Here is a 53831-nt window from a genome sequence, read left to right as displayed (position 1 = left end):
CCATGATACTAAGCGTTTTGGGGAGCTTTTTCTTACTTTTCTCCTCATTTCTTATATTCTGATATAATAGGAAACTTTTTTCTAAGTAATATTTTATTAAATATAAAGTTATAAGTAAATACATTATTTTTGAAGCAGTAACAATAAATTATTCACTAAAAGAGAAGCTGTTTATGTCCCTCTTTGGAACATGGCATACATTCAAGTTTTACATCAGGACTTGTTGAAATTTGGATTTTTCGAAGAAATTTTGTTCGAATCTCTGTAGATGTTGTCTTATATATACTAAAATTTTCTCAAACTTTTGAACTAACTATGACAAAACTTCACAGTAATGCTTGAAATAACTAGTTTTACAAAGGAAAAAATCATATTCAGTTAATTAAACCAAAAACGTCTTCCTTATAAAGAAGTAAAACACACGCACACAATAATAGTATTTTGCCTGTCCTAAGTCTGGAACCGCGTTAGTGGTTGTGTTATGTCATATCTTAATGGATTTTTCTGTTAACTGGAGAAATAGACGTTCATAGGCGTCCTTTTATAGTTTCTTTTCAAATTATACACAGCTTTTGTAGATTCGGGACGATTAACTAAGATATTGTCATATTATTCATGTATCTTTATGGTTGATTTTTGTTGAAAATGGTATTTTGGATGTACAAAATGTAAGGAAACTCAATCTGTACCAGATTTTCGAAAGAGTTACAGACTCTGTTTTCTTGTATTATCAGCATCTCTGTATCAATCTGTATCATGGAATATAACGTTATTTTATTTTGCGGCATTTTGTCCAAGGTAATCTGATATTATTTCACATCTCACTCTATTTTTTAAAATTAATTTTGTATTTATGTTATATTAAAATTTTGATAGTAAAATTGTGAATTGCCAAAGACAAAATTTTAATATAACATTTACATTGTGTCATAAATCCTTTTATTTTTAGCTCAGTGATTACGTATGTTTACTTGTTTTTGCTAATGTATCTTTTGTTTGAGTTAAGCCATTTCAATTGCTATTTGATAGTGTGTCTTTCTATGTTGTGATGTTACACTATTGTTTAAGGTTAGGATGAAGGTTGGCGCCTATCAAATCGTTCAGTGATTTTCGTTTGTTGTTGTGGTTCATTAGTGTTTCTCTTTTTTTGTATAGTGTTGACTTGGATGGAGATTTGTCTCATTGGCACTCATACCACATCTTCGTAAATATACACACTAGTCATTTTGGGGCCGGTTAAAGGTTGCTTTACCTTTACAAATTGTGACTTAGGTAAAGATTTGTCTCGTTGGCACTCATGTCACATGTTCTTATATCTATTGTGATTCATGTGTATTTCATAGGCAAATGTTATATCATTTTGTACTAAAGTTGCTACTGAAATTATAATAATAATTGATGTTTTTTGGACATCCTTTTTCAATCTCCTTATTGTTTCTATTGAACAAAGGCAATTAACATTCACGCAAAACGAGATTGCTTTAGTTAAATATGTTAAACTTGTTATAAAGATTGCTTTATAGATAAACTATACAGGCTGTAGTGAAATTTGGATTTACAGAATATGGCCAAAGAGAGACATCTGTGCAATTTTAAAGTATTATTATTGATTAGGAATGATATCAGTTCATATTCAAAGAGAAAGCGACCTCAAATCGTCAACAGATAACCTGCATCTTGATGTTAAATCGATGCGAAAGTGTGTCCGTTTGGTGTGTGTGAAACGGTCCGTCCGGAAAGGGAGGGTACATCGGATGCCTTGTGTTTGAAGAATGTTTATATGGCAAATCATTGAGATGTATCTGCCGCATTGAAATTTCTAAACCATAATGATTCATATTTTATAGGTGTCACATCACCAACAAATCTTAAGGCATATGGTTCTTTTTAATCTCAACTTGATTAGTATCCTGAATTGTATATGTAACACCTTTCCACATGCCAATTTCAAGCAATGTTTAGAATCTTGGTGTGACCCATGCACGACATACTGTAATCAGCCTACAGAACTATACTTCAAATAGCACTCTGTGATCAGTGTCACATAAAGGCGTGAGTGTTAGTCCTACGTGTTGTACTTCAGATTATCCTAAGAGCAAACTAAGTACCACGTCTAAATTTCAACCGTAGTGCAAATTCATGCACAAGTAAAGTTGGGCTCAAATGGTCAAAGCATTTTTTCTCCTTCAACAAAAGTTTCTTTTATTTAAATTTGTTTGCTAGTAACAAAAATAGTATACTGTAAATTTAAACATTATTGCGTGTATTTATCATCGCGATTTTTGAAGACTGAACAAAAATGCAAGATAAATGATGGCGTTTTCGGGAAAAGCTTCATGCAGATATATGTGTCGGATACCAGAATATGAGTTCTTAATATGATGATAATCGCTCAGTTACATTATTCGCATTAATAAAAAACCTCGCAATAATTTCCAAATTGGAACATCTCTTTAAACAAAGATTGTATAAATTAATCTTTTGTAATCCATATATACAAAAATTCAAACGGTCATATAAGTAAATCTAAGCTTAAGCGTTTAAAGGAGATTTTTTAACTGACAAGTTAAAAAGAAATAAAAAAATAACCTAACAAGTACATTCTTACATAAATATTCTTGTTTTTTCTTCAACAAGAAATTATTACATATTATAATATTTAATTAATACATTTGGCAACAAAGGACTTGGCATACATATTTATCATTTTAATCAGCATCCATCATTTATTTTTCCATAGTGGTATCTGATGCATCATAATCTATGTGACACAAGAAGCGTCCAACTCCTGGCTAATACGTTACATTTTAACATCCATTGGTGTAACTATATGGTTTATTTTAGGCGTTGTGACCGTTTTGTCAAATTTGGACATTTCATCTTTTATAAGACATAAAATTTCAACATAAATCTTTTATGACCTAGCGTGAGTGGCAGAAATATTGCAGAACCATCTTCAGTCGTACGTTGTATTTAAAGTGTAGATATATAAGTATTGACGTATACAAACCATTACCATAATCGTACCATGCTATACATGTTGAGCTTTTAAAATATTCAAAAATATAATATTTTCTTCTTCAAATCTAAAAAAATAGAATAATAATGTTAACATGAAAACAAAAAGTTACACAACAAAAAGACATTTATTTTATGAGGTACTTGGTCGTGTATGATACAAAATATAACGTATTATCATTATATTTTTTAAATTAACCATATTTTCCCAATCATAATTGGTATGTTTTTAAAATGCAAAAATTTTGTTTATTGCTAAGCACGATGATTGACATTTGACTGAATTACAATTGCAGTCCAGGTTTGTTCAAAACAGGTTAAAGACACAAAAATATGCACAACTAATTTTGTATAAAAAAGCAAATATTTGCATAAATATACGAAAGAGTACGGCATTTTTCAAACGCAAGACTTTAATCAACGTCCTCATTTCTAGTGGAGGTGTCTCCGTATTTATTCGTCCCCCTCATCCCCTTTATCGTTGCGTCTGTACGGTATTGGTGGTGGATGTTTTTAACGGCATGGACTGGCTATACAGCCGTTGCAAGGTCGGTGTACGGTATTTGACAGTACTGTTATCCTTTTTTGCTTCGCATCACGGTGAAATAATAACTTATCTCATATAGATAATGGTTGGTTGCTTTATGATCTGGCTAAGATACAGTAACAGCTATTAGCTTAAATGAGACAAAGAATTACAGACTTTTTTTCGTCTTAGTATAACATCAAATGCCGGCAAATTAACTAAATGTTTCATGTGCATTTCAGTTCCGATCAACTGTCATTAATTCATGTTCGTTTTATTATGCATATATTGCACACTAAAATTCAGTATTGAAATATTAGTTATTTAAAATACGTGTTAATTTGCTTTGTTAATCTGCAATATGCACGATTTTTTTTGCTAAACAATGTTCCTGTACAAAGATTACAAAAATTCATTAGCTGTTACTTCTGTTAATCTATGTACTACACCTTAAGAGAGGCACACCTCCAGAGTCGTGTCTATCTGTAAATGTTTTCATTATCAACAAGTAAAGTGAATAAAGTTTAAAATAAAGATATAGCCAAACAGACAACAGCTCAAACTTGTATGCATTTTACTATAAGGCGCAAAAACAAAAACAATTTGCGAAAGCAAATTTACAGATCTAACATTGGTGGGTTGATGTTTAGACGAGTTGTATATACATAATGTACACAGCCATGTATCACCATCACTGCTGGTATTCCGATGGATAAATCTGTTGTAGAGTTGTCACTGGCTCAGACGTACTTATAAATATAATTATTTTCTGTGACTGTATCTTACATTAATTTGTAGGCTCCTTTACTATAGATAATTTAGTTGATCTGTAAAAATAACATCTCCATGCCTTATATATCATGTACTGTAGTACGACGCTAGATTAAAACTGACGTGAAAAGATAACACCCGGCCAGCGAAAGCTTCATTTTTATGAAGCCCAGGTGGTCGTGTGGTCTAGCGGGACGACTACAGTGCAGGCGATTTGGTGTTACAATATCTCAGTAGCATGGGTTCGAATCCCGAATTTAAGACAAGGTGATGTCGATCTCATTTTATTGATGATCTAAAAAGCAGACTTGGCATATATAATGTACTAATGTGTATATTCTGTTTAAACTATATGCATCCATTTCCGTTAAAGCGTAGTTTACATATTTTTAAAACGTAATATCTTCACAATTATTATTTTTTTACTTTTGTTAGGATTTCTGTCGTAAATTGAAAGAAAATGTTTTAAAGCAATATTTATTTATCTGACTTTTTTAATTATACTATTCATTTACAGAAAATTGAAAACTGATTCTTTTGCATGGTTTACGGTTGCAATTTAAAATTTGTATACTAAAATGTAATACAATAATAAGACAATACATGTACGTACGTAAATAGTTTTACAAAATGTTTGTAAAGCTATTTTTTACCTGGTCTATTAGAATATGTTATACTGACTATTCGGTAAGGTCTTTGCTCATTGTTGAAGGCCGTACGATGTTTAATGATGTTTCTGTCATTTGGTCTCTTTTGGAGAGTTGTCTGAATGGCAATCATACCACATATTTTTTTATTTTATACAAAACATATATTTGCATGTGTTATATTAAAGGAGTAATGAGGTCGAATCTTACTTAACGTTTAGGTTTTTGTGTCAACAGCACATTTTGAGTATCTGTTTTTTAAAAGAGGTATGCACTAACTTTAAGTTATAATTTTATGCTGAAAATAATCCATATTTATCAATTTTTATGATTTAGAAAAGGGCATTTTCGTTGTTTATATGTTCCAAATCATATGAGTATACTCATATAAGGTCCGACCGTACGCATACGGTCAGAACATATAAGTATACTCAAACGGTATAGGACGAAAGGGACAATGTATGTATTTGGACCATATGGGTTAAATAGACAAACATTTACCATTATCTTTTATTGAGTTTAAAAAAATATTATTACTACAATAATATGATTAAAATGAAATAGTAAACATTCAATCATTTGATATTAAATATTCATCTAATTGTCTATCATCGCAATCCTGTTGTGGCACTCTCACCCAGGGTGACACTTACTGCCACGAGGAACGTCTGAGGTTTAATATTAACATGTTTTGTTAGTGCATGTTCTTTTGCCAGCAAGAGAAAAGCTAGCTTGTTTAGCGACAGCCGATACATTGAATATCCTTCTGTTTTCCAATAAGCACTTTCAGTTCTAAATCCAGAAAAGCGCTTCAGACGCATGAACATAACATGCTTTTTTTAACAGCACTGGGACAATACCTTTTCTGTTAGTTTACTCGTTGAGAAGTTTGTCATTTCCTGGCTTTTAATGGCTAATCGCTATGCATTAGGGATTTTCAAGATGCTAACTTCTACATCTTGTCGTTTGGTATCTGGTGCAGAGTTGTCTCATTGACACTCAAGCCACGTAATCAATATTTTATACAGAGCATAAATGAAGCATGATCAATGACGTCAGGCATATTTTGAAATAATATTATAAGTTATATGGTTTGCTACTGACCCCATACGGATCCATAGAGGGTGAATAAAATGCATTGGGGACTCGGCCTCCGGCCTCACCCCCTATGGATTTTACTAACCCTCTATGGATCCGTAGGGGGTCAGTAGTTAACCGTATAACGAATTTATCGGACGCTGGACTTTTTCTGCGGCATTTTGTTGAAAAATAAACAACAACATTGATGGATGATGTCGCCATTAACGCGTCATGAACCCCATATGAAACTTACTAACCCCATACGGTCTCATAGGGGGTCACCACGTGACGATGTTTAACCAATCACAACGTGATAATTCATCTCAGTCGGAAACCAGGTTGAAATAGAACAAAAGAATCGAAGCTCTTTGTTAGAGAAGGCGATAAATGTTTACTGTATTGTTTACTATAGTGACCAAATTTTTAAAAGTTAATAGAAACAAACAAAATTGCAGTTTTCTTCTCAATTACGAGGTGTTTTATTTTAAAAACACCATTTGCATAAGTTTTCAATTTATTTAGTACATAGTTAAGCAGAACAATTAGATATCAAGTCGACGACATGGGTATCTTTCAAGTTGGATGAAGAAAATGCATAACCTCCGATTTTTATGAAAAAATTACCACGGACGGAAAACATATCAATCTAATAGTTCAGTAATTTTCGTGTCTGCCCTTCCATTATGTGACTGAAGAAAAAATTCCAAAAATGGGTAACAAAAAGAGAAAATCGAATGCACCTTTTTATGTTAGGGCGTGTTTGAGTGGAGTATTTTGTCTTGATATCGTACAAAGTAAGAATATTTCATACATCGTCTCGCTTCAGATTCTATCATTTTTATATATTAAAGCTACAGGTTGACTTTATAACACAAAAGAATCACAGTACTAAAAGATGAAATATATGGGTCAAGTGAAATACCTATCTAATGAGTCACAAAAACAGAGAAGGTGTGTTCGAATAGCTATTTTTTTACTGAAAGTACTTGACGACAGTCTTTCAAGTTGGATGATGAAAATGCATATCTTCGAAAAATTCTAATTTTTTGTGTGTGATTACTAGGGTTTATAGTCTTCATACACTAAAAAAATCTAGTCTGCCCTTCCACGAAATATTTAATTAGAATTTTTTTTAAATGTTTATGAATTTTCGAAAATTCCACCTGACAACCGATCAGACAATAGTTTTAAGTTGAATCAATGCAGACAAGATTATTAACTGATGCTCATTAGCTAGTTTTTACATTTGTCTTTTAAAATACAACTAACATATACTGATCGTAATGGTGCAATGTGGATAAATGTATCGGTTTCCAAGAGCAATATTGGTAGCGCGTCATCCCTACAATGGCATCCATTTCTACGATTGTGAAAATGAACTGGCGTAATGGGGAGATAATTTTGACGAAGTAGACTCCTGACTGATCTGTGGTCCGATAATCGTGTGTGTCGTTACCGCGTGCACAAAGTTGACGCTTTTTAAATAGTTTTATACAACCGTGTTTAAAATATTATTGAATAAGAATATCAAAAAGATTTTTTTTTATGATAAAATGATGAATGCATGACATTAAAATCCACTTTACTAGTAAGGTAAATCAAAATTTAATCTATAAAGCATGAAACAAACATATAGAAAACGGCAAAAATACGGTGTAACTTGTAACATTATATAAGCATAAATTAAAGTTTTTGACCTAAAACTTATACAAATTTAACATATTTTCCTGCATTTTCGTATAATAAACTGACTGTTCGGATTCGGACTCGGACATCACACTAAATTCATCGCAAAAAAAAATCAAAAAAGATCATGGTAGATAAGTCTGGAATGATCTTCGTTACATGTATGTGTAAGAAGTAGTAATTTGGAAGGACTAATAATCAAAATGGAAGAATCGGCAAGAAAAAATATGTAATTGCAATGCTTTTATTTTCAAAATAACTTGGTATTCAAAATGTGCATAATCAAAGGTTTAAAATAATCTGCAAAATATGAATGATTCGATAGTCTAGACTGAACAACTGATTTGTTTTTAATGTCCAGCTATTATGTTACAATCTAAAGAAATGACGTTACACCATGAGTTATCGTTCCTGACGTTATCGAATAACGTTCACACATATAAGCCAATGCAGCGGGTTTTGTGTGACATTTTTAACGGTAACTTTCCCTAGATGCAGAGTTCCGAGAGTTTTGATGCAATACGTAGCGGTTATTTGACAAATATTGTTTTATCGTTTTCCGGCAATCATTCTGCTCATTGTTAATCTTTAAAAAGTATTACTTTACTTTTTAAATATTCTGTTTCTTTGATATTTAAGCATCTGCACGCTTTATCTATATATGTTCTTATGCATAACAGACACAGTTTTATCACTTTATTTTTTTTTCTTGGTATAGATATAGGAAGATGTGGTGTGAGTGCCAATGAGACAACTCTCCATCCTAATAACAATTTATAAAAGTAAACCTTGGTTTATTTTTGCAATAAGTACTTATTCATGATTCACGCCGTATCCCCATGAAATTTTGTTTTGAAAGTAGAAATCTAATTTATAGAAGCTTAGGATGATGTGTGAGAAAAACAGGGAATTTTACAACTATTAATTCGTTTTAAAATGGTTATCAAAAACACCGCTCGGCACTTGATTCGGCAGAAACAAAATAACAAAATTCAGGTTCCGTTACAGTCTAAATAAAGCCAGCCCAGAGTATCCACTTGCGTCTGATTCCGTTATAATTTTTTTCTCGAAATTTACATGAAAACGGCTGACTTTTTATTATTCAAATGGCAAAAGACTGTAAAAAAGCTAGATCTCTTGAAATCATTTAGATTTTATATTCGTGTTAATTTACGCTTTCATGGGTATTCGGTGTTTTCTTGGTTTTGAGTTGGAAATAGTGTACATGTACAAGTTGGGAGACAAAACAACTGAAAGAAAATTAACAAAGTTACCTTTTAGGGCTCTGAGGGCCAAATTGCTCGCATAATAGGCGTCGGAAAAGGCCCGGAAATTTCTTTCTTAAAATTAGTTTTTAGAACAAGTATACAAGTATATATATACATGTATAGCGTCAGTTAAAATTTTCCCGACCATCATCGCGGATGCCCTGCCTCTATTGCAAAACCTACCTATTGTATTCATTGTTAACTTGTTCTCGTCCTGAACATGCATGAAATATTTTCCACTGGACGTTAACCAACCAATAATCAAAGCAATCAATCCTACAATTTACACCCGTCACTTTGAACTTTAGTTGTTAAAATTTAAATTATTGCCTCTAATTGATTTTTTTTTAAATTCGACAAAGTTTAAACGCAGACCGCGAGGAAGACCAAAATTGAACAGTTACGCAAAACTAAATATCTGCGTTACCGCTTGCTCATTTTTGAAGTGGGTTAACATGAGACTTTATTTGTAAAGGCACAAGTACAAATTATTTTTTTTTGTGTGCATGTACATGTTATTTGTACAAATGTTGGCTGATAGAATGATAAATGGAGATATGTGATATGCAATTTATAAGATAGCAACAGCTGGGCATTAATTAACAGACATCAACACCTTGAAGACATCAAGAAAATCGTGACTAATGCTAATTGGAATAGTATCTTTACACTTCTTATTTGTAGTTTTGGTAAACGTTGGAAAATTTTGAGTATGTGTAGTATAATTGTCACAGTAACATTTCCGTCTCTTGGTAAATATTAGTTTAAGTCTTAAAACTTTGCTCTTCTCTAGAAAATTCAAACCATTATGAAATATAAGGAGATGCGGTAAAATTTCCAATTAAACAATTTTCCACCAAAGACGAAATGACGGAAATGCTAGCCTTCTTACATTGCTACTACATTTCAGACCTCCAAATTACCATTCCATTATATGAACTGCATATTCAAAAATATGCATTGTCACCAAATTACTTATAGAGCACGTATCATCATATTGTTTTACATTTGTCCGTTCGACCGTTAATCCCGCACTTAGTATAATAATTCGGCTAATTATTTAGGACTACAGTAGTTTTGCTTCAGCTTTAAAACTATGTACCTGGTGCGCATATCTGGAGTTTCTTTTTTGTTTCATTACAGATTGCTGGATTAGGCATTTTGATAAAATACAAATGCAGACAGAGTACAGACTCCGGCTTACATCTGATACAGGTTGAATTTCAAGCTGGAACTTTTAAATTTCGCAGTTGTTTTACTTATATAAAGAATGCATATATGATCTCAAGATTTGTGATGTAAATAATTTTTCACAAATGACAGAATGTTGAAATTTGTGAAAATTGGCATACAGTTTGCTAACCCGAATAATTCAGTCCCTCCCCGTAATCGATCTCTCCTACTTACTTAATGTAGTAAGCGGAATATAACGACTGAATTATTCGGGTTAACAGTTTGCAAGGTTTGTCCGACTTGCTGAGCAAACAAGTAACACATTTACACCACGCAGAGTACACTATACTACATATATTGTATGTACCAAGTCAAGAATATGACAGCTGTTTATCATTCTTTTGATGTTTTTCAGCTTTTGATTTTGTCATTTGATAAGGGATTTTTTCGTTTTGAATTTTTCTTGGAGTTTTGTTAATTTATTTTTTTGGAATGTGTATTTTATCATGATCATTATTTTTCCTCATACTTTTCATAAATAACAGAATGTTTAATCTTTTTTGACTGGTGCATCAAATGTGTCTATTATAAACAACTGATTTCAAAATCGTATTGTATCGTCCCGAACATGCATGAACTATTTGCCACTGAACGTTAAACAACCATCAAACCGAGCAATTAAAAAACTGTTAAATGAATCATTTTTTTTAAATACTATATGTCTGCATCACGGGATGCAGTGATGATACCATCATTGTCTAATATGATGGAGTTAAAAATCAGTAATTCGGATGAATCTCACGTGAAATGTTTAATTGAATTTTCACGTAAACTTGATCTACAGGTTTTAATCAAATTTTAGAACAAAGATATTATTTAAATAATTTTATTTCAAATATTTACGTGAATTTAACGTGTACAAAATTCCGGTAATTTATACATGAACTATTATCATAAGATTCACATGGAACCTGTTCACGCAAGTTTCAAGTATATGCTCGTTTGATGTGAAAATCAGACGATATTGATATTAATTCATATGAGTGAAATTCCATGTGCAGGACGAAATAAAATTATATCTGATTCAGTAGAATTTTATATTGCATTACTAGCTGGAAACTTTACGACAGTCGACAGATCCCAACACATATTTTTTTCTCCATTTCTCTGAGAAGGAATAACGTTATGTTACCTTAACGCTATTTTCAGAACGGGGTCCACGACATAGCTAATCGCTAATCATTTTCATTTCACTGCTCTTAGCATATATTTATTCATATTTCCTGAATGTGCATTTGCTGCACTTTTTTGTTCGAAAGAAAAACGAAATGTGTTGAACGTAAATATTTAAAGTTATGTGATAAACTAAGTGTCCAGTGTTTTTGTTACGCGCTTGTTTTCTGGGGGGGGGGGGGGGGGGGGGGGGGGGGGATGCCGACGTTGTAAATGGATTTAGTGATTTGAAGACGTTACGTTTGTGGACTCAGCTTTGTGCACGCCGTCCGAGTACTTCGTGCTAGAACTGAAGTACTTGACCACGATATAGTACCGAAATAAAAGTACTATGTGTGTGTCTTACATGTTATAATATAATCAGAGTATTAGAAATAGTTTTCCTATATATTAACAGTATATGTAAACACGACAACAAAAAAAGTCCTTTGTATGTAGGTAGATGTGATCGATTCCATTCAATTGAAATGAACGTTGCTTTTTAAACATTACATACAGTAATGTAATACAATTAACGGTACCAATTTTGTTGCACCAGATGCGCATTTCGACAATAAATGTCTCTTCAGTGATGCTCGTGGCCAAAATATTTGAAATCCAAAGCTTATATAAAAGATGAAGAGCTTTAATCCAAAAGGTCCAAAAAGTATAGCCAAATCCGTGAAAGGAATCAGAGCTTTGCATGAGGGAGATACATTCCTTAATTTACAATAATTTCCATCATTTTGTAACAGCAACTTTTAATAACACAAAAAATCCGTATTTTCATGCCAGCACCAAAGTACTGGCTACTGGGCTGGTGATACCCTCGGGGACTAATAGTCCATAAAATTCTATCTGAAATCGATACAAATCTTCCGGACGTTATATAAAGATAGGTATATAAGGAAACTCAGAATGACTTTCAATCAGTTTCATTGCTAATAGATTTTTAAACATATTTGTTACGAATACGTCTGGTTTTGCATATGTAATAACCTCAAAATTGCCCGGGGCAAAAAAGAGCATATTGATATTGTGCCCTGATTCTATATGACGTGACGTCACTGCGTCCTTAATAACGACACGTTTGTGATAAAATGTTTAAGGTTTTACCTTTTATCTTTCATTAAATTGTTATAATTGACCTTTTTTTTTCTCTTTTCTGCAGAAATTAAATATGTGATAAAAAGATTATAACATAAAATTGAGAATGGAAATGGGGAATGTGTCAAAGAGACAACAACCCGACCAAATAAAAAACAACAGCAGAGGGTCACCAACAGATCTTCAATGTAGCGAGAAATTCCCCGACCATATCAACCCTCGTCTAAAGCCTCGAGGCCGCATGGGATTCTCGGGATGATACCAGGGCCAATATGGAAAAGGGCATGTTATAATCTATACGTACATATGAATAAATAACAGATGTTAAAAACTGTATGTTGAACTTTAATAGTTGCTCTCGTGAACTTTGATATGAAAATTACAATTAAATAATCTAATATCAAGTATATTTTAACGTTCATTGAAAAAGAAGGAAAAAATTTAGATTGAAAAAATTGTAAATTTGTCAACTTAGGCCAATTTTCGATTATTATACTTTTTTTAATGCAAGGCAGAGTATAAATTTCTACGTGTATTTTTTCTGAAACATTATGATAATACCACTCGACCAGTCAACTCAATGAGGTTCTCATATAACCTCCTCGGTCAACTTAATTGAAAAAAAATTTGTATTTATGGTATATTTTTAGTTTTTATGTACTACTAAACTATCAGTTTATTTGCATAGCACGTACAGACACAATATGGAGATGTTCAAGGAACTGTACCATTCCTCTGTAATTATTGGTTCAGCCTAGCAGCCACTCCACTATCAACTAGTTTTCAGAAATGTATATAAACCCATAAGTAGAAAAAAAAAAATACCGAACTCCATGGAAATCTAATTTGAAAGTCCTTTATCAAATGACAAAATCAAAAGCTCAAACATATCAAACGAATGAAAAACAACTGTCATAGTCCTGCCATGGTACAGACATTTTCCTTATGTAGAAATGGTGGGCTAAACCTGGTTTAATAGAGCTAAACATCTCACTTGGAAAATGTGCTTCTTTCCACATTTTAACCTAACATTAAAAGGTTAACCATAGTCTTGAATGAAAAAAAAAAACATCGATCATTTAAAAATATTTAAGAGTGCAAACTCGAACATTTTAGATACTTGATGGAAAAGGAAAAAATGACAAAATTGTAATATAGAGTGGCACGATTCATTAAGGAAATGACGTCACATGTATTGTGGCGAGGGATAAAAATGTGCTAGTATCATGTTAGGAAGTTATATTGGTTGGAAAGAAGGAAACACAGCTAAAATATTATATTTAAACGAAATACAGATTTTGTATAACATGTTTAAAACTTAATGTTGTTGGGTGTTATTGTGTTTTGTCTGAGTCAGAATTTCTTACTCATTAAATTCGGGATCAGAATATATTTTCAGGAAGAAAAAAAAACACACCCTTTTGAAGTTAAGTGGTTGTTCCCTTGAATAGAATATGTGAAAATCTTTCTATGACCTTGCTTAATTAATTTAAGATTACAGGTAAACTTTCATAGGTGAAAAGAAGAAATAAATCCTTTACTAAATTTTTCCATAGATATGAAGATTTGGTTTTGAAGTTTGGTTGTACCTGTAGAAAACTTATTTCAAACGGGATAGCACATCCTCATTTTTACGGAAATGTTGTTAACCGTGCCCGGAAATTTAGAAATGATCCATGTAAACTTGTCGCTCCTTTAAATAAACTTATTCTAAAAGGTTACCTATTTAACACTGTAATAGGATCATTGAATATTGTTTTTATTGGTATAAATATTGATTTTGTTATCAGTAAATTAAAAGCCAACTAAATATTACTAGTATGTTATATGCATATACATATTCATGGATCTACAATCTGTCGATACCTGTAACTTGGCATTGCACAATGTCATGTTTTTCTCTGGCTGTTTATGACGTTTTTACACTTAATCCATTGGATGTTGGATGTGTACGGATTGATAGTTTAGTCTTAGATGCATGATTTTTTTATTAGTTGTTAGTGGCTTTGAACTAGCTGTCAGATAACTGCGATTACTCTCATATCTGTTCATTGTGTCTTTTTGTGTCGGGATGTATAACTACCGGGCCACGTCCACTTGTATTTGTGTCCATCTAATGAGTTAAGCCTTTTTCAACTGATTTTTATAGTTCGTTCTTATGTTGAACTGTTATACCACTGTCCCAGGTTAGGAGGACGGTTGGGATCCCGCGTACATGTTTAACCCCGCCACATTATTTATGTATGTGCCTGTCCCAAGTCATAAATAAGGCCGTGTTTTCTAGTTTGAATTGTTTTACATTGTCTTGTCGGGGCCTTTTATAGCTGACTGTGCGGTGTGGGCTTTGCTCATTGTTGAAGGCCGTACGGTTACCTATGGTTGTTAATGTCTGTGTCATTTTGGTCTTTTGTGGATAGTTGTCTCATTGGCAATCATACCACATCTTCTTTTTTATATCATGTTTATCGTAGTTAAAAGCGCAAATGTCCGGTATTACAAATTCAGGTGTATCATAGTTTAAAGCGCAAATGTTTGTTATGTTTAGAGCACAAATGTCCTTGCGTCTTGCATGTAAAAGAGAACTAAAGGCCTGCGTCTTATTCAGACAAAATCTAATTGGTCACTTATTACATGTATCCCATTTTGTTTATAAAGACTACGAAAGAGCTGATGGATTGATTGGTTGGTTGTCGATTGCTTAATGTTAACTGCTAAATTGTCGAGAAAATTCAGGAAAGTCGCGAACAATATTAATAAAAAAAAATCAGTTCTAAAAAGTGGGTTTGAATAATTGGCCTGATTTTGAACTGCTACAATAGGGGGGGGGGTCTTGGATATTGGCAATATTTATTCATCTTTCAAGAAAGCCAAATACAATTTCTAATTTTAGAGATGTATTGCAGCGATTATCTTACCTGCAATGGGGATATCACTTTTAAAACATGGAATCAACGTCCCAATTTCAACCAGACGTAGGTGCGAACTAATGCACAGTTCCCCTCTCAAAAAATAAATCGACCATAACAACACCTTATTTGTGCATGATGAAGTCCAGGTAACCATATTTCTATATCGCTTGGGTTACCAAAAACCTGCCATCAGGACATCAATACTTCAAATAAACAATACTAGTATATAAATCTAAAGTTAAGTGTATGTTCACCTGTGTTAATATGTCTTTTGCTTGAGTTAAGCTATTTCAATTGATAGTTAATAGTGTGTCTTTTATATGTTGTGATGTTACACTATAATTGTTTCAGGTACAATGTAAGGGTGAAAGTTGGTACCTATTTAAAGGTTTAAACTCACTGCAATTATTATCAGTGCTCTTGGTTGTTGATGTGGTTTATAAGTGTTTCTCGTTACTCGTTTTTATATAAGTTTGACTGTTGGTTTTCCCGTTTGAATGGTTTTACAGTTGCCATTTGGGGGCTCTTTAAGGAAGCTGGCTTGTCATGTTTTAGATTTTTTGTCAGATTTTCGGAATCCTCTGGTTTTATCCATTTGATTGCCTTGAAAAAATTTGCCCGGTGACCCCTATTTTTCTTTTTGTAAATCTTTTACATGTATAATGATGAGCAATCTGTAAAAGTCTTATAAAATTTTAATTACTTTTTAACAGTTTTTGAGAACTTCAACTTGTCAATGATAAAGCTATGAAAAGTCAAGAGAGAATATTTTCCCGCCAAAATTTCAATGGCTAATATCTCGAAAACAAGCACGGTGACCTATATATTTTTTTGCTTTTTGGATTCCTTTATTAATCCCCTATCTATATAAACTAGTGTTTTGAAAAGTTAATTACTTTGAAACTGAGAAGCGAACTCCCTTAAAGCTTGCTGTTCGGTGTGAGCCAAGGCTCCGTGTAAAAGACCATACTTTGACCTATAATGGTTTACTTTTACAATTAGTTTCTCTTTGGAAGGACATCCTGATACAAAGTCAAATAAGAGCAACGTAAGGAAGTCAAATCAAGCTTTCGATCGGTACAATTTTTTTGTGAAAATAAGCTGCTTTATATCTGTGTGACAATAGTTATACTTTATAATAATTTTTCAGGAAAGAGAATGCCGACAATATGTTTTGGGGTCAACAATTAATCTAGTACAATTTAACATTATATAGCTTTCAAATATAATTAAAAACAAGAAAAAACAAAGTACACGGATGCCCCACTCGCAAATCATTTTCTATTTTCAGTGGACCATGAAATCGTGGATAAACTCAAAAAATTTGGCATTAAAATTAGAAAGATCATATCATAGGGAACACGTGTACTAAGATTCAAGTTGATTGGACTTCATCAAAAACTACCTTGACCAAACACTTAAACTGAAGCGGGACAGACGGACGGAAACACAAACGAACGGACGAACAGAAAGAATTGACACACACACCAGAAAACATAATGCCCCTCTACTATCGTAGGTGAGGCAACAACAGTACGAATATTACATCATTTCTATGTTTTCCTTTCGTGGCATCTGCAGCTAACATTTTCAATAACCTTGATCTATTTCAAAAATAGATTTTCTTAAAATTATTGATGTTGATGAATTCGAAAGCGAGGCATGTTTTCATATACACCATGCTTAATGTAATAAGAAAAAAACATTAAACGTAATTTAAATCAAACTCATTTTTTTTCAAATTCAAGCATTTATTGCCATATAAACTTTAAACATTAAGTTTGTGACATACATGATAAGTAAACAACATAACTATAATTCAATTGTACTTTATTCAAATAAGCTTAATGTTGTTACCGTATACATTCCATAGTTTGTTGTTTATCAAAAATACATTGAGTATAACAGATATGAAAACAGTTTGTATCTTGGAGCAATTATACGAGTGGTGGTTTAAAGCTCATTAGATTTAAATTAATAGCCTTTAGCAGTCTCAAAGTGCATACAAATTACTTAGAACAAACAACACACGTAAGTTCGGCATTATCGATATAATTGGGACATGATAGTGTTCCACATTTTCCTTCTACTGGATACACGAATGCATTATCGGAACTACTATCAGTTGAGAGGGGTGCGTCTTTGTCCAGACACGCGTATCCCTTTGAAGTCGCAGTTACTCCTGCAGCTATTTCAGACATTAGGTAACCAGTATATACAACTGTCCAACCCGTTGGGCACGTGTTTGTTGCTGCTTGCATGAAAACCGCGGGATTTGCTAAAATCTGGCAAACGGCGCAGTCAACAACATAACCAGTTTTCATAGTATCAAAAGGAGACGTCGCATCACTAGTGTCCAGCCCAAGCTGAATTCCGTAAAGTTGCCCCCTTTCTGATTCGGCGGAACCCGATTCATCACCTGTGTAAGACGGTATGGTTGGCATACAAAGGTAGTCACTACCAGATCCTGCTGTACCTTGAGGTCCACCAGCCATAATGCCTTTCAATTAAAAAATGTCATTCTGGTAAACATATATTTATCATCTATTCGTTTTCTTTAGTTTATGAAATTGTAAAACTAAGTTATGATTTAAAAGGTCGATTGGAGTAGTCTTTTGTTTAAACTTGTAAACTTTTTTTAACTTAATTTGACGTCTAATGTTCAGTGTAACGGAGTATAGAACGTTTGACATGAAAATAACATAAAGAAAAATCTTGACTAAAACAAATATCATTTAATAAAATCATGGGTCTTTCTTTAATTCTTGAGTAAATATTTGAGCAGCTCAAGATATCATAATACTAGTTGTGACATTATAGATTTCATTTCCCTTGTCATAGGGAGATATGAAGGTGTGCCTTTCGAGGGTATCCACAAGAGTTCAAAAGAAGTGGATGTTTGAAATTATAGGCATCCGTACGACCTTCAACCATGCATGAGAAAAAACAATAGAGTATACTAGTAGTTGGCTATAAAAGTCCCCGATATTAAATATCCGAAACAATAAAAACAAGAAAACCAAGGGCCGACTTCATAACAAAAACAATTTCCGAAAACCAAATATGACTGACATATTCAAGCGACAACTACTGGACTACAGGCTCATGGTTTGTGACAAGCACAAAAATATGCGACAGAGTGAATCGATAGTCGCGATGTTTAGAGGTGTCTTCGATGTCACGTGACAGAGTGAATCAATAGTCGCGATGTTTAAAGGTGTCTTCGATGTCATGTGACAGAGTGAATCGATAGTCGCGATGTTTAGAGGTGTCTTCGATGTCACGTGACAGATTGAATCGATAGTCGCGATGTTTAGAGGTGTCTTCGATGTCACGTGACAGAGTGAATCGATAGTCGCGATGTTTAGAGGTGTCTTCGATGTCACGTGAAAGAGTGAATCGATAGTCGCGATGTTTATAGGTGTCTTCGATGTCACGTATGGTATAACTATAAGCTATTAAACATAATATATAGTGGAATAATACTTTTTCGAACAGGTGCAAGTGACAAGTTAAAGTTAGTTTTTACTATGAATATCTTTAAACCAACTCATTTTTTTTTTACATTTGTAGTTTAACATCTTATATTGCGAATTGAGTTTAAGACAAAAAAATGTATAATATACTTTATCGCTATTTTGTGCATTTTTCCTTTGATCTATTTTTGTGATAATTTTCATATCATGCTGTTCGCTTGAGATGGAAAATTATCGATAGAAACTAAGCATGCACGTGGCGTTGCTATCGAAACTGACATGAAATTGACAACGTCGTCATAGGTAAAATAGCGATAAAAAGATTATCATTGTTCATCTCAACTCGATTGCCTTTCTCGCTTTCGCCGTCCCGGTTGAGATGATCACTGATAATCAATAAATATATTCTATAGAATACTTTACCTGAGTATAATAATTGAGCGGTTGATCCACACGTTGTACTTCCCCAATGTGTATACACTTGTCCTGTTACTGTAAATAAAATATGCGTTTATAAATGAGGGACAGCATTTTCTAGACACAAAACACAAAGAGGGAAGCATTGCATAGATATGATTAATTGTACTGTAAGTAATAGATAAAGAGATGTGGTATGAATACCAATCACGGGGGGGGGGGGGGGGGGGGGGGAGTTCTCAACATGGGATTTTGGGTACAGGTGTGCAACTGGGATTTAAAAAAAAAAACCCATTCATATATTGAATAATTGTGAAATCCCTACCTATACATATATTTCACAGCGAAATCATAACCCATTCATATATTTATCAGCTCAAATAGTACCTATATGCATATACTGATATATCACAATCGGTCAATTACTACCTATTGATATATTTCCTCGGTAAAATTGCACCCCATTGATATATTTGACGGATCAAAAAAGGGACCCATTCCAGCGGCACATATGTATATACCTTTATATAGGAAGAGACCCCCCGTGATACCAATGTGACAAATATAAAGGATTAGGTTCGATGAGGCCTTTAGGTGGTCCCTATTTCTACTTCTACTTCTAGATCTCAACATAAACCTGAACCAAATACGACTGTACTTGAAAATGATACAGGATTAATATGAAAACACGCATTTGATACCACTACAGACAGTATCAAAGCGCATACAAGTACTTGGTATGAAATATTAGTATTTGTTATAAATGTATGTATAAGCATTCTTACTAGACGTCACACATGTAGCTTTCGTGATGATTTCCCATGAAAATTCAATAAAAACATATAAATTTCCATTATTTGTTTTGGACTAGGAACACGGACTGCATGCGTCGACAAAACAAACGTCTGTTAACATTATGCTGCACGGTTATATAATTTTACATATCTAGCTTTAATAAAAAGTGTGTTGAAGTTAGCGCTCTATATTTCCTAGACAAAAATTTGATAGAAATCCAGTCAATTTTGTGAAATTTCAACCAAAATCTCTTCTTATGGCCTATTTGGGTTGTAAATCTTAAAGCTTTATAAGAAAAACTGTACAAAATAAGATTTATTTCACTTACGTCAACTTTGATAATTTTCTTTTTAATGTGAAACAACGGACATACTATTTCAGGACCACATATGACATTTACGGAACTTGCTCCTTTCAATTACATACCATGCAACATTTTATATGGACAAGGATTTTCGAAACTAAAGGACACCACAAGAAAAATAATAATTGAAAAAAAAAATGATATAAAACACAGAATTAATGATGATCATAGATATATATTCATATCATTTTTATATGATTTGCACATTAGAGAATACGTTGATATGATTGGTTGACAGGACTTCCGGTAGTTGTTCTTGACTTGTTTATTTTTCGATAGACAACGTTGACCGAACTTCTTTTACTAAAAGTTTTAGTAACCAATGTAAACAAGATGGCGACGATAATAACATGTTTTTTGCGGTAATAAGAAAATATATTGATGCGCCAGGCCAATTTAATGTCACAAACATACAATTCACGTGTGATAAAGGTTACAAAGGTGGAAAATAAATTTCTTATCCTCTATTTTAAAGAATTAAAAGTATTAAACGCCTTTTTAAAAGTGATTTATTGGTGTATAAATTGGACCAAGTTTCTCACAAACATATCATAAAATTCCTTCCGACAAATTTGTATAGGCACTACCTGAATAAAAACTACAGAGTTCCAAATATCTGACAAAAAGTCTAAAACATGAGTAGCGAATATCCTTAATTTAAATTTTCAGAATCTAAGGCATTCTGACGGGTAAAAAAAATCAACTTTTGTCACGCGAAAAAATCTACATCGGATCGTATATAGCTACTTTTTATATAAAACAAAAACATTGGAGATAATTTTATTTTATATTATGTTACCCAACACTTTAACTAAAGTAGATGTTGTTCGTTCAATTTTCATGAAAATTTTGTAAAAATATTTACCTTGATCCGTTGACAAATATGTATAAACTTCAAGAAATTTAAAACACACAATTAACAGGAATAATTTCGTTTGATATATAGCAAATTGACAAACACTTATTTCGAACATTGAGAAGCTTGATTTGTTTTACTAATAGCGTGTGATTATAAACGTCCAGCTTATTTTTAAAGAATTAAGTCCCTTGAGCGTTCTGAGCCAAAATGGATCAGGAAAAGTATTTTCTCGCTCATCTATTTCTGTTCTACTTGTAGAGCTACACACGACTATGTATTACCTTGTGTACAGCTGTAAGCAACTGATAAACTCTCACTGCCAGTCGGGCTACAAGTGGAACCTGGAAACGTAGCCGAGTCTACACTTATCAAACAAGTTACTTTATTGTTACAGCTAGACTGGACAATAGAAAATGCATTTACGTCATAACAATTATTCGCGGTATCGCCATAAACGGCCTTTGTTATTGTTATGTATTGCCCGGCATCACATAATAGCTCTGCCGCATCTGCATTTGGCGTTGTTGTAGTTTCAGTAGCTGAAATGAAATGGAAAATGATTGAAAAATAACACTTTAACGAACTATGTATAAGATTGGTTATGTTTGCATCCTTTCGAGATAATTGTAATCAATGGATTTTTCACATGAAAATCATGGGAAGGAATTGGTGTTCATAAAAAAAATTAGTTTTAATCAAAAGATATATGTCATTAAAAGATTTGAAAAACTTAAGCAATACACACACTACACATAAATTTGCTCTCTCTGCCAATTATATTATGCATAATCATTGTCGGGAAAAGAACTCATACAAATATATTTATATGGGTCATTTACGGCATTGACAAATTATACTATTGAAGATATGAGAAGGACATTACATCTTTTAAAGTCTATTTGCAAATTCCTTCGGACCAAAAGAGTCAACAGATTCGAATAAGGGACTCGATCATTAATTTGATAATTACAGACGACAAACTCAAATTGGATAAGTTTAATAAATTATTCTTATTAAGAGATATATGTACAAGTATCACGGCTTATCCTTTAATTTGATGGTTAAACTTATCAGGGATATGAGCCTACATGTACAAAATGTATGTATTCTGTGAACAAAAACAAAGATAAAAAAGTAATTAATGTTAGAGCTAATTTCCTAATGTTTGTAGAGTACAACTTTGGTTGGCTTGCTTTTATGTTATATTTAAATTTGATTGGATGTTATCTCAATTACAATTTTGTGTCTCTGTTGTGTCGTAGTTCTCTTATATATGATAAGTTTCCCTCAGTTTTAATTTGTAACCCGGATTTGTTTTTTCTCTATCGATTTATGAATTTTGAACAGCGGTATACTACTGTTGCCTTTATTTGTAATATACAAACAAATCAAGCAAGCTAACCAAAGTCTTGATCTACATGCATTAGCTCTAACATCCCATTGCTATATGGACTAATGGCACACGTCTTGTGATTGACTGAAAGTTTTTTCGTCTATCAGCTCAAAGACATAATTTTGTTATGTGAATCAAATTACAAGGAAATACTACCATACTATTTTTTTTCCGGTCTATTCGAAAAAAACCTCAAACATGTGGTGCACACTTTTAAATAATCGGGTTATTCAGTGTTTACCACAATTTTAATGTTATTTCTTCAAAGACAGAAAAAAAACCATTACAGCTATTCCTCAAATACTTTTCTTAAATATCTTTACTATTTCACATACACACATGATTGTAAAATACATTAGTCCTATTAACTTGAGGGTATTTTGCTTATTAAGGGGACAATCTATTGGAATCATTATCTGCCATTGCTAATTACAAATTTATTATAGTACGCTCGTTTGTTAGGTCAAAAACAAATTATGTCACAAGTGTGGTCATTTCTATTTACAAGGGGTCTAAAATAATATTGATCGATTTGATTACCCTGAACAGAGCATGACATTCTCCAAACACTAGCTTTTAACATAAATCTAAACCATCATATCGGTAGTTGTTATTTTTAGAAAAATATGGAATTGAGAATTATTTGATATGACACGTGCATTTCTCAGACCTATAGACATTTCTTAAAGAATACACTTACCACTAACACAGTCATACTTGACTTTCAGTTTTTCATCAACGTTAGCTGCACATGTGCTCACAAAAGTTGATTTTGCAACTGGTAGATCATAACTTGTTTTTCCGTTTGCAAGTCCTTGCACAACCACAACTGCAGTGGAATCACCACAAGAGCCCTTTTCATAGGTTGCCTCCGTGACACTGACAACTTGTCCATCACTACATCTGAAATATGCAACTTTTCCATTCTTTACCTTCAGTGTTATTGCATCTGAAAACAAATTTTACCTTTAAGTAATTGTATTCAATCTAATAAATGGGAAATGCAACATTAGAACATATTTGTGTCATATTTAATTAGGGTCCCTTTAAACCACGAATTTACCTCGACAATAATAAGGCAACGACCATTCACGACCATTCATTTTTTGTCGGAGGAAAGGGGGATCAGGAACGAGACTATGTTTTGAAACTCATAATCTTGTTCCCTAATTCTTGAACAAAATGAGAATCAAACAATGTATTTATATATATATATAAAAGTGATGAAAGGCCGGTGCCTTACTAAGTTAGTCGAAACGTTCAGCCATAATCTTAAGTAGCATAAATAAAAAATGTAGATGGTTGAGCGGAAATACAAAGTAGATATAGAAGCCGCAATGAAACAGTAGATGTAGGAGCAGAAATGCATAAAAGATAGTGGAGCGGGAATATATAGTAGATGAAGGAGCGGGAATATAAAGTAGATGTAGGAGCGGGAATATAAAGAAGAATGGTGGAGCAGGAATACAAAGTATACATATGGTTGATCGGGAATAGAAAGTATATGGATGAGCGAATATACAAAGAAAATGTTAGAGCAGGAGTACAAGATAAACGAAGGAGCGGTAATACAAAGTAGATATAGAAGCCGCAATAAAACAGTAGATGTAGGAGCAGAAATGCATCAAATAAAGTGGAGCGGGAATACATAGTAGATGAGGGAGCGGGTATACAAAGTAGATGTATAGGAGCAGAAATATAAAAAAGATGGTGGAGCGGGAATACAAAGTATATGGTTGATCTGGAATAGAAAGTATTTAGATGAGCGGGAATAGAAAGTATATGGATGAGCAGAAATATAAAGAAGATGGTGGAGCGGGAATACTAAGTATATGGGGATCGGGAATAGAAAGTTGGTGGATGAGCGGGCATATTAAAGATTAATTAGATGTAGACATGGGAACAACAAATAAAATGAAGGAGCAGTAATAAAAACGTAGATGTAGGTTCAATGCTTTCTCCGGCGTTTCCTTGTTTTTTGGGTTGCTGTTTAAATAACATAAAGCATGATTCTCAGATTGTACATTTATATTTTACTAAATACTAAATCGTTGTGGAGATATATAAATATTCATGTACTTACATACAGAAAACGCTTGTAGAAAAACTGCTGTTACAAGAATCTCTCTCCACATCTTTCTACTTTAAAAAACAAACAATTATTAATAGATGTAGGAAGATGTGGTATGAGTGCCAATAAGACAACTCTCCATCCAAGAAACAATTTATAAAAGTAAACCATTATAGGTCAAGGTACAGCCTTCAACACGGAGCCTTAGCTCACACCGAACAGCAAGCTATAAAGGGCCCAAAAATTACAAGTGTAAAACCATTCAAACGGGAAAACCAACGATCTAATCTATAATATCAAGTATGAGTAGGTCATTTTCCAAGCCCGATGTTTTAAGTCATAATTGAATGCAAGATAATCTCTCTTTCCTAATGGAACAACCCCGATTTTTTTCAATAAAGTTGAATTTATTCGCTGCATGAAAATAGCAATCGATTTACCGTTATCGATACGAAATTCCAGATCTTAGTTTCCTTAATCGATTTCCTTAATTGTAGGATAATTCCATGCTACTAACAAAGAACCAATTGTTTCTTAAAGACTTGATGTCGAATGTTTTACCGTTGAAGTATTATATTGATCTAGTCATTCCAATTATATTTTTCTTACAGTTAATATACATTCGACATATGAACTGTTGTTTGAAGCATAGAACGTTTAATTGAAATTTTTCCGTGTACTATGCATTTACCTTAGAATTCACTTATGAAAATGTTGCTAATTTGAAATTCACCAGCGAAAAATTTGGAGAATAAAAAAGACTCAGTCTGGCTAATCTCCAATGTATTTTTTTCCCAATCTGTCAAACTCTTGTGAGATTTGAATATCAAACGAATTTAAATAAATATTAAAACCCATGAATTAAAAAAAAATAATATACAATTTTATAATAACCTTGCTATGCACAACAGTTTTCGTTTCTTTTATAAAAATATGTTTTTTCTATCTAGAGTACGAAGTAAACAATTAACCAGCAATCTTAAAAGATACCGACACTGACGGAGGCTTTTTGCTTTGTCGAAATACTTTTACTGTTCACACGTTTATCTGTTTTGTTTAAAATTTGGAAATAAATAAACTCATCGTAGATACTAGGAATAAAAATTTATTATATTTACTCCAGCCGTGCGTTTCGTCTACTTAAGACTCATCAGTGACGCTCGAATAAAAAAATTAAAAAGGTTAAATAAAGGACGAAGTTGAAGAGTATTGAGCATGTTGAGGACCAAAAATTCCTAAAAATTTTGCCAAATACAGCTATTACCGAGATAAAATTGAACATAATGAATATATTTGTATCTAACTGACATTACTTATCTTGAGCTCCGACTTTATAAAGGGGAAATACATTCTATTTTAGTCTTTTATTATAAATATAAATGTTCTAATGTTTTTTAGATACAGTCTACCCGAATTGTAGTTTTCATCCACCTACTGTATAAGCATTGGTAACATGGTCATTATTAGAATTTGACATGCTGTTGTCAGAAATTCTAGATATTACAGATACGAATTTATTGGGAATTGATTCTGACTAAATTCTAAATCGGAATTTCGTTAATGATATCTAAACAAAAAGTTAAATACTAATTTCGAACTCACCACTGCATCTTCCGAGATAGAAAACAAAACACCAAAATATCCCAGAACTATATACACACAGATTGTTTTTACAAGCAATAGCAATTTGCTCTAAGGAGCATGCATGCATGTTAAATATACCTTATGAATATGTATGAGGATACTTTTTATGAATTATATATATGAATAAAATACACTTTCTCAGAGCTGTCATTGAACAATATATTTAGACATCAAAAATAAAACTGATATTTATAATTTTCATATATGTATCCTTTTGTAAATTACATAAGCGGGTTGTTATAAACTTAAAAATCCTTATCTGTCGGATATATTAAGCCATTGACAACAGGATATGTAGGATAATTTTCAAATGGCAGACCGTAAAAGGATCTCTTTTTAATGCTTAGACTACGTGTATTTAGTTATCAACATTTTGAGTTTGTGATATTGGTGAATGGAGTTGTATTGTTAACAAATTTAGTTTAAAGTATATATCTCTGATTTCGTTATGATCTTATGTGAATTTTAATCGCTTGTCAAGAAAATGAATGAAACATTCCCCACTGCATCTGAAGTCAGCAAATTTACCCACGATCAATTTATCGACTCTGTGGGCAAAATTCTCATCATCCTTCGTCCTTCATTTCTGTATTTACTAGTCGTGTTGTTAAAAACGACATGACAATAAATAAATTTGAAGTAGCATTTCATTAAAAACGAGAACAAGCGGTCGGTATAGAGATAGTCTAAGTTGGAACATTTTCACGGGGTTTGTATGACACAATTTCATGGCATCTCTTGTTTAAAATCTTCCTTGTAAGCATCAACTTTGTACGCAATTCCTGCAAGAGTTTTTACTTTAAAAAAGAAAGTTCAATAAAAAAAAAATCAAACAATTTAAAAAAAATAGTCATGCAATATTGCGACAATGGTAAAGATCAGGGAAAATTAATCTCCATTTGCTGAAAATAATTTTCTTATATTAGAAAATAATTTTTTAATATTAAAAAATCATTTTTTAATATTAAAAGATCATTTTCTAATATAAGAAAATGATTTTCTAATATTAAAAAAGAAACGCACTATTTCTTAATATTAGAAAATGAATTTCTAATATTATAAAATGAATTACCAAATATCATTGATATAACATTAGCTGTTCATCTAAAACTGATCTAATCACAAATTAATATATATATATATGTTAACTTAATACAACAGCATAACAAATTCCATTGAACTAAAAATGTACCACTAATGGTGTTGGGCGCAGGACATTAAAGCGATTTTTTTTAAACTACGGGATATAAATTCGACTAGAACGGACTTTTAACATTTGATTTAATCTGTTAGTGCTGTATTTTTTAATGAACATGATATGTTTTATATTGAACTGTCTTTTGATTTGTGATCACTGACCTATGACCTTGCAATTGAGGTCAAGGTCAAAGGTCAATTTGACGTTCTAGATTTTGCTAAAAATTATTTACTGTTCATAATAAAACAATTAAGTCTTCTGCATATACCTATTAATTTTATTTTTTTTTTATCTCAATTGGAAGAACCAAATTACATTAACAAGGAGTGACATTTTCTAACATCGTTTTTTAAATTTCACTAGAACACACCCGCGAAATCGAGGGCATATACAGCTTGTGAACTGTTGTAGGATGATTTTTTGTAAAAGATATTATGAATGAAGAATTTCATAAAAGGTATCAAAAGCCCTCTCCCTTTTTCCAAAGTCAGATAATTGATTCCTTTCTGTTAAATTCAATTATTTTCGTGTTTCTGGCCTCAGACCACAATTATTCTTCTGCTTTGCTACAATGCTTCCTTTGGTAAATAAACTCATCATAGATACCAGGAATAAAATTTTACACTTACGCCAAACGCGCGTTTCGTCTACAAAAGACTCATCAGTGACGCTCGAATCAAAAGTCAAATCAAATTAAAATTTTGCTCCGTTTCAAACATCAAATAAATGTAACTGCTTATATATATAGACCATTATAAGTCTAATAAAGTATGCTTCAAGGACAATCCATCAGTGCTTTTTCTTTTGAAAGCATTAACATTCCAAAACTGTCCCTTTGGTATCTTTCGTCCCTCTTTTTTAACATGCCAATGGTAGGATATGAATCTTGTATAAGTGACTAAGACTAACTAAGGGTAATTTGAGGGGTGGTCGGATGGGTCCTGATCCCGAAATCCCGAGATGCAGAGTTTAAAAAATTAATATACCGAAATCCCGAAATCGAAAAATATATTCCCGGATCCCGTAAGGCCCAATCCCGAAATCCCGAGCTTAAAAACACCCGATCCCGACGTCCCGAAAAAGGTCCTGTCTCCCTCTAATCTCTACCTTACTTTCATTTTTGCCAAATCACTATTTTCCTTTTCAACAATAAATTTGTATGCCCCGGCCATTTATGAGCAATATGTTTTCTAGTCTCTGCATCCGTTCGTTCGTTCGTTCGGTCGTTCGTCCGTTCGTTCGTCTGTCCCGCTTCAGGTTAAAGATTTTGTCGAGGTAGTTTTAGATGAAGTTAAGCATGTTTTACTTATTTTAATATATAGCAAGTGGTATGATCCCTTAAATAGTAAGCATTTCAAAGAAAACAGTAGACAGAATCAGGGACTTTCTATACTGACATAGAAAGTCCCTGACAAAATACAGAGAGTCACTATATATTAATGTAGTATAATCGTAGTTTACATGTAGATAATTGTCCTCTATAAGGAGGTATAATAGTTGTTGTTCTTGCGATCTAAACACCATGATGGAGAGCGCTCTGATTGGCCTATTTATTTTTCATTTTTTGTTATCTTTCATACGATTGGTTGTATTTGTGATTGTTTCAAACCGGAAGTCTTATCTATGACTAAAAATCAGTCTGATGAAGGAATCATATCCGGACTCATTTTTTGTCGTTTTTCTCCCAAAATAACTCAATCTGAATAATCATAAGAATGGATGACAAATGCGACTATGCATGTTACCTATAGGACAAAGAGGCATGATGATTAATTTATTGTGGAAGGAAGAGAATCGACACACAAAACGAGGTCTTCTCGTTTAATAGTATAGATTCTTATTATGGAGGTGGAAAGACCTTCAATTGTTCTCTGAAGAATTGGGTTTTAATTTTTTTTTCTTCTGCCGTCTGAGATGCTTTTTTGTCTTACAACATATCGAATGGTTTTTCGGCCAATGATGTTGTACAGCAATGGGGGTTTCAAAACTCACCCTGTGTGACCGAACACTTATTCTGATAGAAGTAATCTCCCCGCATCCCTTTTTTTTTGTTATCGCTATATCTCTAAAACCGTAAAAGATTTTAGCAAACTGTTTTCATCAAATTGTTCGTCAACTCTTAAGAATGATTTGGTTAGTTTTGACTTGAGTGATCGGAAGACATCTTATGGGAGTTATTTCCCTTCTAATATAAGAAAATGATTTTCTAATATCAAAAAAGAAACACACTATTTCTTAATATTAGAAAATGAATTTCTAATATTATAAAATGAATTTCTTATATTAGAAAATCATTTATTAATATTAGAAATTCCTTTGTTAATGTTGGAAATCTCTTTTTTAACATTAGAAAATCGAAATTATTTTCTTGTATTAGAAATTCATTTTCTAATATTAATAAATGATTTTTTAATATTAAAAATTCATCTTTTAATATAAAACGATCATTTTGTAATATTAAAAAATCATTTTTTAATATTAGAAAATCATTTTATAATATTAAGAAATCATTTTCTAATATTAAATAGAAAATCATTTTTTAATATTAAAAATTAAAATCTTCATCATCAAAAAGTTTTGACTTGTTTATTTTATATTCAATAACCCCTCACTGTTTACAAACGGAATTAAAAAAATAATGTCGGAATGAACTGAAACAGATTTTGCTAAATGATACAAATGACAATAAATTTAAATACCAAATATCATTGATCTAACATTAGCTGATCATCTTAAACTTATCTAATCACAAACTAATATATATATATATATGTTAACTTAATACAACAGCATAACAAATTCCATTGAACTAAAAATGTACCACTAATGGTGTTGGGCGCAGGATATTAAAGCGAATTTATCTGATCGGATACTATGTAACTGAAGATCCTATGTTCCCACTTAAGCTTTGGGTAGAAATTCCGTGTAATTCTTAGCAAACAATTAAAGGAACAGAGTCGTTCCATGCCCAGTATAATAAGCAATTTTATAGTTGTCACCCAGCTATTCGTGCTTTCTTGATAATTATCAAATTGCAAACAACAACATATATAAAGATACGAAGTATAATAGACGAATTTGAACCACAATCTAGACAAGATAAAGAGAAAGAACCGCTCCTAATGCAATTCTATGTACAGTATTAAACAGGGGGTATATCCAGAGCCCTTTAAACGTACGTTCTCTAAGATATAAATTCTAGACTAGAACTTACTTTTAACATTTGATTCAACCTTTTAAACTTTTAGTGCTGTATTTATCTGGGATATAAATTCAACTAGAACGGATTTTTAATATTTGATTTAATCTGTTAGTGCTGTATTTTTTAATGAACATGATATGTTTTATATTGTACTGTCTTTTGATTTGTGATCACTGACCTATGACCTTGAAATTGAGGTCAAGGTCAAAGGTCAATTTGACGTTCTAGATTTTGAACTTTGCTAAAAATTATTTACTGTTCATAATAAAACAATTAAGTCTTCTGCATATACCTATTAATCTCATTTTTTTTTTTATCTCAATTGGAAGAACCAAATTACATTAACAAGAAGTGACATTTTCTAACATCGTTTTTTAAATTTCATTCTTATTATGGAGGTGGAAAGACCTTCAATTGTTCTCTGAATAATTAGGTTTTAATTTTTTTCTTTTTCTGCCGTCTGAGATGCTTTTTTGTCTTACAACATATTGAATGGATTTTCGGCCAATGATGTTGAACAGCAATGGGGGTTTCAAAACTCACCCTGTGTGACCGAACACTTATTCTGATAGGAGTTATCTCCCCGCATCCCTTTTTTCTTGTTATCGCTATATCTCTAAAACCGTAAAAGATTTTAGCAAACTGTTTTCACCAAATTGTTCGTCAACTCTTAAGAATGATTTGGTTAATTTTGACTGGAGTGATCGGAAGACATCTTATGGGAGTTATTTCCCTTCTAATATAAGAAAATGATTTTCTAATATTAAAAAAGAAACACACTATTTCTTAATATTAGAAAATGAATTTCTAATATTAGAAAATCATTTATTAGTATTAGAAATTCCTTTTTTAATATTAGAAATTCCTTTTTTAACATTAGAAAATCGAAATTATTTTCCAGTATTAGAAATTCATTTTCTAATATTAATAAATGATTTTTTAATATTAAAAATTCATTTTTTAATATTAAAAAATCATTTTTTAATAGTAGAAAATCATTTTATAATATTAAGAAATCATTTGCTAATATTAGAAAATCATTTTCTAATATTAGAAAATCATTTTTTAATATCAAAAATTAAAATCTTCATCATCAAAAAGTTTTGACTTATTTATTTTATATTCAATAACCCCTCACTGTTTACAAACGGAATTAAAAAAATAATGTCCGAATGAACTGACACAGATTTTGCTAAATGATACAAATGACAATAAATTTAAATACCAAATATCATTGACCTAACATTAGCTGTTTATCTTAAACTGATCTAATCACAAACTAATATATATATATGTTAACTTAATAAAACAGCATAACAAATTCCATTGATTTAAAAATGTACCACTAATGGTGTTGGGCGCAGGACATTAAAGCGAATTTTTTTAAACTACAGGACATTTTAGTGCCGACATTAGAGCCCATTTTAGCGCAGAATTAATTCGTTCACCTGTTTCATTAGCCCATTTTAGCGAAAACTTACCTGGTTGAATAATACTCGCCTCACTATAACCATGAACAGTAATTTATACTGGTTTAATGTTTAAGCTGTTTATATGTTCATCATGGAAACACAATAAGAGATGTGTCGAATTCGCCGATTATCTGACCGGATACTATGTAACTGAAGATCCTATGTTCCCACTTAAGCTTTGGGTAGAAATTCCGTGTAATTCTTAGCAAACAATTAAAGGAACAGAGTCGTTCCATGCCCAGTATAATAAGCAATTTTATATTTGTCACCCAGCTATTCGCGCTTTCTTGATAATTATTAAATTGCAAACAACAACATATATAAAGATACGAAGTATAATAGACGAATTTGAACCTCAATCTAGACAAGATAAAGAGAAAGAACCGCTCCTAATGCAATTCTATGTACAGTATTATACAGGGGGTATATCCAGAGCCCTTTAAACGTACGTTCTCTAAGATATAAATTCTAGACTAGAACTTACTTTTAACATTTGATTCAACCTTTTAGACTTTTAGTGCTGTATTTTATCTGGGATATAAATTCGACTAGAACGGACTTTTAACATTTGATTTAATCTGTTAGTGCTGTATTTTTTAATGAACATGATATGTTTTATATTGTACTGTCTTGAGTCTATTAAACCTTTTTTATTGTTATGCCTATTTGAGGGCATTGTGTTTTCTGGTCTGTGCGTCTGTTCGTCCCGCTTCAGGTTAAAGTTTTTGGTCGAGGTAGTTTTTGATGAAGTTGACGTCCAATCGACTTGAAACTTAGTAAACATGTTCCCTATAACATGATCTTTCTAATTTTAATGCCAAATTTGAGATTTTATCCCATTTTCACGGTCCACTGAACATAGAAAATGATAGTGCGCATGGGGCATCCGTGTACTTGGGACACATTCTTGTTTAAATATTATTTGTTAGAATGGGTTAAAAATGTTTCTCTAAAATGGGCATTGACAATTTTAATTTTCTCTTGAATGGGTTTTAAATCTTGCCCTAAAATGGGTTTTACATTGGCGCTAAAATGTCCATTTTTTTTCGCTAAAATGTCCTCTGCCGAATGGTTCCCCCTAAACTGAACTAATCACAAGCTAATACATGTTAAATAAGCAAAAGTTTCAAAGTCAGTAGACATGACTGAGGGGGTAGGGCCAAATAATCTCCATTTTGAAGGACATTTTAAACCTAAAAAAATTGTATGCAATGGATGTATTAAAGTTTTCGAACTATTGGCTGAAAGGAAAGGAAACAACAAATTACTTTTAGTGGAAAATTATACAGTTACGCTGGTAGGAATCTGACCCAACTAGTTTTGTAGGCAGATTCAGTTTACCGTAGATGACCTGAAGTGACAGGGCTTTGAGAGAGCAGAGAGCAACTTTTTATCCAGTTGCTTAACAGAAAGGGGTCACCCCGATATTTCGACACCCCTTTAGTCCGACACACCATTGGTCCGACACCCCATTATCCCTTGGTCCGACATCCCATTACCCATTGGTCCGACACCCCATTAGTCCGACACCCCAATAGTCCGACTTCAGCAGGGTGTGAATGGAGGTTTAAAGAACAAGAGAATAATGGCAAAAGTATAAAGAATAGAAAAATGGGCCAAAAAATGAGGTGCTAAAATAGTAATATTATGGAGGGAGTAATGGACAAAAAGTACAAAGAATAGGGAAAATGGATGCAAATATATCCCCTTGCCTCCCGCCCTAATTCAGACACTCATTTGTAGTATCGTTGACGAGTTATTTGAACTGCTCTTTCTTTTGAGTATATTTAAGAAATAATTCATGGAAGCCATATATTGTTGGAAATTTACACATGGCCTGGGCCGTGATTATTCGAATTTTATCCTGAGCGTTAGCGAGGGATAAAATAAACGAATATCACGGCCCAGGCCATGTGTAAATTTCCAACAATATATGGCTTCCATGAATTATTTTGATTCTAATAGGACAAATACGGTCATTAAAAAACTGAAGCGAGGGTGGGTATGCTGTGTGTGTGGCTGTTCTTTTTTACTCCCTGCTAGATAAAGCTCAAATATCTTTATAAATATGTAGCTTGCGTAGGTTAGTTCGTGAATAACTGCTAGAAAAAAAAACTTTTTAATTCTTTTAATTCTCAAATCCAACATATGCCATTTTTAATTTACATGTTTTTCTCGTAAGCTTCCGTTAAATCCAAAGTTGACATTTTGTAACTAAGGAGCCGCCATGTTGACTTGCTGAAACGAGTAAATATGCGAATAATGCAATAGAATAGAAAACAAAACAAAACCTACCTCAAAAATCAGTTTTAATACAATATCATACGAATTCCGATGGTTCACGCAACAGAAAACTATCAACTTTAGCGGTTTCATTTGTATGACGTCATGTTTTGAAATGACTTAAATGCGCCAAAAAGATTAATAGACTTTCGCGGAATTTTATTTAATTTTTATTTTGTTGATTTCTCCAAGATCTTGTGCATTAATTCTTTTTATTATGCATAAGAATAAGAAAAAAAGTTATTTTGTCTTTTTTAAATTGCCCTTTTTAAAACAATAAAATCGGCAGAGGGTCTGCAAATAGGTTCCAATACATGTAGATTTACGTGGGAAGTATATTGTAACGGCCATTATTATGTATATCTCCGAGTCTGCGCTAAGTATATTTTATCGAGAATTTTATCACAGTGTTGTTTACAAAGCTAAAGAAGCACGTCATATTAGAATACAGAATCAGATAGAATGAAATTCAAAACAGTGTGGCTGTGGCCATTGATTGACACATTAAATTCATCCATTGACTGGCACAATTTACATGAACGTTTGTCTGTAACGACCACTGTTCACGACGTACCTAACGACTACCTACGATAGACATTTAAACTGTGGGGTCACCAAAGGTTTCTTAACGCCTTTAATTATAAAATAATTCAAAAAAATAATTAGGAATAACCTTTATGTTTTGATTGATATGATTGATATAAATCAAAACATCGTGTTATTTTTGATTAGTTTTTCGAATTACTTTATTAAGGTGTTAAGAACCTTTGGTGACCCCATAGTTTAAGTGTCTTTAAAAAGTACACAGTGAGCAGTGGTCGTTACATACAAACGTTCACCTAAATTGTCCCAGTCAATGGATGAATTTAGTGTGTCAATCAATGGCCACAGCCACACTGTTTTGAATTCCATTCTAATACTAAAGAGGAAATATCAACAGCAGGTCAGTCTCTCATCATAAAGAATAATGTTCACGTATTGAGGTTTCGGATACAATAAAAACTGTACACCCCTATGAAGTTACAAAAAGAAGCATTCAATTCTTAAATAAACTCGAATATTGGCGAGTTTAAGTTTATAACATTGATATATAAAGTAAAATTGTTCAATCGGGGATAATTTTTCTATGTAAAAAGGACTTTTGTAAGTTTTAAACTTCGATAACAATGGACAAAATGTGCTGTAAGAATGAACTCGAACATTCTAAGTTCGATATCATTCTGGTGGTACATTTCATCCATTTTCATCGAAGTTTTCACCTTAATAAAGTCATGAAACATTTGCCACTGGACATAATACAAACAAATAACTACCAATCATTTATAAATAGCCATGTGTATGTTCTATTTGAATAAGCGATAATATTTGTAATTTCACATTCATGATACAACAAACTTTGTTTCTGTATTAAAGTATTTTCATTTGTGTTCTTTTATCTCTTAAACACAACTTATGGGTAGGACTCAAGCAAACAGGCGCCATAAAAATAACTCTAGCAACCAGTCCGACTTCTGTTGACATTGACATGGCCACAAGAATGTACCTGTATTCATTGTTTCTATTTACAAGCACATTTGCTGTTGTCGTGAACTCGTACACTCAAACAGATTCCTTACGGAGAACGCGCAAAACTTTACAAAGTTCTATTTGGTTTACCAGTTTTCTCATGCACTATCCTAAGAGTTGAATGTGTTAACTTTAAATAATTCACTATTCAATTAATTACAAACACAGTTGCTTAAAGACAAACTAAACTTATGTTCTTCTCACAATAATTCTGTACACTGAACCAAGCATACAAATCGAGTTAAAAGCATAATTGAAGCCTGAACTTTCTTAATTCTCTACTTTGGGTGAGATACAAAGCTGCGTATCATCATTTTAGTTATTTGACAAAACTTCACAAATGTAATTGAGAATGGAAATGGGGAATGTGTCAAAGAGACAACAACCCAACAAAATGCAGAAAACAGCCAAAGACCACCAATGGGTCATCATAAAAACATGCACCCGGAGGAGGTCTTCAGTTTGCCCCTAAACGTAAATGTGTACTAGTTCAGTGAAAATGGACGTCATGCTTAACTCCAAAACATTTTTATACTTGGACTAAAATTAACAATCATATCTATACTATTAAACGAGAAGACCTCATTTTGTGTGTCGCTTCTCTTCCTTCCACAATAAATTAATCATCATTCCTCTGTGTTCTTTAGGTAACATGCATAGTCGCATTTGTCATCCGTTCTTATGATTATTCAGATTGAGTTATTTTGGGAGAAAAACGACAAAACAGGTGTCCGGATATTGTTTCCGTTATCAGACTGACTTTTAGTCATAGATAAGACTTCCGGTTTTAAACATGCACAAGAACAACCAATCGTATGATAGATTACAAAAATAAAAAGTAAATAAGCCAATCAGAGCGTTCTCAATATCATGGGTTTTAGATCGCAAGAACCACAACTATTATACCTCCTTAGAGAAAATTATGTTTTCGTGTTTTAATATCCACCTGTAAACTACGATCATACTACTATCATATACAGAGACTCTCTGTATTCTGTCTACTTTCTAAAATTTCTACTGTCTAAGGGGTCATACCAGTTGCATATATATATATTGAAATAAGTAAAACATGTGGAAACAACAATTTGTCCATAGTATACGGATGCCACATCGGCAGTATCATTTACTATGTTTAGTGGACCGTAAAATGGGGTAAAATCTCTAATCTGGCATTAAAATTAGAAAGATCATATCATAGGGAACATATTTACTAAGTTTCGAGTTGGTTGGACTTCAACTTCATCAAAAACTACCTCGACAAAAACTTTAACCTGAAGCGGGACAGACGGACGGACGAACGAACGAACGGACGAACAGACTAGAAAACATAATTCCCATAAATGGGGCATACAAATTTATTGTTGAAAGTGAAAGTATGTGTTTGGCCAAAATGAAAGTAGAGTAGAGATTAGAGAGAAGCAGGACTTATTCGGGACGTCGGGATCGGGTGTTTTTAAGCTCGGGATTTCGGGATTGATCTTTACGGGATGCGGGAATATTTTTATTTTTAATTTCGGGATGTCGGGATATGAATTTCGTTAAAATACGCACCTCTGGATTTCATGTTTTTAAGCCCGGGATTTCGGGATCAAGGCCCTCAGACCAGCCCTCAATTGAGCCTTAGTCATTTATACGAGATTCAAATCCTACCATTGGCATGTTATTAATGGTTATCCCACGAGGACGCGGTGTGTCAGTGTAAGATCAACCCGATGGCCAGAGGCCAGAGCACAGGGGCTTGTTACCATTGCCGGGTTTACTATCCATACGAACCCCTAAAAAAACACAAGGGAGGAAGCTAATTTGCGACAATGCTTCAAATTATTGTTGTAAATTTTTTCTAAGACTTTCACTTACTTTGTGACCTGAATAAATATGTTCCCACTTGAATTATCTCTCCAATGACATATATTTGTTACCTTAAATAACCTCTATAACTATTGTAATCCATAAAACAAACTCGACATTTTTGAAATAGAACGAATCGAGGCCCTACATTTGAAAATGAAAGTACTAATAATAAAAAGCGACACCTATCGGAAAATATATTTTCGGCACTCTCGGGTGTTTACATAAATGTTATGCTTTTCGGAAGTCTACGGTATTTTTTATTACAAAAATGTAAAAATTGGCGGGAATTATTAGGAGCATACTGTCTTTCGTCCTCATATTTCTGTAAACTCCCGAGAGAGCCGAAAATATATTTTCCGGTAGGTGTCGCTTTAGTACTTTCATTTTCAAATGTAGGGCCTCGATTCGTTCTATTTCAAAAATGTCGAGTTTGTTTTATGGATTACAATAGTTATAGAGGTTATTTAAGGTAACAAATATATGTCATTGGAGAGATAATTCAAGTGGGAACATATTTATTCAGGTCATAAAGTAAGTGAAAGTCTTAGAAAAAAATTACAACAATAATTTGAAGCATTGTCGCAAATTAGCTTCCTCCCTTGTGTTTTTTTAGGGGTTCGTATGGATAGTAAACCCGGCAATGGTAACAAGCCCCTGTGGCCAGAGGGTGATCTAACACTGACACTCCAAGTCCGAATGGGATAACTATTTTACATCCCAGCTGTTTTAGATTAGACGAAAAAACATTTACAATTCACAAAATCTAGTTTAGAACGCTACACAACCATTATAATATACTTTATATATTACTATATGATGTATACCCTTAATGACTCCCGAACACGATGAGTAGATATCAAATAATGTCAACTCGCCCCACTGGCCAATCGACCCACACTATGTCGCCACTTTATAAAAAAATACCCAACTCTTGTTTACCGACTCGCCCCAATTTGAAAAAGTGTAAAATAAAATTGAACAATTAGTCTAACAACTCACTTATTAACGAAAAGGGTTTAAACCCCACTGAATACAGGTCTGCCAACTCGCCCCACTTATAAACATATTTTGCTTCCTTTAAGTATGTTAAATTACTGTTAGTTCGTATTTAGTCGTCCTGGTGTAGTGGAATGCGTCGTGGCTTGATATGCTAAAGGTCGTGAGTTCGAATCCCAGCTTATACACTGGATTTTTTCTACGTGAATTTTGATAGATAGTCTTTTCCGTATAATTAATTTTAAGTTTTATAGTGGATTGGCATTCCCGCCAAAATGTTACAGAACAAAGGAAAGCATGCATAACAAAGAAACTCAAACTGGAGTGATCTGGTAGGGGTGATCCGGCTCAGATCAAAGGAGCTGGGATGTAAATAGGCCTCTCAAAAGGAAAAGCACTGATGGATTGTCCTAAAAGCACATTTTAATAGAATAATAATGGTCTATAAGCAGTTTAATAATGACTTTTACCAAATGCATTGTAGCAAAGGGGAAGAATAATTGTGGTATAAGGCCAGAAACACAAAAAATAATTGAATCTAACAGAAAGAAAACACATAACGGACTTAAAAGGGAGAGTGCTTTTGATACCTTATTCTCCAGTCATAATATCTTTTACAAAAATTCATCCTACAACAGTTTACAACATGCAAGCTGTATATGCCCGCGATTTCGCGGGTGTGTTCTAGTATATATAGATTCTACCACTGCATCGAGTGTGATACGATATTTATCCACTCGAGACAGTTAAATTTTCAAATTTAAAACTCGAGGCTCGCCGAGCGTTTTAAATATTTAAAATTTAACTGTCGAGAGTGGATAAATATCGTATTACACGAGATTTAGTGGTAGAATCTGTTTCTCTAATGATTTTCAATCAATACGCAGGCAAACGTATTCCTTCTTTTTGAATGATCTGCAAAAAGATGTGTTCTTTGTATGTGACGTCATCAGGCATGGTCGCCTTTTTTCATGCCGTCACAAAAGGAAATTCATAGGAAAGCAAGAAAATTCGACGCCATAATCGGATTTTAACCAATGAAGAACTGAGATCAAACGAAGTTCAACCACTGTGACACGTTGATTAAATTTTTTTATACAATGGGTGCAGAAAGGGATAAATTGACGAAGAATTAGAGAAATATATATATATATGAAACTAACAAAGGCCAGAGGCTCCCGACTTGGGACAGGCCATAAATGCGGTGAAGTTAAACGTGTATATTTAGTAAACATGCCTTTGTTAATCTTGCATGTTTTTTTTTAATTTCAGTTCATCTGTGAGTTTTAAAGTTTAGTATGACATCCATTTTCACTGAACTAGTACACATTTTATACGACCGCAAAATTTTTGCGGTCGTATATTGGTATGACGTTGGCGTCGTCGTCGTTGTCGTCCGAAGACATTTGGTTTTTGCACTATAACTTTAGTAAAAGTTAATAGAAATCTATGAAATTTAAACACAAGGTTTATGACAACAAAAGGAAGGTTGGGATTGATTTTAGAAGTTTTGGTCCCAACAGTTTTGGAATTAGGGGCTAAAAAAGGGCCCATATAAGCATTTTTTTTTCGCACACTAACTGTACTATAAGTAAATAGAAATCTATGAAGTTTAAACACAAGGTTTATGACCACAAAAGGAAGGTTGGGATTGATTTTGGGAGTTATGGTTCCAACAGTTTAGGAATTACGGGCAAAAAGGGTCCAAAATTAAACTTTGTTTGATTTCATCAAAAATTGAACTATGGGGGTTCTGATATATGCCGAATCTAGCCGTGTATTTAGATTCTTAATTTTTGGTGCCGTTTTCAAATTGGTCTACATTTAGGTCCAAAGGGTCCAAAATTAAACTTAGTTTGATTCTAACAAAAATTGAATTCTTGGGGTTCTTTGATATGCTGAATCTAAACATGTACTTAGTTTTTTTTTTATTATGGGCCCAGTTTTCAAGTTGGTCAAAATTGGGGTTCAAAATTAAACTTTGTTTGATTTCAACAAAAAATTGAATATATGGGGTTCTTCGATATGCTGAATCTAACCATGTATTTAGATTTATGATATTTAGGCCCGGTTATCAAATTGGTCCACAGTGAGGTCTAAAGGTCCAAAATTGAACTTTATTTGATTTCATCAAAAATCAAATTCTTGGGGTTCTTTGATATGCTGAATCTAACCATGTATTTAGATTTTTTTATATTGGAATACCACAAAGGGATGGTAAGAATTGTCTTTGGGAGTTATGGCTCAAACCGTTAGGGAATAAGGTGCAAAAAAGTGGGGAAAAGGGTTTCCAGGTTAATGGACAATTACTTAAGTACAAACCATAAATCAAAAGCAGTGTAAGGTTGGTAATTGAAACTCATTTGAATATGTTATCTAAACTGCTTTTAAATTATGTATATTGGAAATTTGCTAAAAACTTTATTATTAATAAATTCCATTGGAAATTTGCCAATAACTTTAGTTTAATGAATTTCATTGGAAATTTGCCCATATGAAATGTTGCTGATGAAGCTTTTTTGTTTATCTCACCTAAACTGCTTTTAAATTATGTACATTGGAAATTTGCCAATAATTTTGGTTTAATAAACTTAATTGGAAATTTGCCAATATAAAATGTTGCTGATGAAGCTTTTTTGTTTATTTTTAGCCATGATTATTATTCTTTGAAAATTGGAGTTATCTTTTTTTGTCCAGAATAGTAGTTGAATCAACTTAAATCAATGCTAATATATACAATATACAATGCAATATTCACTTTTACTACTAACCGATAAATTAAAACAATCTTTGCCATTCAGTGATTACAAGCACTTTGATTACCATTCTAGGGTTATGCCTCTTTATAAGTGGAAAAATTGAAGATTTTTTTCGTTTCTGTTCTCTTAACTTACGTTGGTCTTAACTAAATTTAATGAAATGTTTAAATAATTCTTAGTACCTCTAAACTCAGTTCAAGTTCAATTTTTGGCAGCTAGTTTTACAGTTCTTGAGTTATGTCCCTTTTTAACGTTATATGCTAGTGGAGGGGGGGGGGGGGGGTCATCTGTGTACCTTTGGACACATTCCCCATTTATTTTTTTAGAAGTTACTATTAATTAAGATTAATTTTAACCATGACATTTTATATATTAATATTTTATGATGTATTTAAATGAGTAGTTATTGTTGCAAACTCCATTAGAAATTTGAATTGAGATCATTTTTGGAATAAGGGAAAGGGGGAGATGAAAAAAAATTGGGGAGGTGTTTAATTTTTCAGATTTCAGAAATAAAAAGAAAATTTCTTCAAACATTTTCTTTTTGAGAGGATTAATATTCAACAGCAAAGTGAATTGCTCAAAAGCAAAAAAAAAAATGTTTAAGTTCATTAGACCACATTCATTCTGTGTCAGAAACCTATGCTGTGTCAACTATTTAATCACAATCCAAATTCAGAGCTGAATCCAGCTTGAATGTTGTGTCCATACTTGCCCCAAGCGTTCAGGGTTCAACCTCTGCGGTCGTATAAAGCTGAGCCCTGCGGAGCATCTGGTTTATTTTGAGGGGCAAACCGAGGCTCACCTCTGGGTGCAGTAATTTGTCGCTGCGTTGAAGACACATTGATAGACTTCGCCTGTTGTCTGCTCTTTGGTCGGGTTGTTGTTTCTTTGACATATTCCTCATTTCCATTCTCAATTTAATAGTATATTTATTTTGATAAATGCATCTCAATCATTCTATATGCTTTTTAGTAAATATTGTATACTTATTGACTGTGTATGAGTGAAATAGTAAGTTTATTGTCCCTCGAAGTGCCACTATTGGCCTGAGGCATAGCTGAGGGGACAATAAATGTACTATTTCCAGTCAGTATTAGTGTTTTATCATAACGACAACAGACAATAAATGCCGGAGATACATGATCTATTGTAAAAAAAAAGGAAGAGGAAAATAACCATACAGGTGTAAAACGTTTACTAATATTCTGAAATGAAAAGCGGCTATGTTCTTTACTGACCGCAACCCTACATACAATAGGTAAAACAGCACGTTGTAACTCCCAAGGTATTTTCAAAATCATCCAATCCCATAGCTGCATTTGAAATTCCGCGAAATCTAATGTCGCGTGCGGACAAATAGTCTCACGGAGGTCCAATAGGTCAAATAGTTCAACGCTTGCAATTTGAAATGGAAGGTCCAGTGAGTTTTTGATTTTTAAATATACAATTCAAGTGGGAATAGAAATGTGGTAATTTTGGTCTTCTTCTGGCAGTAAACCCTTGCCAAAGTTGGACGTCCGTTTGGTTGTGCGGGATGTATAATTTTCAACAAATATCAGAGATGTGAGAATGTATCAAACGTCTATGCAGGTTAAGAACCATTGCAACTACTCTTTGAGGGGCCTTCTGTGGCCTCTTGTCTGAGCCTATTGAAAGGCAAAATGTTGTCTTTATTCAATATAGTAATTTCATTGTCTAGTGGCAGTCCAAGTTTTTTTTACCTTTTTCATCCCGGCTGGCAACTATTACAGAACCTACCTAGTGTATTTATTGTTAAATTTTTCTTGTCCTGAATATGCATGTAATATTTGCAACCGGAAATTAAGTAAAATTACAATATTGTAAGTACTTTATGAATTCATTTATGTTATTATTATTTTAAGGACTCTCAAGAAGATCAATTTAAAGTAATTGGATTAACCTATTGAAATTATATTATTTATTAATTATTCCGTGTCGGACTATATAGGGGTGTTGGACTAATGGGGTGTTGGACTATTGGGATGTCGGACCAATGGCCATGGGTTGTCGGAAAAATGAGATGTCGGACAAATGTGGTGTCAGACTAGTAGGGTGTCGGAATAACAGGGCTGCCCCAATAGAAATCAAGTAATAAAACTGCTGAGTCACATACAAATATAGGGATATGAAAAATAATAAACAGCTGCGCCATGAGCGCATGATACGCCCGTCGTCTTGTGTGCAATAATCATAAATAGTTTCTGAGATACAGCGTGACATGTGAAAACACACCCTTTTAACAAAAAACTCAATAATATCTTTAAAATAAGATTTCGAATTATCACCAAAAAGTATACAATATTTCTAGAATAAAATTTTGAATTGAAACCAAAAAGTATACTGATCTTTCAATATATCTAATAAGTGTGTAAAGTTTAAAGCAATTATCATAAATTGTTTTTTGAGATACAGCGCGACATGTGAAAAAACAACCCCCTATTTTAGTGACAAAGTCCCGTACTCAAAAAGTTTTAATCTTATTTTTACCAAAAAGTATACAGATCGTTTGACCATCATAAGGAACAACTGTATTAAGTTTCATGAAATTTGGATGAGTCGTTCTCAAGTTACGGTGCGACATGTTTATGCCAGACAGACGAACTGACGGAAGGACGCCGGACATTTGTATACCATAATACGTCCCGTCAAAATTAAGGTATGTGATGTACTGCATCATGACACATCTTGTACAACCTTAGGAAAACAAATAGTACTTGTGTTGCAGTTCTTCAATGACACATGCAGTAACTAGTATTTCGGCCTGAAGCTTAAAACAACAATCACATACCTATACTGTGATATATTTTAGTGGCGTAGCCAGGGTATAAATGATGTGGATGCGAACCCGTCGCCAATCATTGTATGCAGACAATTATTTTTTATGGGGACCATTTTATGCAGAAAATGATTTTTTCCGGACATTTTCCCTGTATGCATGTGTAGTCGCCTAGAATCCGACACTTGTTAGATTTTTGTTTAATTTCAAAATACCCAGCAATATGTATTATATTTCCAACAGAATTTCATTGTTTTCTCGAAACTACTATCATTCAATTCAGAAATATTTGATGTAAAAGTGTCACACCCAATCTTATATTTGACATCTCAAAAACAAACCAATTACAGCGGCACTTCTGTATATGGAACTTCTGAATATAGGAATCGAAGTGACCCCACTTTTTCGGAATTTGCGTCGGTTTGTCTGGTCTTGTTAGTGCTGTCATGTGTCCCATTACCGATTTTTTGAAACTTATATATCATCAGCAATGTCTTTGACATTTGTGAAAATAAGTCCTGATCGAATATATTAATCAACTATGCCCCTTGGAAATCTAAATTATATAAAATATAAATTATAATGGAAATCCCACTTTTATGAAGCTTCTATTCTCTCGAGATAAACAAATAAGGACACACCTGCATCAGAACTCTCCTTTCCCCCCTCATAAAGTATGTGCAATGCGGGGACATTGGAACTCTGTTCTTTTATTGAAAATAAAATTGATATTTGTACCTACATTTTTTGTAGATGGAAAAGGGTATTTATAAGCCCAAGAATGAAAACACTCCATTACAAATATAGTGTTGACCCCGGTGTCTTTCGTGTCACAGGAAACGATACCAGGATATGATGGTTTAGTTGTTTTATAAAGCAACTATTAAACAAATAGCTGAGTATGTAAATGTACAAAGAAAGACATAAAATCCCTTGTAAATGATGACCTCTATTTTGTGTTTGGCTGGAACTGTTGAAATTTCATCTCAGGCTTTTTTCCAAACATTTTCCCATTTCGGCAGTTTATCTCGGACTTGTAGTTCGTGGCAGTCGTTGTCTAAGAGCGTCTGAGGAAGTGGTCAAGTAGACAACAACATCATCCGCAAACAGTCTCGCTGTTTAGTGTGGACCTTCAGCGTAGGTTGTATATGTAAAAACAAAGAAACCGGGGTCCTAGGACTGATCCTTGGATACTCCAGATTCTACTTTCATTCTGTTTATAGTTTCTCATTCCAATAAAAATGAACACAAGGTTGTATCATGATGTTCAAATAATGAAATATCCACCAATATCATTTGTATTGTTTCAATGCCCGTGGAGACAACATCAAAGAAATAAACTTTGGAAATGCAAGTTTTAGCCGCATGTTGACGTAATTTAAGTAAAAATTAAAATGCTTATGTAACCATCCTTTAGTACAGTGGCGTCACTTGGCGTACTAAATTCTGTGAAAAATAAATATTTAATGACGTCATAAAACGCTATTACTTTTCATTCAGACGATTTTTTTTTGAAAAATGATTTTATTATATTAAAAATGATTTTCTAATATTGAAAAAATGATTTTCTAATATTAAAAAATGATTTTTGATATTAAAAAATGATTTTTGATATTAAAAAATTATTTTTGATATTAAAAAAAACATTTTCTAATATCTAATAGTATCTTATTTTTAATATTAGAAAAAGTTTTTTCTGATACTAGAAAATGATTTTCTAATATTAGAAAATGATTTTTTAATATAAGAAAATGATTTTTTAATATAAGAAAATGATTTTTTAATATTAGAAAATGATTTTTAATATTAAAAAAATAGGTCTTTTTGTCCACCTTTGTCTTGAATTAGGACTCTTCCATGAATATTAGAAGACAGAACAAGCCATGATACTAAGTGTTTTGGGGAGCTTGTTCTTACTTTAATTTCTCCTCATTTCTTATATTCTTATATAATAGGAAACTTTTTTTCTAAATAATACTTTAATAATATAAAGTTATAAGTAAATACATTATTATTGAAGCGGTAACAACAAATTATTAACTAAAAGAGAAGCTGTTTATGTCCCTCTTTGGAACATGGCATACATTCAAGTTTTACATAAGGACTTGTTGAAACCTCCTTTGAGTCAGTAAACTTTTATATGGATAGCTCATTCAGTTTGATTACTTCAATAACTCATTTATTATAACATTTGTGTCATAAATGAGCGATAGTTATCCCATATGTTTTATTTATTGGCTTAAAAGATTGAAATTTTGAGGAGATTAAAGGTACAAATGGCCCAAAAGAGATGTTATGAAGAAGACAAAGAGGTCTTTTAGTATTAATTATCATCTTTAAGTCATCTGTTGTATCATATTTAACTGTTTGTAGGCAGATGAGATGAACGATCATTTATTGGTTAACACTATGTTCTATCATGATTCGGATTGTTCCGGATTTTTCGAAGAAATTTTGCTCGAATCGCTGTAGATGTTGTCTTATATTATACTAAAATTTTCTCAAACTTTTGAACTGATTATGACAAAACTTCACAGTAATGCTTGAAATGACTAGTTTTACAAAGGAAAACATCATATTCAGTTAATTAACCAAAAACGTCTTCTTTATAAAGAAGTAAAACACACGCAGAATGGAACGTACTGTACTTACACAATAATAGTATTGGTTGTGTTATGTCATATCTTAATGGATTTTTTCTGTTAACTGGAGAAATAGACGTTAGTAGGCGTCCTTTCATAGTTTCTTTTCAAATTATACACAGCTTTTTTTAGATTTGGGACGATTAACTAAGATATTGTCATATTATTCATGTATCTTTATGGTTGATTTTTGTTGAAAATGGTATTTTGGATGTAAGGAAACTCAATCTGTACCAGATTTTCGAAAGAGTTACAGACTCTGTTTTTCTTGTATTATCAGCATCTCTGTATCGATCTGTATCATGGAATGTAACGTTATTTTATTTGGCGGCATTTTGTCCAAGGTTATCTGATATTATTTCACATTTCACCCTTTTTTTAAATTCAATTTTGTATTCACATTGTGTCATAGATCTTTTTGCTCAGTGATTACGTATGTTTACTTGTTTTTGCTAATTCATTTTTTGTTTGAGTTAAGCCATTTCAATTGATATTTCATAGTGTGTCTGTCTATGTTGTAATGATACACTATTGTTTTAGGTTAGGGTGAAGGTTGGCGCGTATCAAACCGTTCAGTGATTGTCGTTTGTTGTTGTGGTTCATTAGTGTTTCCCATTTTTTTTGTATAGTGTTGACTTGGATCGAGATTTGTCTCATGGGCACTCATACCACATCTTCGTATATCTATACACACTAGTCATTTTGGGGCCCGTTAAAGGCTGCTTTACCTTTACAAATTGTGACTTAGGTAAAGATTTGTCTCGTTGGCACTCATGTCACATGTTCATATATCTATTGTGATTCATGTGTATTTCATAGGCAAATGTTACGTCATTTTGTACTAAAGTTGCTCCTGAAATTATAATAATAATTGATTTTTTTGGGACATCCTTTTTCAATCTCCTTATTTTTTTGATTGAACAAAGGCAATTAACATTCACGCAAAACTAGATTGTTTTAGTTAGATATGTTAAACTCGTTATAAAGATTGCTATATAGATAAACTATACGGGCTGTAGTGAAATTTGGATATACAAAATATGACCAAAGAGAGACAACTGTACAATTTTAAAGTATTATTATTGATTAGGAATGATATCAGTTCATATTCAAAGAGAAAGCGACCTCAAATCGTCAACAGATGACCTGCATATTGATGTTAAATCGATGCGAAAGTGTGTCCGTTTGGTGTGTGTGAAACGGTCCGTCCGCAAAGGTAAGGTACATCGGATGCCTTGTGTTTGAAGAGTGCTCATCAAGCAAATCATTGAGATGTATCTGCCGCATTCAAATTTCCAAATCATTTTATATTTTATAGGTGTCACATCACCAACAAATCCTAAGGCATATGGTTCTTTTTAATCTCAACTTAATAAGTATCATGCGTATCCTGAATTGGCCGTTTCATAATATAATGCATCCTGGGTAATATTTTCAAAAGCGTACACCAAAGCGTTTTGATTGGTTTAAAACATTATAAACAATGGAAATTCAACCAATGACGTAACGTTATTTTCGCTTTGGGGTACGAACAATGAAATTACCCATGATGCTTTAGATTCTGAAACGACCAATTGTATATGTAAACCCTTTCCACATGCCAATTGTCAAGCAATGTTTAAAATCTTGGTGTGACCCATGCATTACATACTGGAATCAGCCTACAGAACTATACTTCAAATAGCATTCTATGATCAGTGTCACATAAAGTCGTAAGTGTTAGTTCTACGTGTTGTACTTAAGATTATCCTAAGAGTTGTCTTAGGAGATTTTAACAAAACATATCGTAGATTTTAATTTTAAATCTCCAGGAGCAAACTAAGTACCACGTCTAAATTTAAACCGTAGTGCAAATTCATGCACAGGTAAAGTTGGGCTTAAATGGTCAAAGCATTTTTTCTCCTTCAACAAAAGTTTCTTTTATTTAAATTTTTTTGCTAGTAACAAAAATTAGGATACTGTAAATTTAAACATTATTGCGTGTATTATCACCGCGATTTTTGAAGACTGAACAAAAATGCAAGATAAATGATGGCGTTTTCGGGAAAAGCTTCATGCAGATATATGTGTCGGATACCAGAAAATGAGTTCTTAATATAAATGATAATCGCTCAGTTACATTAATCGCATTAATAAAAACCTCGCAATGATTTCCAAATTGGAACATCTCTTAAAACAAATATTGTATAAATTAATCTTTTGTAATCCATATATACAAAAATCAAACGGTCATATAAGTAAATCTAAGCTTAAGCGTTTAAAGGAGATTTTAACTGACAAGTTAAAAAAAAAAATAACCTAACAAGTACATTCTTACATAAATCTTCTCTTTTTTTCTTCAACAAGAAATTGTTACATATAAAAATATTTAATTGATACATTTGGCAACAAAGGACTTGGCATACATATTTATTATTTTAATCAGCATCCATCATTTATTTTTCCTTAGTGGTATATGATGCATCATAATCTATGTGACACAAGAAGTGTCAAATTCCTGGGTAATACGTTACATTTTAACATCAGACATCCATTGTTGTAACTATATGGTTTATTTTGGGCGTTGTGACCGTTTTGTCAAATTTGGACATTTCATCTTTTATAAGACATAAAATTTCAACATAAATCTTTTATGACCTAGTGTGAGTGGCAGAAATATTGCAAAAACATCTTTAACCGTATATTAAATTCAAGTAAAGATATATAAGTATTGACGTATTCCAAACATTACCATAACCGTACCATGCTATACAAGTTGAGGTTTTAAAATATTCAAAAATATTATTTTTTCTTCTTCACATCTAAAAAATAGAATAATAATGTTAACATGGACAAAACGTTACACACCAAAAAGACATTTATTTTATGAGGTACTTGGTCGTGTATGATACAAAATGTAACGTATTATTATTTTTTTAAGTGAACCATATTTTCCCAATCATATGTTTTTAAAATGCAAATATTTTGTTTATTGTTATGCACGATGATTGCCATGTGACTGAGTTACAATTGCAGTCCATGTTGGTTCAAAACAGGCTAAAGACAAAAGAAGTTCTGTATAAAACGTAAATATTTTCATAAATAAAGAAAAGAATATGTTCAAAAGCAAGGCTTGTACAAATGTATGTATAATTAACGTGTCTGGGTATTTATTCGTCCCATTCGGCCCCATCATCATTGCACGCCTGTACGGTATTGGAAGTTTCCAACGACATTGACTGGCTATACAGCCCTCTCAGGGTCGGTGTTCAGTCGGTATTATATATGGAAGTGTTTAACGACCTTGACTTGCTATACAACCCTCGCAGGGTCGGTGTACATTCGGTATTATATATGGAAGTGTTTAACGACCTTGACTGGCTATACAGCCATCGCAGGGTCGGTGTACAGTCGGTATTATATATGGAAGTGTTTAACGACCTTGACTGGCTATACAGCCCTCGCAGGGTCGGTGTACAGCCGGGATTTGATTACTGTTATTTCGTTTATGTATTTTGCTATCAGGCACGATAACTCAAGGTGATGATCCTTATACCTGTTAGTGTATGTCTATGCTCCGTTCAGCTCTACCAACGCCTTTCAGAAAAATGTGATATCTAGAATTCTGCGAAAAACTGTTGATTCAAATTGATAAAAAATAGAAAAGCAAGGAAGAAAAAGACCCCCCAAAAAAGAATGTTATTTTACATTATAATTATATATATTTGTACTACAAATCAAATAAATGAATTAATCCATATATTTGAGATAGTTAGCTTATTACTTTTGTGTAACTTTGTGACAGGTATACCTGGCGGAATTATCGCTACATTATTATTCTTAATGATAACGAGAAACATATCCAATACATCATTTAAATAATAATTCTTACAATCTTACAAAACGCATGTATTTTCGCTCTTGTAGCACTTTATTTTACAACGATGCATAGGCTGGTGCCAAAAGCAATATTCAGAATTTTCTTTATGTAAAAATATTATTGTAAAAATCTATTGGTCTTCAAACCTCCCCGGTTGTAAATTTATAGCAGAACACAATAGTGATAGATTTTAAACAAAAAAGGTAAATGTTGATGTATAATAAAATAGCTTGCATTCGAACGAACAAAATTATGTAACGAGTCTTTAATAAAGGTAAAATTTTGGTGATTAATTTCAGTGTTTTAAGGAGAGGTAACTCATAACTTGAACAATTTATAAGGAATCAACTGAATCCTATGTTAATATGTAATATTATAACGTACGATGAAACCATCAAGAATCTCGTATAACTGCTGGAGAAAGACTTCAGCAAAACACCCTGGGGAAACTCCTTTAACAAAAAGGTTCATGCATCTCTTAACCGAAAATTAAACTGACATATATGAAAATATTTGTGATTTTTTTTTTTGGATAAATTTGCAGTGCCGAAAAAATTAGTTAAAATGAAATATGAAACTGAATATTGAAAGCCAACTATTCTAAAAATTGTCGTTCTATTTAAGTACACTTGTACTGGAAATGGAAATATGTTTGACAGTGTGATATAATAAGAGGCGTTATATTTACTGTTATTGTTCACGGTCACAGTTTGAAGTTGACATTAAATTGAGCAAAACAGTATATGGAATAATTAAGGAATATATTTCGCACTAAACTATGTTACAAACTTTCATTTATATTCAATAAAAAATTCTATTGTGTATGCATGATTAAACCCCCTAGTATAACTGCCTATAAGCAAGAATTTACACGTTAACTTTGGGTGGAGCTCTTCTTAAATGGATCCTTTAAAGATTTTGATACATTAAAAGTATTGAGAGGTTTCTTTGAAAGTTAACGATCCAGATCACTGTTTGATACACACAATAAACATAAACATTAACATTGAAAATCCATACAAATCAGTGTAAAAATAGATCAGTATTTAAGACAAGGTGATGTCGATCTCATATTATTGATGAACTTGGCGTTCTAACAAGCAGACTTGGCATATATAATGTTCTAACGTATATATTCTGTTTAAACTATATGCATCTATTTCCGTTAAAGCGTAGTTTACATATTTTTAAAACGTAATATAATCTTCTCAACTTTTTTTTTTACTTTTGTTATGATTAATTTCGTAAATTGAAAATCTTGTTAATTAATATCATATTTCTTTCAAATTTAATTCTTTAAACTTATAGAGGAATAAGACTATACATGTACGTAACAATGATGTCTATGATGGGGGAGAAGGAGGAAGGTGTAATTTTTGGTCTTTATGCTCTGACTGTAATAACCACAGTCATATCGGATTCTCGACTTTAAATGGTTGACTTTAACTGAAGACACACGACACACATGTATGTTAAGCTATTTTTACCTAGTCAATTAAACATGTTACATTTTTTTTTATATTTGCATGCGCTACTTTAAAGGATAAATAAGGTCGAAATTTACTTTAAACGTTCAGTTTTTTGTATTAAAAGATATTACGCAAAATTTGAATATCATGTATTTTAAATAAGTATGCCCTACTAACTTTGTGTAATATTTTGTTGTTGAAAATAATATCCATATTTATTGATTTTTATGATTTTCGAAAAAAATATTTTCGTTGTATATATGTTCCACGTAATCAAAAATTTATACAGGGCCGCGTTCAATATCGTAGCTGTTACGTAGTGCTACGTAGATTTGTGTCTACTGAACGAGTAGCTTGCCTAGCTGCTATCAATATCTATGTAGCAGCTAGGCTAGCTACACGTTCAATAGTCATAAATTTGCGTAGCCCTATTTAGGCGCTACGATATTGAACGCAACTCTATTATTATTATCAACATAATATGACTGTGTGTCGAGTGTTCCGTGCTAAAACGGAAGTACTCGACCACGACATAGTACCGAAATAAAAGTACTATTTGTGTGTCTTACAAGTTATATACATTTAGAGTATAAGAAATAGTTTACCTATTATATATTAACAGTATATATAAACACGACAAAAAAAGTCATGTGTACATGTATGTAGGTAGATGTGATCGATTCCATGCAATTGAAATGAACACTGCTTTTTAAACTTTACATACAGTAATGTATTTTATTTGAAATCGATACAAATCTTCACGTTATATAAAGATAGGTATATAAGGAAATTCAGAATGACTTTCAATCAGTTTCATTGCTAATAGATTTTGAGAGGTTTCTTATTGTTAACTTTCTAAGTATGAATTTATTAATGACTTTTTGCATGGGGATATTATTCTCATATATACTTATGTATGCAAGTGCTTATAAATAGTAACATATGACATACATGTTAGGCAATCTATACTTATGTACTATATAATATAAATAACAGATGTAAAAACCTGTATGGTGACCTTTCATAGTTGCTTTCGTGAACTTTGATATGAAAATTGCAGTTAAAATATCTAAAATCAAGTATATTTTAAATAACGTTTTTGGAAAAAAGAAAGAAAAACTTTAGACGGAAAAAAGGGTAAATTTTTGCAAATTTTAGAATTTTATTTTATTTATGCAGAGCCGAGTTTAAATTTCTGCTTGTTAATTCTAAAACATTTTGATAATACCACTTGATCAGTCAATATAGATGAAAACTCATTGTACTATTAAATGATATATTTTTTATGTACTGAACTATCGCTTTATTTGCATAGCAC

At 32.5% G+C, this 53831-nt stretch overlaps 1 protein-coding gene and 1 long non-coding RNA gene across 2 annotated transcripts in view; one reads left to right on the top strand and one right to left on the bottom strand.

Annotated features, from left to right (window-relative positions):
* Nucleotides 1-17210: 17210 nt before the first annotated feature.
* On the bottom strand, nt 17211-26477 carry LOC143062141 (uncharacterized). Its single transcript, XM_076233943.1, has 6 exons — nt 26375-26477; nt 24785-24843; nt 23402-23650; nt 21590-21847; nt 19297-19365; nt 17211-17897 (listed from the first exon to the last, which is right to left on the bottom strand). Exons 1-6 carry the CDS (start codon nt 26380-26382, stop codon nt 17407-17409), a joined length of 1134 nt encoding a protein of 377 aa, XP_076090058.1. The 5' UTR covers nt 26383-26477; the 3' UTR covers nt 17211-17406.
* A 25882-nt stretch (nt 26478-52359) lies between these two features.
* LOC143063027 (uncharacterized) overlaps nt 52360-53831 on the top strand; it is a 7865-nt gene continuing 6393 nt past the window's right edge. Inside the window, exon 1 of the long non-coding RNA XR_012974922.1 lies at nt 52360-52511. This is a non-coding gene — a long non-coding RNA (uncharacterized LOC143063027). The remainder of the gene's footprint in view (nt 52512-53831) is intronic.

This window comes from Mytilus galloprovincialis, chromosome 2 (genome assembly GCF_965363235.1).
Source record: "Mytilus galloprovincialis chromosome 2, xbMytGall1.hap1.1, whole genome shotgun sequence".
Taxonomy (NCBI): Eukaryota; Metazoa; Mollusca; class Bivalvia; order Mytilida; family Mytilidae; genus Mytilus; species Mytilus galloprovincialis.
Note: the sequence above shows the minus strand (reverse complement) of the source record. Positions and strands in the feature narration are given on the sequence as shown.

What these genes read in the sequence shown, in the direction of transcription:
- LOC143062141 (XM_076233943.1), bottom strand. An exon ending in CAAGTATGACTGTGTTAGTG is followed by an intron (nt 21,848 to 23,401) that starts GTAAGTGTATTC and finishes ATTTCATTTCAG; the next exon opens with CTACTGAAACTACAACAACG. An exon ending in CGCTCAATTATTATACTCAG is followed by an intron (nt 17,898 to 19,296) that starts GTAAAGTATTCT and finishes TTTAATTGAAAG; the next exon opens with GCATTATGGCTGGTGGACCT.